This window comes from Triturus cristatus, chromosome 2_2, assembly GCF_964204655.1.
Source record: "Triturus cristatus chromosome 2_2, aTriCri1.1, whole genome shotgun sequence".
In the NCBI taxonomy this organism is placed as follows: Eukaryota; Metazoa; Chordata; class Amphibia; order Caudata; family Salamandridae; genus Triturus; species Triturus cristatus.
The window spans coordinates 235,121,018-235,193,106 of record NC_140582.1 but is presented as its reverse complement, the minus strand read 5'-3'; positions in this window follow the sequence as shown (position 1 = coordinate 235,193,106).

The window sequence follows — 72,089 nt, the reverse complement described above, 5'->3', positions numbered from 1 at the left end:
ATTTGGTATTCAAGGGATTATATATGGTATAACAGCTGGCTTCACATGCCATTCAGAGTTTAGCCTAAGACTGCTCTTGTCCATGCTACCACTAGGATAGCTGGTCTATAAGGTTGACTTTACAACCAATCACCATAAGGGTTGTTTGGACTGATACAGGGTGTACACTAGAATTAGTGACATCATATATCAGGCCAACTTCTCACAGGAACTGCCTGCTGTACTTCTGTCCCAGCAAATGATGCTCACAATGAAACATTGTCACAGGCTAAACAAACTTTGCATAATCTGCAGAAGAAAATGGTAGATGAAGGAAGTGCCCCAGATAATTGCCTAAATGGGTGGTTTGCTTTACTACCATCCTGGATGTCGGGCCTTTTGAAAGCTTTATTGCCAGCCCTTGTGACTCTGTTCTTGATATGTTGTGAAATTCAATGAATTAGAGCATGTTGTAAAAGGATCAGATCACCTGCATGAGTAGTAGATGCTCAGGGCAATACATATCATCTAATACCAAGTATATACCTAGGAGTGGAGCCAGTTATTGAAATATCAACTAGAGGGGGGAATTTTAGAGAGGGAAATTTGAAGAAGTTGTGCTACCGCAGACATCAGTAGAGAGCGTCACAGAGTTATACGTGGTAAAAGAGCAGTGTAGGCCTAAAATCCACAATGATGCAAGACAGGTGAAGAGTTCACTAGGGAAATAGAGTGCATGATTAGCAAGTACTTAGTTAAAGGAAAACCTGTGTTTGCAGGCCTAAAGGAATTTATGGTAAAAGCGCAGCAAGCACGTATTCTGTTTTCTCAGTGATTGAAAACGTGATTTGAAGAATAAGGGAAAGAGGCAGAATTAGCCAAAAGTACACAGAATCTTCTAAGAAGTCTTGGGAGCAGAACAATAAAATGCACATGTACACACATGCATACGAAAGAAGTAAATAAATGATTTGTTAAGCTTTGTTACACTTACAATAAAGAATATGTAGGGAAAAGGTCAGGAGTTTGAAGTAACAAACGTGTGATTATTGAGTAACCTATTATTTGACCTCTTTGTAAGACCCATTGTTTGTGTGACTATTTAAGTAGCAACCTGCTAGCAGCCATTTGAGGCCAGCTGTTTACCTGTGTGGAGATTGCTACACTCCCTGCTACGACAATCTGCTTTTGCCATGCCAGGAGAAGTCCTGTCTTTTTTATTGCAGTTTTCCAGCAACAATCTCCACTTAAATTTAATTGTAATTGTATTCATTTGCCACTTACTACCCCTGATAGCGCACTACTACGGAGCGCAAAATGGTTCAGAGGTGGATTAGTGAAGGGAATTCTAAGTTGTTAATTCGAGCAGTGGACATGGGAGTCTGTTGGTTGGATTGAATAAGATAAAACAAGGATAGAGGAAGGAAGAGTCTAGAAAGTACTATTTAGAAGTTCAGAGTTGTAAAAGGAGGTTTGGGATAAGTCAAAGGATTTACTTTGACACTTTTGAGTAACTTTACTACTTTTGGCTAGTCACCATTTATGAGTGTAAAGTTTCTCAAAAGTGTAAATTTACATGTTTTCTCCTGGTGAAAATGGGGAGGGGGGAGTCAGTACAAACATCAAGCTACTACTAGTAGTGACGTTACCACCCTATTTGACATTCAGCATACTTGGCAGAGACCTGCGCAATTCGGGGTGGAGATCTCCCTATGGTAAAGTATAGGGAAATTTAAAAAAAAAGTTTATTGTAGTTCAGAAAAAATAATAATTTTGCATGTGAAAAGTTAGTGGTAAAACATTATATATATGTTTCTTAAATGTAGAATATTTTTAAATGTTACTGCACTATCAATTTAATTTAAAATTACATTTTTAATCAATGTAAATATATAAAATTAAAAAATTTGAAGGCTCTTTTAATTAAACTGATCCAAAGTAAAATGTTTATAGTTATTTATTAGGCAATAAAAGTTACAAAACGTTCTGTACAAAATAAATGTAATTTATTTTAGTTCATTTTTATTAAAAAAAATAAAGTTGCATCTATTTTTGAATTGACAAATAGTTAATTACATTATTTTATTACAAAATAATATTTATTTATAATTTACATTAAATGTGTTTAACATTAAAATATTTTTTATATTATTACAAAAATTTAAATTAGTTAATTAATTTGGATATTATTCCCTACTGTCATTATTTTCTACAAGTGAGTCGCCATGGCTGGTGCTGGATTTACTGTTACTTTACAGCTATGAGCTGGAGTACATTTACGACTGTTGGGTCCTGTTTGGCTCTACTAGTGTTAGAAGTGCAGTTTGTGAAAGGGAAGAGGCTTACTCTTTTATCGATGGGTGCATGTTCCTCCCAAAACCTCTCCTTAGCCCTTCCGCAACCCCTCATTACTTCTTCCAAAACCTTTTCCACTTAGTCATATATTTGCCCCATTTTGCAGCTACTTTCACAATCACTCGAACATTTACTACAAAAATGTATACGTGCATTTGCAGATATCTGTGCAATTGTGGCAGAGACCTTTGAACATAATGGATAGGAAAGGCATAAGTGAAGACCTTTGTATGTAGATTTGTACGTAGTATTTTTTAGTATGTTAGTAGTATTATTGTAGTACTACTAAATGTACTCCAAAGGGCAGTTTGAGGGGGCAAGATGGCCGCTGTAACGTTGTGCTGAGAGGACGCATCCTTTCTCTCCCGCGCTGGACAATGAGTTATTGAGTAAAATGCTCTGTTATCCGTGGAAAACTACCCCTGATGGAGTGTGCACGATGGTGGCATAAAGGTTTACCTAAAGCCCAGTATGTCAAGAGACAAGCGCTTTGGATCGGGCAGCTTTGGATCTATGTCAAGGAAGTGATTACGAGGTACTTAGCCGGGCATCCCATGGCTCCTAAGGTACACACTCGAGCTGCGAATCAAGAGAAAGGGAGCGAGAGGGGGAGCAAGGCATCGGACCCTCCAGCAGCAGCGAAGACAGGAATAGCTGTTAGCTCCAAAACAGACACGGGCGCGATCAGGAAAGTATTCCCCCCACCTCTGATGGAGAAATCGAAGAAAGTAAGGAAAGGAGATACACGGAAGCCGAGCGCGGATACTAAAAGCAGGAATCAGGACACGGGAATGCGGCAACCTACCATGTCAGAGATGCTGTCTGCGAAGGTCCCCGAGTCTTCAGAGCCACTAGATCCCCTCCATGAAACTGACGCTGTCACTTTGGCCTTGGGAGACGTCCTCGAGGACGTAGCTGACGGCGAAGGCTCAGAGAGTCTGGTTGCTAGGCAACGAGCTGAGTCAGCGCCGAAAGTGCCGAAAGTGAAACAGAACTCAGTTGAGCCACAGATACCGGTGGAAGTAGGTGGATTGAACACTGGAGGTGAGCAACAGAATGAGTCTGAAGGCAGTGGTAAAGGGGAGTCCAGAGGGGGACTGGCTATCAGTAAAGGGAATTCGGGAGGCACGACTGCAGATATGCTGGGGGCTTTAATGCTTGTGGAAGAAGAGCTGAATGCCTCCAAGAAAGTGATCGGCACCTGGGGCAGCAGGGACAGCCTTGCAAATCAGAAATTCTTGGGGGGATCAAACGCGAGCAAGAACCCCCTGGAGGGAGGGGATTGTACCTCTCTAGAAGGGGAGTTTTTTTCTGTAAATGAAGATTCGGGGTCAGCACCTTCATCGGAATCCAACACAGAGGAGGATGACCTGGATGACCAGGATGGTACTGAGTCAGACATTAGCACACCAGGGAAAGAATCCACAACTAAGAAAGGGTATGCAAAATTAAGGAGGCAGGAACCCAACTCATCCAGGCACTCAGAGAAACGGCTATTGTGGGATTATTCTGCGACCTCGCAAGTGTACCAGGAGGAGGATAACTCCGGCAATATTACTGAGATTGCGGCAGCAGGCGGTACCCCTCCCCAGAGGGGTCCCTTTCATACTCTGTTTACTACTCTTAAACAGATGCAAAGCGAAGCAAGAGCTGAGAGCCGCAGAGCGAGACAGGCATGAAAGAAAATCCAGTGTAGCTTAAAGAAGGTTAATAAGCTATACGACAAACTTGTGGATCACGTAACAGAGGTTGAGGAGCGTACCGGCAAACTTGAGGATGATGTTGTGAGATGGCATTCATTCAAGACAGAGCAAGACAAAAAGGCGGAGGATATGCGCTGGAAGATGGAGGATTTTGAAAATAGACAGAGGAGGAACAATGTTAGATTGCTGGGTGTGGCAGAGGGGTCAGAGGGACAGGATGTTAGACAATTTGTGATAAATCTCTTGAAGGGAGCTTTCCCAGAATCCCAGTGGCAGTGGGAAATAAAAATACAGAGGGCGCACAGGTTCCCTGTCACAATGAAGAAAGCTCAGGCCACAGGAGGAGCAGGGAGGGGTGGTCAGCAAACCTAGGGTGATTTCAGATCATAGTCCGGTTATTCTCACTATCAAAATTAATCAAACACCCAAAATACCCTCACAGTGGACTTTTGAGAGAGGCCTGCTAAAGGATCCTGTATATAGGGAGCACATGACAGCTTGGATTACATTTTTTTGGGATATTAACAGGGGGACAGCAGCTCCAGGAGTGGTCTGGGATACTTTCAAGGCAGGAGTACGGGGAGAAACAATTAGTTTTGTTCTAGGAAGACAAAAGAGAGAAAGAGATAAGAGAGAGCAGGTTGGGCAGAGACTATTAAGAGAGGAAGGGAATTTAAGTAGGGCCATAGTACAAAATTTACCTTTAGAAGAGTACCTGCTTAAAATTATAGCTTTAAAAGCTGAAGCAGTGGAAGGGTTGGCTAGACAAGCTGCAGATAATTTTTTGACAAAGAAGGAAAAGACGTACGAACTTAGTGAGAAGGTGGGTCGAGTCCTGGCTAGCAGAACCAGGCAGAGAGTGGCTGCAGCGGGAATAAAAGAAATCAGGGATACATATGGAAATATGGTTATGGATTCTGATCTAGTAAGGGAAGTGTTTAGAAAGTTTTACGCAGATCTGTATACCCCAGAGGGTCCAACAAGACTACAAGAGGTTGAAGAATACCTGAGAGATATTTCTCCGCCGATAATGTCCGAAGAAGATAGGGAGCTATTAGATGGGCCCCTACAGTTGGAAGAACTCAACGAGGCCCTTGGTAGCTTACCAGCTGGTAAAGCAGCAGGACCAGACCAAATTCCGCTTGAATTTTACCAAATATTTAAAAAAGTGCTTGTGGCAGATATGTTTTTAATAATGCAACAAGCTCAACTAGGGGAATCCAGTCCGGAATCATGGGGAGGGGCTGACATAATTGTAATTTTGAAAAAAGGGAAGCCACCAGAAGCACCAGGATCATATAGACCAATCACACTAATGAATTCGGATATTAAAATATATTCTAAAATTCTAGCAAAGAGGCTGGCTGGGATCATTGAGCAGTTGGTAACCCCCATACAGCATGGATTTATTCCTGGAAAAGGGACAACGCAGCACGTTAGGACTGTTGTTACAATGTTCGACTCCGCAGGAATCCTAGGGGATCCTGTCGCAGCACTTTTTCTAGATGCTGAGAAGGCATTTGACAGGGTCTCCTGGGATTACCTTTGGCAGGTCATGAGGTGGTGCGGGATGGGGGAACCTTTTGTTAAAGCCATACGGATACTTTACAGTAACCCAATAGCGAGAATTAGAGTAAATGGAGGGCTGTCAGATACAGTTAAAATCGCCAGGGGGACTAGGCAGGGTTGTCCCTCCTCTCCCCTCCTTTTTGCGTTATATCTCGAACCGCTACTGCGACGACTGGAAGCTAATCAGGAGATACCACCGATGAGGGTAAACAGCTGCACGGTAAAGACCTTAGCCTATGCAGATGATATAGCTATTTTAACGCCGAACCCCACTCTAGCTATAAAGGAGGTCGAGACAGAGGCCCATGTGTTTGGACGGATATCGGGCTATAGTTTAAATAGATTAAAAACGCAGATTATAAAAAACACTTATGCTATATGTAATGAAGATAGGGTGGTTAACTCGGCAGTGTATTTAGGGGTATCATTAGTGGCGGATTTGGATAAAATTGTAGAAATGAATTTGACCCCCTTGATTGATAAGGTGAAGAGAGATCTGGAGAGGATGAATAACTTACATCTTTCCTTACTGGGATGTATTAACGTGATTAAAATGCTGATCTTGCCCAAATTTTTATATTTCTTTCGCTCTATCCCTCTGGTCTTTGAAGCCAAATGGTTTAATATGCTAGAGGGAGTACTAAATAGGTTTATCTGGGCGCATGGGAAAACCAGGCGGGCCTATAGGTATATGACTCTCCCAAGAGAAAGAGGGGGATGGGGGGCCCCTGATTTTAGGTTATATCAAATGGCTGCAGCACTACAGTATATGCAGGGGTTAATTGGGGGTGGGGGGCTCGATACAGGGGTTACGATCATGTCTACGGAAGTCTACTCCATAGTACTGGGGGCAGAGGCAGAAAATAATTTCTTAAACAGGGTTGAGTTTGGATACCATAAAAGGACCAGATTTAAGACTATAGTGGCAGCATATAGGATATGGAATGTCTTTCTAAAAAAAATGGGACTCGGAAGATACAATAGATATACCAGGCTCTATAAGAATAAATCCTTTCCTACAGAAGTATTTGCTGATCCGATAATGGCAAGATGGTCTCAAAAAGGGATAGTACAGATTGGAGACTTAATGGACGAGGAAGGGATCGTACAGTTTGTAGACCTCACCTTTAAGTATGGTATTGAGAGAAAGGACTTTTTTAAATATTTACAGTTAAGGAGTTTTCTTTGTCGTAAGCAGGGTGGCAGTGCGGGGTTTAACAGTAATGAAGTACTGGAGAAAATAAAATTAGGAAGGGACTGTACAATTAGATCCTTTTATGCATTCTTAGTAAAAGGGAAGATGGATGATATGGAAAAAGTTAGCAATAAGTGGGTTGAAAAACTGGGGGGGGAGCCTGAATGTTTTCAAGAATCCTTGAACATGGGTTGTAATATTTTGTGTTCGGGTCCCCTACAATCGCAGCACTACAAGACTTTATTCTCACTGTACCACACCCCCGCCAGAATAGCTAAATGGGGAGGCTCCACTGGCACCACCTGCCCCTGATGTATTGCAGGGGACGCAGATATAATTCATATGTTTGCTACTTGCCCCCAGCTGTATAGTTTGATTAAAAATGTAGAAGATTTTCTTGCTAATACACTTGACATACGAATAAAATTGACACCTTTGAGGATTCTGTTTGGGAGAGATAACCAGGATGGACCTGAATATAAGGAATTTATGTTTATGGCTACTGCAGTTTTGAGGTTGACAATAGCAAGAGCATGGTTAGAAAAGATCCCCCCGGGAATGCAAATATGGTTGGCAAATTTATTAGCTAGCTATAACCTTGAGAAAGCAATATATGCACGTAGGGGGAAAAGGGGAAGAAGGATAGGGTTAAAAATTTGGGAACCAATAGCGAAGTGGAAAGAGACTATGGCATTACAGGATACTGTAACACAATATGCAATATAGGTTTATTTGCTACCTGTTGTTTAATTTGTGTTCTTTGTTAGTTGATATTGTTTAAATTTCAAATCAGATAAAGTGAAATTATGGATGTTTTTTTAAAATTGGCTGGAAAATGTACAAATGTAAAATATGTAATACAATGTGTATACTGAGAAAAAGGGGTAAAATAATAAAAAAAAAATATTTAAAAAAAAAAAACCAAAGGGCAGTTTGTGAATAGGCCCCTGAGTGTATTTCTGACATTCCAAAGTAGAAGCGTGGTGCCTCATACACTGAATTGTGGTTTATGGAGGCAAAACTTCTTACAAATGCAGAATCGACCTTTATAACCAAAGTAGACCCTCATATAAGGAGTGGGTTTCCCTGCCTCTCGTAAGTTTCCTGACCAAGTTTCCTATGCCTGAACCGCTGACAGCCTCAGATGGTGACCATCAGCATGACAACAGGGTTGCAACCAGCTGGAAATAGCAAACTGACTTGCGCTGGCTCTACTGGGAGCAGAAACTGCCGTTAGCGGACCTGTGGCCACCACGGTGGGGGGGGGCCTCCTTGTTGTTTGAGGTTTTGGACCACCTTGGGCTGTGTTGCCACTGTGATGGGGCTGACGTCTTACTCAACCGACACTGGTTAAAGTTGGACAGGCTGTCCACGGTGCTACTGTGAACCGCGAGCTCAACCATTCACACTACTCTTGTACGTGGGTCTCACGCTCAGGATTCCAGAATGCCCAATACTTCAGGTAAACCAATCAGCTGAACACAAACATTAACTGGCCCTCTACTGCTTAACTGAATGGGTATTTTCCTTTTTACTCACTGGAGCCCTTAGAAAACCTTTTAATATCGGGACATGATTGAACTGACCTACAAGTTACAGAACCAGAAAGGTTGCTCACGCATGTGATACTAAGCTTACACCTGTGTCGTAATTTCACTAAGGCATTTTATGTGATTGTTATCTATTGGAACATGTATTAGAACCCCATGCCTTATTGACCTTGCTTTGTAGTATTATGTTTTGTTCAGTGATAAATTCATTTTCTATTTCTATAAAGAAAAGCACTGGGAAGGACAGCATTTATTTGCTCAGTTGCATAACTGTTTATGGTTTGAGTCTCCACTCCCCACATACCTCCCAGCAAAACCTATGACTGCTTTCTCTTGGTACTTAGATAGTCAAGAGTGGAAAGTGTGTACATGGCACCCAGTGTGCAATGCCATATTAGGTAACACCTGGGACATCAGTGGTAAAAACCTGCAATTCCTGGGGTTGAATTCAACTAAACCTTGATTGCGCCTTGGCCCCTTTAGGGGTTCTGACACCAAACATACTTTCATCATTAAATATAACAGACTATATTCCAATATCTTGACTTTCAACAGTACATTTTCATACTACATATCGCTCATGTTATATGTGCGATACTTTATTAAGTTATCATGATTTCCAATCATTAGAATTATTGCCACATCAAAAATTACTCAATGGTAACCAGGTTATAAAAGAGATCAGCATTTACTTGGCCATCTTTTTTCCACTCATTACAGATATGAGTTATGGCGTATTTTTGCTAAGGTCTTTTACCGCCTCATATTACAATATTACATGTTAATAGCTTTCAGAAGAATTCTTAAAGACAGCAAAACCTGTACTCGCAATCAATACCAGAACATGATTCTAGCATTAGGTAGTTAAGCAAAGCAAACTTGCATTCATTCTCTTCTAGTGGTCTGGTCTGGGGCAATATAGCCAGGTAACAGAAAAGTGTTTTTTGCTGTCCATATTCACTATACCACATTATCTAGGTTTTGATCTGTAATGCCTCTCCTAATCCTAGTCTGTTATTTCACCACTGACTCCCTTTGCTAGCCCGTGCGACCTTGAAAGCCAGCAGCTTCCTCCAAAAAGCAATCACAATGTCTGTCTTGATCACCATGTCTTGTGGCTCTCGGGACACATGCAGTCAAGACACCATCAGACTGAAAAAGAAGTACAAGAAATAAAACAAGCATTTCAAATGCAATAGGTCTCACATTTATGAGAGTTCGAGATATTGGCATTTACAATGCCAATAGCTCAAACGTTTGCAAATGCAAGACCTCTGGTATTGCAAAGAAGAAGCAGCCATTGTCTTGGCTGCTTGGAAAGTTAAAGCACGCATGGCGCACTGTATGTAATGAAGGCACCTCGTGCCTGCAGTAGGGCAAAACCCATTAAAGAAAATGGTGCTTACAGACGAAATTAGACATACTGTGTCGCAACAGAAGTAAAAGTGCCAGTTGCCATGGGAGGTTTCAAATGAAGACATGGCTGTACTAAGGAGGGACTAACAAGGTGATTAAGGAATCAGAAGCCAGCATTTACAAAGAACAATAACACAAGCCAATAAAAAATATGGGCGTCGAGTGGGCGGAGCTTAAAATCCCTAACTCAATACAGCAGGCCTCGCAGAGCAGCGCATGCGCTGCCCAGGCTCGACCTAAAAAACTAAACAACAGGGATTCTCTATCTACTTAGCCAGGATCTGGAACAACATCCGCGTATGCACCAAGAGGACTCTTACCCCTCTTCAATTTAGGTAACAGCTCTTTAACAACACGCCTTAGTGATGCAATAATAGTCCCCCCAACCCCCTGCCCGACAGAGATCAGCACCTCCTGCCAACAGTCAGTATTTGATGAGATCTCTGCCTTCCAACCTCTATAACATGCCACTGCCTTTCAGTTAGGTCTGTGTTTTACAAATACTACATACTTATATACATTTATATTTTCAACTGTTCCCTAATGTAGCGTTTGGTTGCATACTTTGACATTTATAATTTAATTTCAGGTTGTCCACTCAAAGGAAGTGACACATGCTGCAACAGCCAGCTAACAAGCACCCAATGTTCTTTGTTGTATCTTGAGGTCTTATCAAACTAGGGCCCTTCACAAAGACGGGCCATTTTTCCTTAAATGAAAAAAACAACATTTTCAGTGCAGTATTGCATACAGGTCTCAGTTTTGGACCTGTTTGAGTCATCTCCAATGAAGTCAAATTCTAAAAAGCCAAATAAGTTTCGCATATTTGCCTTTTTATTCTCGTTAACTCATATTCCATCTCAGAAGAATAAACATGTCCCATTAAAGGCTGGCCACACTATTTTGACTCTATCCATCAATATAGAAGGACCAAGTAATTATTAATTGCCTAAATATTCGAACTGACCCCTTTAATGTCCTTCAAGGGTACAGCTGGGTCTATTTTTTCTTGTGACAATACCATTTTGATCTGCGATTTATCCTTTTGTTTTTCAAAATAATAACCCTTCCCTACTTCTCGGTTGTTCATACCAATCAATCAATCAATCAATCAATCAATCAATCAAAAGAAGCTTTATTTGACAGTACATGTCAGAAAAGCATTGTGCATAAAAGAAGTTAAAACAGTACATAGGTTAAAATCTTAAGTAAAACACTTTTTGTGCAAAGCAGCACGATGATACTCAGATTTCCTAGTATAATACAGGGACATAAGGTCGTGATATAACAAGCATAAGAGCATATAATTCAGTAGATCTCATAAACGTTTAAAAATCATGTTGAACCCCACCAGTCATTTTTAGCCCAAGTACACATAGGTAATGGGAAAAGAGTTCCAGTATAAATTTGCAGCCAGGATTTGTTGAGATCGCATATACCACATCCACCTTAAGAACTTTGTCACCTGGATTGCGTACCTAGGTGATGGATCGGTACAAAGAATTTGCAGAGCTGCACTAATGATCTGGTAGCCATACTCCTACATGTCTGCACCAACCAGGCTTTGCGCAGACTAAAATAGGCGGGCAGACAAACAATACATGTGAGTAGGTTTCTGCGTGATCAGCGCGCATGGGGCATTTATTATTCTCAGTGGTGGACCATTTGTATGTAAAGCACTTTAAAGGTAAAGTTCCTGCTCTAAATTGAAAGTACAGTTTCCGGTCGAAGGACTTTGTGTTGGCATCCCAGTAGTACTCAACGCTCAGGGGTGGTTTTATCTGTAGAAAAGTTCCAGAAAGTGAAGTACAATCATGGCACCTGATCTCTTCATGTGCAATCATTTCCCAATAGAGATCCTTAAATGAGTCTCTTGACGGGAACTGGGAGCTAAAAGGAGAATCCCACAAGTATGATAGGCCCATTCTAGTAAGGAGGCTTCTCAACTCTCGCAGCCAACTAATTTTATAGAATTGATCTGTGTCAGTGATGTCACTTAAACCCTCGGCATATCGCACACACCATATTCTAAGCCAATATAGAATTGGCCTTAACCTGTTGAGATCCACCATAGCTTTTTTGCCTAAATCATTGCTTAGGGGTAGAGTAGGTGTACTTTGTGGAAGACTATTTCTCGTTTTCAAAAATGTGTTCTCTGCTGTTGCTAGCTATGAAAAATTCTCTTGGCAGCGTTAATTTTTAGACCTTGTAATAGACAGAACTCCTTGTAACATCACAGTGCATGCTGTAATCCACTTGGGGTTTTAGAAATATTCAGCGTGTTATTTGCGAACATTAAAATCGGGATCTTTCTGCCAGCTAAGACAAGTGCCTCAGTGTGGATAGCAGCAATAAAATGTGCAACTCCGTTAATAAAAAGGGACAACAGTGTGGGAGCCAGCACACATCCTTGACGGATGCCCTTTCGTCCAGGGAAAGGATCTCTCTTGTTTCCCTGCTCCTTCCAGAGGATTTGTGCATAATTGTCCTCATGGAGGCGGGCAATGAGGGAGAGTAAATCAAGTGGCATCCCCATCGCCTTCAGTACCTGCCACTATTTATTTTGTGAGACTAGGTCGAAGGCTGATGTAAGATCGACAAAGGCAGCATATATGCAGCCCTTGCCGAGGACTATTGTCCGCCAATATATTAGGACAAAGCGAAAGACCTGGTCAATTGTACCTTTATGAGCCCGGAACCATGCCGGAAGGGGGCTATGGATGGTGTTTTCGTCTATCCATACTTGAGCCTTGGCCAGAGCAAGGCCAGCCACCACTTTTTATATGGCATCTATAAGGCTTTTTGGCCTGTAGTTACCAGGCATTGATTTGTCTCCTTTTTTATATACAGGGATTATCTCCGCCACCGCCAAGTGTCTGGGATAGGGGTCCCATGGGTAATAGCATTAGCTGATAATTGTATATATCGGGTCCATTTGGATCTGTCCTACAGGAAGATATCGGCGGGAACACAATCTATCCATGGTGCTTGTCCTCCTGTAATAGCACTAAGGGCAGAACTTACTTCTGCCTCTTCAAATACTTTTCCGGTAGGGTAAAAGTGAATCGGTAGAGGTCCACTATCCTCTACTTCATCACAAGCATATCGGGAAGCCAAGTGACTAACCCACACACCTGGATCAACATGATTTTCCGGGGGCGGTGCTGCTCCTCCACTACCCCATTTCACCAGATTCCAGAACCGTTGGGAATTGTTACTACCACAAGCCCATTTTAATTCCAACAATCTATCCTCATCCCAGATTTTTGGGGCACTGAGGATCACCTTCTTATAGCTGGACCTAGCGGTTCACACTCTCGCCACATCACCTGACTTGATTACCTTACCAAGGGCACCACGGGCGTACCTACAATCTTTGTTGTACCAATGATGCTTTGACTGAGTATCTTTCACCTTGACCCTGCATGGTCGTTGGAAGTAAGTGTGCATTTTTTGAAAATAATACATTGTGCAGCTGTGTAATTTTGTTTGGCGGCCGGGGGTTAAGGAGACACATCTCCATCGCTTTTACTGTACTTTCCATCTCACTAGTAAGGAGAACAATATTACTGGGCAATCTAGGTACATGGGCCATTTAACTCACGGCATGTTATTTGAGAGCTGGAGATGACTAGTAGTAGGTAAGTTGTCAATTTGTGCTTGTGCACATAATTCCCTGAATACGAACCTAGAGCAGGGTGGGTCACGGTCACTCTCCATGTGTGCCTGTACAGCCATATCCTCAGTGCTTAATTTGAGCCGGTGCTTTCGGGTGCTCAGCACCAGTATTTAATTCGTTTCCGGTGCTGGATACCAGCACCTAATTGTCAACACCATACTTGGAACAGTCCCCCACATGGTGGCGCTGCTCATTAATTTAGAGATGAGCAGAACAACAGTAGTTCAAGACTACAATATACATTAAGATTGCTAATACCTGCCTCCCCAGCCATTCCTTTATTTTTGGGGACCTGGAATAATCTGAACTGTCGCATTTACATGCAAGAGAGATGGTTAGTAAATGTTTTGACAGCGATGACAAGGGCGATGGGTGGTGTAAGCTGCAGTGGCCTCCTGGTCAGAGCCCTGGCACTTAATATTTTACAAACCAAGCACTGCATTTTCCTCAAGAGTATGCCATAGGTTCAAGCCAACTAGGAGATAATCATCAATCAGTCTTTATTTCGACTTGTTGTCATAAAAGACACATATAAAAACACAATTCATCATCAGGTACATAAAAAAACACAGTTCATCATCAGGTACATCCGTTGGAGCTACACATTTGAGTTATACACAGAAAATGTAACACTGAAACTAAAAACAGCAGGATTTAAGATCACTACATAAATGGTATTCCTACTCGACCAAATAAGAAAATAAATATCTGTCTTCCATAAAAACATACTAAAACTATAAAAAAGTTCCATAGTTGTACTGGGTTTACTTTAGGGCGACTGGAGAGCTTTCAGTTTCCCAACTCTTATTGTCCACATCCATTTTTAAAATGTTGCTGTCGCTATCACTATTGTTTCAGAACAGTCAGTTTGAAATATTCTCAGTGCAGTAATCCCCGTCATAATACCCTTTTGAATGCAAACTGCTCTTATCCATTTGTGACGGGGAGCCTTATATTCTGGGCAAATAAACAAAACATGAGCTATAGTTTCCGGGTGTGTTATACAGAAAGGGCACATTTGGTCACTTTTACTAAATGCCCATTTACAGGTGACCGTATTCAATGGGAGGGTACCTACCCTAAACTGATGGAATAATTTCCTATCATGAGGCATTGTAATCAGATCCCAGTACATCTCATACCCAGGAGTGTGTTTCAGCTCCAAAAAAGCCTTAGTATACGATGGAGCAGTGTGTGACTGGAACTCCTCCTGGGATATGAATGACCAGTAGGCCTCTTTTAACTGTTGTTTGGTAGGAAATAGTGTCTCCTGAGGATTATCCCATAGATCTCCCATACCTAGAGACTTAAGGAGGGTTTTAACCTTTCTAAACCATAGAATTTTACCCCCAGAGTCCATATCACGCGTTTCCAGGAGTGCTAACGCATAGTGATGCAATTCTGGGGTTACCCACAGTCTTCTCCAATAGGCAACTGGTCTAAATCTGCAGATATTTTCTAGACTCTGACAACCCAGATCCATGCGCAGAGGTACGAGTGGTGTGGAATGTGGAAGCCCTGTTATACAGCGGAGAAATTTGTTGTGTGCTTTTTGTAGACCTGCTATATCAGACGACCCCCACAGTTCCGCTCCATATAGCATGGAAGATCTTACTCTTGAGTCATAAATTCTTAATACTGGGGCTACAGGTTTAGTGGCTGACAACTTAAATTCTCTTAGAAGGGCACCAGATAGTTGTGCGTGCTTAGAGATTAAATGGGCCACATGCGGCTTCCACTGTAACCTAGAGCCCAATGTGATGCCCAGGTAGCTAAAGCTATCAGTCTGCTCTAACGGTTCCCCATTCATAAAGACTCTGCCCCTAATGTTCCTATGCCTATGCATCGTCATAAATTTGGTTTTAGAGACATTAACAGAGAGGCCATAGTCATTGCTAAATTTTTCAAAGCAGTCTATTGCCTTCTGAAGCCCTTCCTGAGTCTTAGATAAAAGGAGGGTATCATCGGCAAACATTAGCAGGGGGACGGGGATGCCGTTCTGTTTGGGTGCATCAGTAGTGGAGTCCCTATAATAATCTATAACTCTATTTATATATAGTGTGAATAATGTGGGTGCCAGCACACACCCTTGCCGCACACCCCTTTCCGTTGGAAATCTGACGGTCACCTGGCTCTGGTTACCCCATCTGACCTGCGCGTAGTTATTTTCATGTAGTTTTATCAAAACCGCAAGCAGTTCTGGTGGGATACCCTGCTCGTGGAGCGCTCTCCACAGCCTATCTCTTGGGACTAGGTCGAATGCAGCCTTTAGATCAACAAAGACTGCATAAAGTGTGCCCCCCCCCCAGGACCACCCATTTCCAATATATTGTGGAAAATCTAAAAACTTGATCTTCCGTGCTAGTCAGGGGTCGGAAGCCAGCCTGTAGGGTGGACATGACTCCCGGTCCTCGATCCAATTCTGGACCCTAAGAAGTACCATTCTGGCCACAACCTTCTGAATACAGGCTATTAGGCTAATTGGCCTATAGTTTCCCGGGTCAGCTCGGTCACCCTTCTTAAAAATTGGTATGATTTCTGCTCCCCGCCATATATCCGGCACCGTAGTGCCTTTGGCAATAGTGTTCGCCAGTAGTTCGATGTAAGGGACCCAGACTGATTTACTATGCAGAAACAAATCTGCAGGAATTTTATCTAAGCCCGGGGCCCTGCCCTTGGGTATTAAGTTAAGGGCACATTCAACATCTTTCTTGGTGAACACTAGCGTGTTTGCTAATAAAGGACGGCTGAAAGAGGCCAGGGCAGGTGTTGGGACATTGTTTGTGTTAGCGAACTGGGACTTAAAGTGCTTAACCCAATGTTCTGGCGGGACATAATTAACCGGGGTTGGTTTTTGGTTCCCCGTGCCCCACCTCACAAGATGCCAGAAGTCCGTCGGATCTCTGGACTTGCTGGCTACCAATAGCTCCTCCCAGTATTTAGTGTCCCACGCTTTTTTCGCGGCATTTTGTGTCCATTTGTAATGGTTCCTTGCCTCCCGAATGGCCTCCCTGTCAGTGGATCGCACTGCATCAGCTAGGGATTTGTATGCAGTCCTGCAGTTTTTATCATACCATGACTCCGGTTTTCTTTTCCCTTTACCAGAGTTCCTCTTCCTCGGAATACTAAAATATTTACTTAGTTTAAAAAAAAGGCTCGAGTGAAAGTGGACTACCCTGCTGCAGTAATCCTCATAATCCAGCTGCCCCTGTATTTCAATGATTGCTTCATTTACCATGTCATTCATTTCACTAATGGTTTCGGGTTTACCCAGACACTCGGCCCATCTTACCCGCCGAGTATCATTTGCCATGACGATGTCATCTACTATGTCATCTGATGTTAACCCCTGCCCTTTGTGAAGCTGTAGCTCAAGACTGAGAGGGTTGTGGTCACTTTCGATACGATGAATTACAGTCATATCACGTATTGATGACCAGAATTCAAGATTGACCAGAATATAATCAATTCTGCTGGTGCTCAGTCCGTTGTTAAAAGTTGGATTACCCTGCTCATCCCCTCGTGTCCTGCCGTTCACTGCTCTCAACCCGTGTTCTAAACTGAAGGTCTTAAGTTGTAGGGCTGCCTGGGTCCACCGTTTAATAGGGGGTATACCAAGGGGGGGGATTTGCCAACAGATATCCTCTGCCTCAGTGAGCTCTAGATCCGTGTGGTCCAGAGGCTTATAGGAGCAGTTGAAATCTCCGCAAATTAGTATATTAGCACCTCCCCTCCAAATACTAACATAGTGTCCCAGTGCCGCCACGACTTCTGACGATTTCCCTCCCGGCTTTCCCCTGGCGTACACGTTAAAAATAATGAGTTCACCAAATGAGGGAGATTTTAACTTAACCCCCAGAATATCCCTTGAGTTAATTGCTAGTTGTGTAGTTGTGAATCCATCATCCTGTTTTACCCAAGTGGTCAGTCCCCCCTTAGGTCTTCCTTTATTTATTTTGGTTGCAGCTATTGCGAAGTGAAGATACCCTGGTCTGTGTTGGGGTTCTAATGCCCATGTTTCTTGCATACTGACAATCATGTAGTTATCAATAAAGGTAGCCCAATCCCTGGAGGCCATCTTATTCTTGAGACCTGCCACATTCCACGAGACCAAAAACTGGCTCTCCACATTACTACTTAAAGGATTGTGAACGTTTGTAGTGTCTCCTATGCTGCTGTTAGCCAGTACTCCCTCTGTCTCTGGTCCTGGTAAGATAACCTGTGACTCCAGGGACAGCTTCATATTTGATTAGACCATGGATTGTTGTATCACTTACACGGCTACCTTGGTTGTCTGTTTGTGTGCAGTGGTCAGAATTATTTGGCACAATTATAATGACATTAGTCGGGTTAGAAACTCCATCAGATATACTTGAAACAATGGGTACATTCCCTTCCAAAGCCTCAACCAAACCACCTGCAGTTAAAATATGTGCACCCACTGTCTCCTCCCCTCCTGACTGTAGACTTCAATCACAGGCATCCAGACCACTAAAGATGTCAAACCTATTTGACATTTCCAGTGGAGTGAATGGTACTGGATAGTCCATGCTCCTATGTACAGTAATACTTGGCCTAGTGGGTACTATATTCCACCCAGGTGTTTCTGCAATTGGGCTGCATGATGCACATAGGCTGAATTCCTGTTATTCATCATAATGGGGAAGTGGGTAGTAGGAAAAGAGTAACCATGAGCAGGTTGGGAAGGAAATACTACAGATCTTGGGTAGAAGTAGGTCAGAGGGCGTGGGATGATGCTACTGTTAAGGTTAACCTGGGGCCAATTAAGGATGTAGCGTACTGCATTGTGATCTCTGAAATTGACCACAACCACGTCCCCCCCGATGTCTTTAGGTCTTCCACCCAACCACTGAAGACGGCGTACATGGACTATTTCGCCATCTATGTTGCTGGCAATTGGCCTGTGTGATGTCAGCCAGTGTGTTATTTTGTTCTTCAGTTGGGAAAAACCTTCCCTCTTGTTCACTGGGAGCTCTGGTACCCCTGTGAGAATCACTACATATGGTACGGCCTCTGGCGGAAGATCCGGTAGTGGTCTCCTTGACTGTTCCCCCCGGGTCTGCCTGAGGCCTCCCTCCTCATGTCTCATTGACCCAATCGGGCGATTGCCCAGATCTCTGGTAGATTTATTATCAGAGGTTGATGGATAACAGTTGGATTTAACTGTTGCAATACTTGCAGGAGCATTTGTCTGATTAGTAGTGGAATTATTATGAACGGGTTTAGGAGCAGGAGCTGTCCCACTCAGAGGGTGACTACTAGAGGACGGGGCGTCTAATGTGGGGTTATTTGAAGTTGTATTTAAAACTGACACAATTTCGGTAGGTGATGGTCGAGAGTTATTGGCGGATTTAGCCGCTAGGGAAGGAACTGAGACCAGTTTGGGCTCTAAATTAGCTTTTTGTCTAGTAGGGCTTCTCTTCTTACCCAAGTCTGCTTCTATTTTCCCTAATCTGTTCTCCATATTTTTCAATCTTTCCACTATTGCTAGAGTGTAGGTTCGCATAATCATCTCAATACTATCCAAAAGATTACTGGTGTGTATTGTATTAGACCCATTATCCTCCAAGCTGTGTTTAGTGCTATGTTCCCCCTCTGTATGTGCAGAAGTTAACAATGATATGGTAGCATTATCCATTCCAGTCACGTCCATGGGAACTGCAGCAGCTAGAACATTAGTACTAGAGGGGATAGCCTTCTTCCCAAAGTCAGTAGAGCTCAGCTTCTGCTTGGAAGGTTCCATCCTTTTGCGTCTCCTCTTGGTAGGTGGTGGACCATAATTTGTAGTTTGTACAGGTTTCTTAGACCTTTCTCGTACGGTCTTGGGAGGAATAGGTGTCACAGCAATCAAAACTCCAGAAGTACTGGGAGTGCAAAAAGGATTATGTGGTGAGATTGGAATGTCTATTCCAGTAGAACAAGTGCTGGGCACTTCACAATCTCTCAGCAAAAGAGGTACACCATCTGTGAATAAGGTATCATTAGCTAGGTCTGGGGCTAACTCTTTATTAGGAATGGCTGCGGGGTTAGGCTCAGACAGTGCCCTATTCTTGATATTTTCAATAGAGCGTCGACGCTCAGCTCGGCGCTCTGCGAGTGAAAATTCTGTTGAGCCTCCGGATGGTGTTCTAATAATATAATTATCCAGAGTGCCATTCAATAAAGTCCCCACTCTATCAGCCACCGTTATTGTCGGACTCAGCACAATCGAGGACATGTTATAAACTTGACAAGTAGATGACGTAGCGATAGAGTGTAATAGCAACTTACTGTACGCTGAGTTCTTTTAAATCACAGTTTGGCCAGGGGGACGGGTCCAGTCCAGTCTCGTAGGTCCTCGGAGGGCCTCAGAGGGCCCGCTCTTTGCCCGGTCTTCGCGCGCGTCCCGCGTTCGCGTCCAGAGGCCTGCCTATGTAGGAGGAGAAAGGGGGCGGGAAGAGGCACCAGGTGCGCGCGATATCCAGGCGCTAGCACTTCTGGTCCTCGCAGTCCCGCTCCCTGTGTCAGTGCGTCAGCTCTCCCCACCAGGTTGTTAGCGCCCAACAGGAGGAAGAATGACCGAGCACACGGGCTCCCAGGTCAACAACAAGAGTTCGCCAGTTACGGGCAGCAAAGGTTCTCCAGGACGTGGTCTGCAGGCAATAGGAACGACTACGAGCGGCGCCCGGAAACATGCCTGAAGAGGGCTATGGATGGTGTTTTCGTCTATCCATACTTGAGCCTTGGCCAGAGCAAGGCCAGCCACCACTTTTTATATGGCATCTATAAGGCTTTTTGGCCTGTAGTTACCAGGCATTGATTTGTCTCCTTTTTTATATACAGGGATTATCTCCGCCACCGCCAAGTGTCTGGGATAGGGGTCCCATGGGTAATTGCATTAGCTGATAATTGTATATATCGGGTCCATTTGGATCTGTCCTACAGGAAGATATCGGCGGGAACACAATCTATCCATGGTGCTTGTCCTCCTGTAATAGCACTAAGGGCAGAACTTAGTTCTGCCTCTTCAAATACTTTTCCGGTAGGGTAAAAGTGAATCGGTAGAGGTCCACTATCCTCTACTTCATCACAAGCATATCGGGAAGCCAAGTGACTAACCCACACACCTGGATCAACATGATTTTCCGGAGGCGGTGCTGCTCCTCCACTACCCCATTTCACCAGATTCCAGAACCGTAGGGAATTGTTACTGCCACAAGCCCATTTTAATTCCAACAATCTATCCTCATCCCAGATTTTTGGGGCACTGAGGATCACCTTCTTATAGCTGGACCTAGCGGTTCACACTCTCGCCACATCACCTGACTTGATTACCTTACCAAGGGCACCACGGGCGTACCTACAATCTTTGTTGTACCAATGATGCTTTGACTGAGTATCTTTCACCTTTACCCTGCACGGTCGTTGGAAGTAAGTGTGCATTTTTTGAAAATAATACATTGTGCAGCTGTGTAATTTTGTTTGGCGGCCGGGGGTTAAGGAGACACATCTCCATCGCTTTTACTGTACTTTCCATCTCACTAGTAAGGAGAACAATATTACTGGGCATTCTAGGTACATGGGCCATTTAACTCACTCTAGGAAGGTGGATATCTGACTATGGTTACCCCCAACTTTTTGCCTAGTGTCTAGCTGGTTTTTCGACTTAGTTGGCCTGAGATCCTGCCATTCAGGGTCTCAGGCTGTCTGCTCTCTCTTTAAAAAGGACTCCATATACCCTAGGTACATTCCCCATTGGTAAGGATCACCTTATTGGACCCTGTACAGTGTACCCTAGGTACCCAGGGCATAGGTGTACCCTAGGCCTCCCAGGGGCTGCAGCATGTATTATGCCACCCCTGGTCTGGCCTTCCAATCAGACACAACTGGCTGATCACTCAGCTGGGGCAAGGTCGTGTAATCACCCCTTGCTTAGATATAGTATGCCTATATCTACCCTTATATATAGACACATGTGTACCTATCAGTCACTCCTATGGCAGGCCTTAACAATCCTGGAGGCAGAGTGCGTGGTAACATGTGAGATGGTGCTCTAGCATGAGCTGAGCCTGTCTGCAGCTTTCGGAACCATGTCCTTATAGCTGTTCTATGATATAGCCTACCATATACTCTTAAAGTGCCTTATAATCTTAAACGGTTATGGTAACTATGGTTTGGCTTTATCAAAACATGTCGTGTAAGGTGTCTAACACTTTGGAATAATACCCCCATACCATTTCTGGTGATGAGGATATTATTCCCCCCTTCTAGAGGGAGAGACATGTTAAAATCCTACTTTGCTGTTTAACTCTAACCAAAGCCTCAGCATCACAAAATGGATGCTGCTGCCACAGACACAAGTCTTACCTCCTGCTGCTGGGAGTGATCCCAGCCAGGGAGGCCTGGACAATAGGTTTCCTGCTTGGGGAGGTGCTAGCACCTCCCCAGACAGCCTTTAGTGTATTGGGGCAGGGTGGGCTGAAAGGAATGAGACATGCCTGGGGCACACAAGGTGTTCCTTGCATAGTCCAGTTCAAACCGGCGCTGGGGCACTCCAGCCCCAGCTCTGGCGCGAAACTGGACAAAGGGAAGTGGGTGTAACCACCCCCTCCCAGGTCCCACCCATAAGGCGTGACCTAGCAGGTATCCCAGCCCCTCAGATTAGTATAAGAGTGGGAGTTGGGCCTCAAGACTTTAGATTATCCTGAACCTGCAAAACTGAACAGAAACTCTGGACCTTCGACATTCGACGAAAGAAGAAGACTGAAGAATCTCCCTTGTAGCCAAGGAGTGGCTACCCTGTGCAAACAGGCACCATCAAGAGACTACCCTTGGCTTTGCCCACGTTCTACGAGGAACCGACTGCAGAGCCTGACCAGAGCCTTGACTTCCAGACTTCTCCGACCCTGATCCACATCTACAGCAGAGCTGAGATCCGTGGAGGCGACGAGCGACGTGGGACCGGCTACCTGGAAAAAGTGGCTAGTAACTTAAAGCGCAGCTTCTGAGGTACCCTCGAAGTTGTGCACCGGGGATTGAGAAGCCCCAACCCCAAGCACCATCTGCACCGAAGATCAGCCCCCCACACTCCACGAGTCCTGCGTGGGGCCCTTCAGCATTTTCCTGCTTGCCGCGTCTGTCCGGTTGCTTGCCCGCTGGCTAGTGGCCTTTGGGACGACGCACCCTGAAATCTTCTGCGCTGGTTTGGCTCCTCCAGACTGGCTCCCACTTCTCTGCAAAGAAGAAGCACCCCAGACCTTCCTGGTCTGCACCAGAAGCAAGTCCTCCGTTCTTCGTGGGTTCCGCTTGCCAAGGCTTGGTGAGTTCTAGTTCAACTTCGACGCCGCCGACAGCAAGAGCCTTCGTGGGACAGCTCGCCTCCTGGTCCTGGTTGTCCTCGACGCTTCCTGGTCCTCCTGGCTGCAGCGACAAGCTTCACCTTCACCTGCAATCTTCACGACATCGCCTGGTTCCTTCCTGGTTCCACGTGGTCACTGGCTAGTGACCTTGACTCTGTCCCTTCTGCTTGCAGGTTTCCTCTCTTCTTGATCCCAGCCTTGGGATCCACCGGACACTCTTCACTGACTGCCTGTCAGCATCTTTCTTCAGGCATCCATAGGAGTCGACGACGAAAACGACGCATCTTCACCCCTATGCACCCGCAGCCTGTGGGCTAGGTAACTTGGGTACTCCGGTGCTCATCAGGATAGTGACTATCCTAGTGTCTAGTTTTCAAGTCTCAACTTCCTAGCTACTCCGGAAGTGTCCTAAATCTACCGTTTTCTAAACTGTACTATTGCTATTGACTTTTACGCATTACGCGTGAGTGTTTCCACTCTGCACACGAATCCCGTGGGCCTCCCACTTCCTAACTAACGCTAGTGTAGTGTAGCCCCAGCGATTCCCTAGGCCTAGGCCTATTCTATTTCCGTGACAGTGGTTCTTATACCACTTACTTAGTATATGGTTTGCGTGGCCCCTAGGGCCTAACTGTATTACTTACCTGTGTGACTTAATGTATGCTTAAATAAGACTGTGTTGTACTTACCTCTAATCTCATAAAGAGTGCTGAGGGTTTGACTAGAATAAATACACTTTATTTTATATATATATCTGTTGTGGTGTCCTTTCATTTGGTATTCAAGGGATTATATATGGTATCACAGCTGGCTTCACATGCCATTCAGAGTTTAGCCTAAGACTGCTCTTGTCCATGCTACCACTAGGATAGCTGGTCTATAAGGTTGACTTTACAACCAATCACCATAAGGGTATTTGGACTGATATAAGGTGTACACTAGAACTAGTGACATCATACATCAGGCCAACTTCTCACATTGGTGAGCAGCGGTTGGGATCTGAGCTTGCTGTTGTAATACCATTGTAATCTTGAGATACTAAATTGAAAGATCACACAGATATTGTCTAGGTACATATAACATAGATTATAATACTTAAGTCCTACTGGACTTAGTAGTTGTAGGTTGAAGGGAGTAACACACCCTGACTACAACTACTAGAGAGGTTTAGTAGAAACAACTAGTGTAGGTAGGTGCACACACCACACCCTCACTAGATCATGTCTCTGAGAGGAGATCAAGTAGATTCTCTCTCAGGAGGGTCAGGTCTGCAAAAGACCCCCTCTAGATATGATACCTTAACATTCCAGGAGATGAGACACTTGTGTACCTCCAGAGGAATAAAACAGGGTGCAAACCCTACCCTCCTTCAGTTAAGACAACTCCTAGAGGAGTATGATACTCTTAGGGCATCTCAGGCAGGTACCCTAGGTACAGAGGAGGGTCTACCCACCACAGAGGAGTCAGATGGGGCTTCAGATGGAGAGGTAGACAGCCAGGGCCAAGTAGGAAGACTTAGCCAGGCTAACCTAAGTTTACATGGGAGTTTGCATGGGGTCCCCCTATACAGACCCCCAAGTAGGCTTAACCAGAGAAACAGGAGGGACAGATCCCCTTCAAGGGAATCCATCCACTCCCAGGTCTCTAGCATCTCTAGTGTTTCCTCTCACAGGGGAATGACTTCCCCTGAGAGAAAGGAGCATGAAGCCAGAATGAGGGAAGCTAATCTGAGGATTCAGAGGGAAGAACTTGCCCTTGCCAAAGAAAAGCTTGCTCTGGCTAGAGAGCAAAAATTGTGTGGGTCAGAACCCACTGGTGGCAGCAACATTCCTAGAGATAGGGATAGGTCTTATGACCATAGAAACCTAAGCAAGATAGTCCCCCCATATCAGAATGGGGATGACATCCACAAGTGGATGACTGCTTTGGAGAGGGCCTGCAAAGTACAGCAGGTACCCCAGAGTCAGTGGGCAGCTATCTTGTGGCTCTCCTTTTCTGACAAAGGTAGAGACAAGCTCCTCACAGTCAGTGATGAGGATGCTAACAATTACAAAGTCCTGAAGAGTGCTCTGATAGATGGGTTTGGCTTAACCACTGAGCAATATAGGTTGTTGTTCAGAGACACCCAGAAGACACAGACACAGGACTGGTCTGATTTTGTGGATTGTGCCACTAAGGCTTTGGAAGGTTGGTTAACTGGCAGCAAGGTGCAGGACTATACAGGATTGTACAACTTGATTATGAGGGAGCAGATCCTTAGTAATTGTCAGAACCAGCTTCTCCATCAACACCTGGTAGACTCAGATTTGACCTCTCCCCAAGAATTGGGAAAGAGGGCAGATAAATGGGTCAGGACCAGGATTAGGCCTAAAAATCAGGGTGGTGACCAAAAGAAAGATACCACCAAGCCTCAAGAGAAGGGTGGGGATAAAACAAAAGAGAAATCTTCCTCAGGGCCCCAAAACTCCACACAGGGTGGTGGGTCCCAAGCTCCCTCCTCTACCACAGTTAAAAAGCCTTACTGCCATGAGTGTAAAACTCCTGGGCATTGGAAAACTGACAGCAGTTGCCCAAGGGCTAAAAACAAAACTGTTCCTCCAACTACTCCTGTCACACCACCTATTACTGTCAGCAGTAATCCCCCAGGTGGTGGGAGTGCCCCCCAAAATTTGGTTGGGTTTTCTTGGGGAACACAGGGGGATCCTGGCTTAGCCAATTCCCCTACAGCAGCTACTCTTGTTTGTGATGGTGGCATGGGGTTTGCCAACTTCACTGCCTGTCCCAACACTTTGGGTAGGTACAGACAGGAGCCCTACATCAATGGTAGAAAAGCTGAGGCCTACAGAGACACTGGAGCTAGCATCACTATGGTGGCCCATAGGCTAGTTCCCTCTGAGCAGCTTTTGCCTGGTTTCTCATACCAGGTAACTAACATTGATGGCAAACAGAATAGTCATCCCATGGCAGAGGTATGTCTCAGCTGGGGAGGTGTCACTGGCCCTAAAAGGGTGGCAGTGTCTCCAACCTTGCCTGTGGACTGCTTACTGGGGAATGACTTAGAATTCTCAGCTTGGGCTGAAGTTGAACAAGACACCCATTCTAAAATGGTAGGCCTTTCAAAAAAGGGTAGTGGGGTTGTGCCAGCCACAACCCCTGTCCAAGTAGATTTCCTCCCTGAAAAGGTTGGAAGGGCAGTGGTAGCCACAGCCCAGGCAAAGACAGACTTCCCTGTAGAGATTGGCAGAGCTGTGACAGTCACAGCTCAAACCCAAACTGAGTGCCTCCCTGAAAAGGTTGGCAAGGCTGTAATGGTCTCAGCCCATACTCAGACTGACATAGGTGTAGTGAAGCCTGAAACTATGGATCACTCCACACAAACAGAGAGTAGTGGGGAGGAAGAAAAGTCTCCCTCTCCCCAGACATTAGGAAAAGGTCAGCCTCCTCAGGGATCTGACCTCACCCCTTGTGAAGGAACTGCCCCAGAGGTAGCCAGGCCTGGCCTGGCAGAGCCTCTGATGTCAGTGGCCCCTTCCAAGGTGGGACCCAGTCTGGTGCAGGTAGCCTGCCTCTCTCTACCCTGCCTCAGTCAGCCCAGGGCTGCAGAGGTCAGGGAGGCCAGTGGACCCCAAGAGGGCCCCTGTCCACAAGAACCCCCCCATCAAAAGAATGGGGATTGCCTGGCTAGTAGCCCTAGCCAGGTGATGGGTAAAAACATTCCTGAGGGATCCCCTTTACAGGTAGTTAGGGACCTCCCCCAGAGGGATTCTGTTGGGCACAGGCAAACATGGGACCTTAGGGCCCCAAACCTGACCTGTCCCTCCAGTAAGCCCACAAAAGGGACCCAGCCTCCAGCTTTAGGTAGCCAGAGGCTGACCCTGAGAGCACAGTGCAACTCAGTGAAAGAAAGAAAGGCATCCATGGTGGAGGATGATTGGAGGAAGCTGAGGCCTCACTTTGAGGACACTCACTTCAGTACTCCATCTCAACACCAGCCTTTTACTTTGCAAAGACACACCAAAGGTAGTGATTCCCTATGGTGGAGACCCTATGATACCTTTAGGGTGAGGGATTGCTTAGTTGACCATGAGACAGGGGGTAACCATGCCAGTGCTGGTTCTTCCTTATATGGCCACTTAGGCAATAGAGGCTTACCTTGTCAAGGCCAGCCTTATCTCCTTTCGTTTGGGGGGGGGTTGTGTAGGAAGGTGGATATCTGACTATGGTTACCCCCAACTTTTTGCCTAGTGTCTAGCTGGTTTTTCGACTTAGTTGGCCTGAGATCCTGCCATTCAGGGTCTCAGGCTGTCTGCTCTCTCTTTAAAAAGGACTCCATGTACCCTAGGTACATTCCCAATTGGTAAGGATCACCTTATTGGACCCTGTACAGTGTACCCTAGGTACCCAGGGCATAGGTGTACCCTAGGCCTCCCAGGGGCTGCAGCATGTATTATGCCACCCCTGGTCTGGCCTTCCAATCAGACACAACTGGCTGATCACTCAGCTGGGGCAAGGTCGTGTAATCACCCCTTGCTTAGATATAGTATGCCTATATCTACCCTTATATATAGACACATGTGTACCTATCAGTCACTCCTATGGCAGGCCTTAACAATCCTGGAGGCAGAGTGCGTGGTAACATGTGAGATGGTGCTCTAGCATGAGCTGAGCCTGTCTGCAGCTTTCGGAACCATGTCCTTATAGCTGTTCTATGATATAGCCTACCATATACTCTTAAAGTGCCTTATAATCTTAAACGGTTATGGTAACTATGGTTTGGCTTTATCAAAACATGTCGTGTAAGGTGTCTAACACTTTGGAATAATACCCCCATACCATTTCTGGTGATGAGGATATTATTCCCCCCTTCTAGAGGGAGAGACATGTTAAAATCCTACTTTGCTGTTTAACTCTAACCAAAGCCTCAGCATCACAAAATGGATGCTGCTGCCACAGACACAAGTCTGACCTCCTGCTGCTGGGAGTGATCCCAGCCTGGGAGGCCTGGACAATAGGTTTCCTGCTTGGGGAGGTGCTAGCACCTCCCCAGACAGCCTTTAGTGTATTGGGGCAGGGTGGGCTGAAAGGAATGAGACATGCCTGGGGCACACAAGGTGTTCCTTGCATAGTCCAGTTCAAACCGGCGCTGGGGCACTCCAGCCCCAGTTCTGGCGCGAAACTGGACAAAGGGAAGTGGGTGTAACCACCCCCTCCCAGGTCCCACCCATAAGGCGTGACCTAGCAGGTATCCCAGCCCCCCAGATTAGTATAAGAGTGGGAGTTGGGCCTCAAGACTTTAGATTATCCTGAACCTGCAAAACTGAACAGAAACTCTGGACCTTCGACATTCGACGAAAGAAGAAGACTGAAGAATCTCCCTTGTAGCCAAGGAGTGGCTACCCTGTGCAAACAGGCACCATCAAGAGACTACCCTTTGCTTTGCCCACGTTCTACGAGGAACCGACTGCAGAGCCTGACCAGAGCCTTGACTTCCAGACTTCTCCGACCCTGATCCACATCTACAGCAGAGCTGAGATCCGTGGAGGCGACGAGCGACGTGGGACCGGCTACCTGGAAAAAGTGGCTAGTAACTTAAAGCGCAGCTTCTGAGGTACCCTCGAAGTTGTGCACCGGGGATTGAGAAGCCCCAACCCCAAGCACCATCTGCACCGAAGATCAGCCCCCCACACTCCACGAGTCCTGCGTGGGGCCCTTCAGCATTTTCCTGCTTGCCGCGTCTGTCCGGTTGCTTGCCCGCTGGCTAGTGGCCTTTGGGACGACGCACCCTGAAATCTTCTGCGCTGGTTTGGCTCCTCCAGACTGGCTCCCGCTTCTCTGCAAAGAAGAAGCACCCCAGACCTTCCTGGTCTGCACCAGAAGCAAGTCCTCCGTTCTTCGTGGGTTCCGCTTGCCAAGGCTTGGTGAGTTCTAGTCCAACTTCGACGCCGCCGACAGCAAGAGCCTTCGTGGGACAGCTCGCCTCCTGGTCCTGGTTGTCCTCGACGCTTCCTGGTCCTCCTGGCTGCAGCGACAAGCTTCACCTTCACCTGCAATCTTCACGACATCGCCTGGTTCCTTCCTGGTTCCACGTGGTCACTGGCTAGTGACCTTGACTCTGTCCCTTCTGCTTGCAGGTTTCCTCTCTTCTTGATCCCAGCCTTGGGATCCACCGGACACTCTTCACTGACTGCCTGTCAGCATCTTTCTTCAGGCATCCATAGGAGTCGACGACGAAAACGACGCATCTTCACCCCATGCACCCGCAGCCTGTGGGCTAGGTAACTTGGGTACTCCGGTGCTCATCAGGATAGTGACTATCCTAGTGTCGAGTTTTCAAGTCTCAACTTCCTAGCTACTCCGGAAGTGTCCTAAATCTACCGTTTTCTAAACTGTACTATTGCTATTGACTTTTACGCATTACGCGTGAGTGTTTCCACTCTGCACACGAATCCCGTGGGCCTCCCACTTCCTAACTAACGCTAGTGTAGTGTAGCCCCAGCGATTCCCTAGGCCTAGGCCTATTCTATTTCCGTGACAGTGGTTCTTATACCACTTACTTAGTATATGGTTTGCGTGGCCCCTAGGGCCTAACTGTATTACTTACCTGTGTGACTTAATGTATGCTTAAATAAGACTGTGTTGTACTTACCTCTAATCTCATAAAGAGTGCTGAGGGTTTGACTAGAATAAATACACTTTATTTTATATATATATCTGTTGTGGTGTCCTTTCATTTGGTATTCAAGGGATTATATATGGTATCACAGCTGGCTTCACATGCCATTCAGAGTTTAGCCTAAGACTGCTCTTGTCCATGCTACCACTAGGATAGCTGGTCTATAAGGTTGACTTTACAACCAATCACCATAAGGGTATTTGGACTGATATAAGGTGTACACTAGAACTAGTGACATCATACATCAGGCCAACTTCTCACACTCACGGAATGTTATTTGAGAGCTGGAGATGACTAGTAGTAGGTAAGTTGTCAATTTGTGCTTGTGCACATAATTCCCTGAATACGAACCTAGAGCAGGGTGGGTCACGGTCACTCTCCATGTGTGCCTGTACAGCCATATCCTCAGTGCTTAATTTGAGCCGGTGCTTTCGGGGGCTCAGCACCAGTATTTAATTTGTTTCCGGTGCTGGATACCAGCACCTAATTGTCAACACCATACTTGGAACAGTCCACCACATAGTGGCGCTGCTCATCTAATTTAGAGATGAGCAGAACAACAGTAGTTCAAGACTACAATATACATTAAGATTGCTAATTCCTGCCTCCCCAGCCATTCCTTTATTTTTGGGGACCTGGAATAATCTGAACTGTCGCATTTACATGCAAGAGAGATGGTTAGTAAATGTTTTGACAGCGATGACAAGGGCGATGGGTGGTGTAAGCTGCAGTGGCCTCCTGGTCAGAGCCCTGGCACTTAATATTTTACAAACCAAGCACTGCATTTTCCTCAAGAGTATGCCATAGGTTCAAGCCAACTAGGAGATAATCAATGCGACTTGAGTCATGCCTATTGTTAAACGTATTTGCCCCTTGTCTATTGGAGGTAGATCTCCCGTCAGCCACCCCTAGACCATATTGTAGACCAAGGGCTTTCAATTGAATAGCAGCATTGGTCCATCTTTTAATAGGAGTTTGTTTCAAGAGTGGGACACCCCACTGCTCATCCTCCTACCATGCCAGGTCATTATCCTCACTATCAAAAGGTTTGTACGTCCAGTTTAGATCCCCAACTATAACTACTGAGGCTTCCCCTGAAAGAGTATCTAGAAGCTCGCCTAAAGCGTGGATGGTTTTGGATCTCCGACCCCCCGTTGTGACCTCTAGCGTATACATTGAAGATGTCAGTATTTCCATATGGACCACATGCCAGTCTAATTGCGACTATATCGTTACTCCCTGTGGGTAATACCATTATCTTAAGACCTGTCTGATCCAGAGTGTAAGACCCCCAAATGGATGAACCCTAGCACCCTGGGTAGCCAGGATTTAGTAGTTTAGGTATCCAGGGTGATACAGTGTGTCCGTAGACCAGGTTTCCTGAAAGGCACAAGTGACAAACTTTTCTATAATATTGTTCCAGTCGGGAGAGACACCCCTATGTCTCAACCCAGCAATGTTCCAGGATAGTACTGTATTGTGCGTGACATTAGATGTTTATCTGGTGTCGAACTGGCCCTAGGGATTATGGGTTCTGGCGTCTGGTCATACTCACTCCCTGGTCTACAGGGAGAACTTATCTTGGTTGGAAATTTTCCTTCAGAACAAGGGATGGTATACTCGCTACTGTGTACTAATTTAACAGCCTGTGAGCTGACAGCGGGGGGTTGGTGGAGACCATCAATCTATCTCTCTAAGTGGGGACACGGTGGATTGAAGTGCTACAAAGTGGTTGGGAATCAATCTTATCCGGAAGGCTGTATTTGAGGCAAATATTGGTTTTGGTGAGTTGTTGGGTGAGTAGGTCAAAGGCTACCAGATTTTCAACCAGATCGCGGTGTGATAGGGTAAGGGCAATGGCATCGGTAACAGTCCCCGGGGGAGAGTGTCTTTTAGCCCTAACCATATCGTCCCTTATTATGGCTCAACATCCCCTTACTTGCCGAATCCATTGGATGGATTTGTTAATCAGCATGTCCTCAACTTCAGTACATGACCTGGGTAAAAGAGCTTAGGTACATTAGTCAGATATATTGTCCGCTTCCACGCGGGAGAGCTACCAGTTCCTTGGAGGATGGAATACCTATATGCCTGCGGGAGCGAGGTACTTGCTTGAGAGCCCTGCACTTGATTCTGAATTGGAAATTGGTGATGGCCTGCCCTGTTAGAGAATGCCCCGCCCAAATACTTAAGATCTTGATGGACACCCTTGGCACTCCCAAAGATTTCGCTGCTGCCTCTGCCACCTGTGTTAGGCCGCTGGGGTTCCCCTATTATCGAACGGGGGTCAACCAGCCCCCCTCGCCATTTGCCAGACAGATGGACTTAGATCCTAGATTTCTCTTAGGAATTGAACATTGGTAAGTACCTTGCTAAAGGATTCAGAGAAACTACCCACTGCTGCCTTAAGCGCTCCTATTTCTTCTACTATGTTAGTTATTTGGGCTGATAATGATCTTTGCGTATACATCTTACCGAGTGTGGAATTTAAGTGGGTAACTGTGGTTTTGCTAGCATGGACTGCTTCATTGCTAAAACAGGAGACAACGCCTGAAGGTGAGAGTGCCTCCTTGTAAAGCCGTCTATTTACGTCTATGCCCCCTTTTTGAATCCCACTTCTCAAATGAGAGTGCTTATCTGGTGAGTCTGTGTTGTCCGTGAGTGGAACAAAGCTGTTACTACAAGGAAAAGCTTAAAGATCATCTGCAGACCCTTGCTCCTCTATGACTTCTTTATCAATCTCACTATGACTAAGTCTAGGAACAGCTGAAGGAGGTTTCTTTCTCTTTACTCTATTAAAGATGAATGGAATGCAGCCGTTGTGGGTAGTGTGTATAGAGTTTCTGGGTGTCTGTGTGCTGTGTTCAGGGATACTCATTGGATTTGGGTCAAGAAGGCCTTCACATTCGGACAATGAAGTATTGATGTGGTCCAACACCCTACCTCCCCCTCCCCTCCCCTCCCCCATCAGCAAGGTTCAAGGACGATTTACTCTTCTTCGCCTTTTTTATTGTGGCATCCTTCGAGCCCTCCTCAGTAACTTTGCGCTTTCCCATTTTGAATCGAACACTCTGTGCAAGATGGTTACAAGCAGGGGGGTCCAAACAGATAAACAACAGGAAAACCACTATATAAAGCCGAAAGTTAATTTAAAAAAAACGGTACCTTTATCTGGTTATAGATGTCCGAAGAGATAAGGGTAGGGTGACCAACTGGCATTGGTGCAAATTCAGGACGGTGAGTGTAAGAATTCAGGACAAAGGGTCAAAATTCAGGACACAAATTCAGGACAGGAGGTCAAAATTCAGGACAAAACTTCAGGACAATAAGTAAGTTTTACAGACACATCAGAGGAGGTCGCGCAATAGTATATAAGTAAGCCCAGCCATATCCAAATATATTCAACCCTTTGCAAACCTATCCATCATGTATCCTTCCATCTATTATTTCACTCATCCATCCCTTCATCCATCCTTTCACTCATCCATCCATTATCCATCCATCCACCCTTTCACCCTATCCATCTGTACACTCATCCATCCACTCTTCCACCCATCCATCCAGTCACTCATCCATCCAGCCATTTACCCTTTCACCCATCCAGCCATCCTTTCACTTACTCATCCATCCACCCAGTCACTCATCCTTCCACCCATCCACCCTTTCAGTCATCCATCCATCCTCCCTTTCTCTCTCCATCGACCATTTTACTTAGCCATCCTTCCTTCCATCCATCCACCCACCCATCTAGTCATCCACTCATGAATCCATCCATTGACCCTATGACTCATCCATCCTTTCTCTCATCCATCTATCCTTTTGTGGAAATTTAGTTCGTAACTGAACATTATCTGCGCCATCTTGTCTCTCCCCAGCGCAACACACAGGAGTACGCACGGCAGCCATTTTAGGCACCCTGGTCTCTCTCTCTGCTCATTGCCGATCGCCAGCGCGTCCCCCTGGTGCTGCGAGCATTCCCCCGCGCGCCGGCCACCCCCGCTCTCTCATACACGGGCCATAAACCCTCTCCTTCTGCGCGACCCTGCCATGGAACCACATCCCACGCCTGACCGACATCCCATACATGGTCATGCATCTCTTTGATAACCCCCTTCCTCTGCGCCCGATTGTCCGAACCGATCCCAGGCCATCACCTAGCCCTGCGGATGCAGTTTATTGCCCCTACTGTAAGGGAAACACCCCACATCAAAGGGATTACAGTAGATCAAGGCCCCCCCACCCCCTGAGACCCGACCGGTCGCACACACCCCCGGGAATTGGCGGAATGTCCAGCTGTGTGATAGCCATCTCCTACTGTGGGTGGGGTGGGGACTTCCACTATAGATATGCGTGGGAACGAGCTTGAAGTGGGGATTCTGAGGATGTTCTTTCATGTATTAAAGCGATCTCAAGAATGTGCCATGTATGATAAACCTGCAATAAAGTCATAAACCTGTGTATAAGAGGCCAGGCCTCAGAGATGCAGTTAGAGCACCTCATGACGATACCTTGCTGTCTGACCTGATGTGTTCTCCTCCGGAGAGAATAAAACCTTGTTTCCTGCCTTCCAGTCTCCGGCGCCTGCCTCTTTGTTGGTTTAGCATCGAATGGTATAAGAGGCGATTACCGCCGGGCAATACTTGAAAGGTTATCGACTACGACTGCCGCCACCATTTAACAATTGGCGTCCCAAGCGTGGGGCCCATCAGCGACACGTGGATCCAGTGAGAGAGGTCCCAACGACAGAGTGAACGACTGCAGCGATCGGGAGAGCTCCTGCCCGATAGACCCTCCTCTGGCAGCCGATCATCCGAACTTCACTGGTTCCGAGCAGACCTCTCTCGAGTGATCTACGGTCCTGACTGGGAACCATCAGGAGTGCCGCGGCAAATACGGAGAGTAGAGGACGATCGGGCGCTGGAGGCGGAAGACGAGAAACTGTCCATGTGGTCCGGGAAAGGTCGTGAAACACGACAAATTGCGAAACGATTGATTGATTGATTGAAAATACTAGTATTGCTTATTGATTGTTCTCTTTGAGATATTCGCTGTCTACAAACGGAGAAAAGTAGAAATACTCTCTCTTCCTTTGCAGATAGTGAAGGGTAGGTAACGCAGACTTTTGTCCCCATTGTAACCCGTCGTGCCTATCTTTATCTCCCCACTGATTGATTGTCCGAACATTGATTGTTTTGAAGAATAGTGCTCTTTGAGATATTCTCTGTTTGCAAATAACGTAGAATAGAAATATTCTGTCTAGTCTTTGCAAATAGTGAAGGGTAGGTAACTTTTGTCCCCATTGTAACCCGTCGTGCCTATTTTTATCTCCCCATTGATTGATTGATTGTCCGAACACCAGTTGTTCGATATTGGTTCTTTGGAGGTATTCTCTGCTTGCAAATAACAAGGAAAAGAGATATTCTGTCTAGTCTTTGCAAGCAGTGAAAAGATAGGTAGTGCAGACTTTTGTCCCCGTTGTAACCCGTCATGCCTGTCTTCTCCCCACTGATGGGTAGTTGGTTCTGCCCGGACCGCTTATTAGAGGTGAACCATCCGGCTCCACTGGAAGGCACCCCTCATAAGGACATGTTCACTAAATATGGACTAGTCGCCGTAGCTTATAGCAAGCTATGGCATAAAATATACAAAGGGGGACCCCGAGAGTCAGTGGCCACTGGTGGGATCCTTTTTGACCCTACAAAACTAAAAGAAACACTAAGAAATAGCCCTTTGTGGGATATATGAAACTAGGGGAAGGAGCCAAGCTCACGGTCAAGACGGCCACGAGGTAGCTCGGCTCCGTCGCTCTCGCTGCCTAAACATGTCTGCCCTACCACCCACCCCGCCCAGTAAACACGACAAAAATCCTGCACAACCGGAAGCCTGCTGATACCCACCATCGACGTCACCGAACTGGGCTAGATCACGCACAATTGGACTATGCCATTTTCCGATTACACAGTAACATCCTTGTGCTCGTTGCCAGATTGCAAATATGTACAACACTCCAACAAAGTAGTATGATTAAAACATTTTAATAACTTATAGGTATAACAACATTCCGACAGGGCGAACAAGTTAAAACACGTTTTAAACAACTATTTACATGACAGTCTGATGCAACCTCCATCCCAAAGCATTTACGTCCGCGTGACACCGTCCTCGCCTCTCCTTCCTCGAAGTTGCAACATTGGCCTGTTTTGTGCGGTCCTTTTGGTCGACTTTGGGCTATAAAAAGACCTGCAAAATCCATCGGCCTGTGAGGCGGCATCAGTGGCGGACGGTTGTGCGAATGGGCCGGAGGCTACACGCAGCGCCGAGGCCCTGGCAGCGCCAAGGTGGAGTCCACCACGTTGTATTGGTCTTCCCATTCTCTGCTTCGACCGGCAGCGAAGGGTGCCCTGGCAGGGGGGAAGCGACGCGGACGGGCCTCCCCCGCCTCCCCAGGTGGAGGCTCGCCAACAGAGAAGGCACCCCTTCCGTTTCACTCGCCGGCCAGCTGAGTTGCACCCTGCCGTTTCACTCGTCGGCCAGCTGAGTTGCACCCCGCCGTTTCATTCGCCGGCCAGCTGAGTTGCACCCAGCCGTTTCACTCGCCGCCCAGATGAGTAGGCGCCCCTGCACTCACCGGCCAGCTGCAGCAAGACAGCCATTCACGTCTTGCCTGCCGGACAGCCACCCAGGCGCGGGTTCCTTTCTGCACCAAGATTGCCATTAGCGTTTGACTTGAGAGGTGGGTCCCCGCAGCAGAGTGATCGGGGGACCCACCCCGGTGGCTGTAACGAAGAGCTGCTGCTGCTGCTGCCTCTGGACTCTGGCGGTCGGTTCTTCGGATCCAGGCCTGGCCCACCGAAAGACGGCCCTGGACTCGGAAGCTTGTCTGCTCGGGCGTGGGCCCCACCCTTGAAAAACACCCTCTCAACTTTGCAGATTCTGCGGGAGTCATTGACATTCGAATCCCGTGGACTTCCGGTGGGGGCAACCTCCGCTATTGCTCGATCATTCCACATTAACTTGTCTTTACCCCGGGCGGCAGCCATCTTACGTCCCTTTTGGTGCCCTGAGAGAGACTGATTCAAGGCATCGGCAGCGAGACCCGCCTTCTGTCCCGCCCTGAGAATGGATCATGGCATTGCTGCGAGACCGTGGTGACGCCATGCTGACGCAAGCTTCTGTTTGAATTATCAAGAGACACTGTAGCCTAGCCGCTCGGATCAGTTCCGGTGGAACCTCAACATGACCCGGTAGGACCAAAAACTGTGCTTCCCCACCCCCGAACCACGATCCATGCTGTCTGTTCTTTCCGTTGGCTCTAACGAAAGTTCTCGAACTGCCGAAAGGGATTCTGGTCTGGCAGCTAGTTAGCGGAAGGACTTAGACTGTACGCTGGACCCGCCCGACCTCGCCCCAAAATGGCGCGGATGTAGGAAGGGCCTACAACTCCCTATGGCGTTTCAGTTTTTTTTTACATTTATGTTAACAGGATATGAACGCGATGTTTTCACACATGATGGGCGGAGGGACGGGGAGGGTACTGATCGAGCATACAAACAACCTTATTCATGCTGGCATTTCCAATTTTTTATTGTCAATTTTTAATTTTTTTCATGTTAAGGTAGAATTGCTCATGATACCCAACGCCTCGCACACCGTGGCCGGCCTGTAACGGTTGTAGGCCCGTATTTGTATACTGACACTGTTTTAAATAAAAGGCTCTTCGAAGGAATTACGGAATTGGCGTCATAACTGATCATCTAGGTTGGTAGAGGTTTTTAATGATTGTTACTCCCAAGCAATAGAAGGCAGATAATGCAGACCCTTTTTCTTTTTGCCTGAATTTTGAATTAATGAAATTTGTACCCATCACGCCTATCTTTTTTCAGACTTGTTAGAAAATGGTTTACTATAGCTTAAGGTATCTGCCGAATGCAAGGTACGGTACCTTACCTTATAATATGCGACCAATTGAGAAACAAATGCACGACAAGGGAAACCGAATTTAGGAGGCGAATAAAATGGAGCATCTTGTATAGTCGAAGGGAAGGATATAGTAGGTCTGTGGTATTACCCGCCCCTGCAACTAGCCTGGTACGTGGTAAGTAGAACTTTTTCGTGTCTACGCGCGCTAACGTACTTTGAATACTGCACATCCCCCCCCCCCTCTTTTCCCTCTCTATAGGTCACAACGAAGTTCCGACTGAAGAATGGAGTGGACATGGACCGCACCGTGCTCAATATAGGGAAAAACATAGACAAACGTTGTGGGATAGTGCGCGAAGTGCAGACCACCATTGGGAACGTGAAAAACTGTATGGTATGACTGTGCGTGTGTGCTACAATTATACGGTATGAATGTGTATGCATTTCATAAGCTTGGGTCGCTTGAAGAGAACGTCATCGTATGATTGAAGTGCTTGTCTATCGATCAAAGGGAGGGGAGTAAAAGGTCCGACACCCCCCCCCAAGATAAACTACAAAAATACTGAAAATACGCAGCGTGCATAGGAAAGAGGACAGGAAAGGAGAGGTCCCCATACTCAACGTAGCCCTGTGTCTCCGTCTTAAGTTTCTGCGCTTGATGTATGTACTGTCACGCCCTATCCGGTATTTGTGTGTACGTGATCACCGAATTTATGTCTTTCCCCCGCTTGTGTTTTCTTACATAGAACTGACCCATGCTACTCCATGTTGTGTGTGCACCAAGTAGCCTATTATCGTACACATGTCTCTCTCTCTCTCTCGTTTTGTGTCGTACGTATGCCAAATAGCCTACTTGATGCGCACGTCTCTCTCTCTCTCTCTCTCTCTCTCTCTCTCTCTCTCTCTCTCTCTCTCTCTCTCACTCACTCTCTCTCTCTCTCTCTCTCTCTCTCTCTCTCTTACTCTCTCTCCCTCCCTCGCTGAAGGCGTTCTTGCCCTCTTTCTTTTTGAATAAATTAACGACACTATACCTCCTCAGTATGTGTATAATTGGCCTCAAACACGGCGGTGTTCGAACAAATTGACAGAAACAAAAACGACCTACTTTACCACTTTACTACCTCTCCTTTCTGCAAAATGTTGAATTTAATTGGCTGAGAAAGAAAGGACAGGTAAGACGACTGATGTCTCCCAATCTGGCCCTCATCACGGGGACTATATGTCAGTGGTTTTCGTTTTTAGAGCTTTAACGACACCATCTCCACCGCCCAGAATTGCCCCCACCCAATTGTTCCGAACTAGAATGTCCAAGCACCCCGTCCTCCCAGAATCCCCCCAGCTCTGTACTAGCCGTCCTAGAGTATTCCGAACAAAACAGCTGATGACTTTATTTTCTAAAGGTACATCGCCTAAGCTGATGAGGGTTACCTATTGTCTCCAGCAAGAAAAATGTTTAGCTTGTGTTCCTCCCCGAAATAGATACCTGTGAACCCATGACAGTAGCACCTCGCACTTTTTTTCATAAACTTAGCAGTCCTCGGAGGAAAATGTGTATTAACAGAACTTGTGTTAAGAAGAACGAGTCTCTACCGGAGAAGCCGGTTCGAATTTTTGATAGACCAGAAAGTTGACAGATGTCAGGCTTCCTGCAACGATTATAGGGCACAGGAATCGACACCTAGCAGGCCAGACGATGGACAGGAACACCCACAGAAACCTGCACCACAGCAATGATTAATAAATTAGTAACACACACCGACATAAGAGTTAATAGACATCAATCATACAGCGACCGATAAAAGCATTTCCCCAACTACTCGGTGGTTGGGAGAGAGGATGAAGTGTGTAAATGTCTTCCCTGCCAACTCTCTAAGATTTTGTTTCTTGTACTCATTCAAAGATAACCTGCGGCCATTGGAAGAGAGGGGTCGGACGTGACGCACAGCCTGGCTGCGGACCATGGAACATCTATGGCATCGACCAAGGGGGGAGCAACGAAGCAAAAAGGGCGTGAGACGAGGCACCATTATCAGCATGATAAGCGATAGAACGAAGGGCTATCTCGAGGCCCCCTGCTCGCTGACCAGCGTGCCTGAAGTCCCAACCCGTCGGGCCCGATTGATGGGCCCAGTGCTGAAAGATTCTGCTCTCCTTGGTCCGCTTTTTGATCCGATCCCACTCCACCCCCTCTTCCCTCGGCATCCCAAAGCACGCCACACCCCTTCTCTCTCTCTCTCTCTTTTATATGGATTTTGAATTTGACTTAACTACAGAAGAACAAAATGCGGGTACCCCGTCTCAAGGTACCTATGATAAAATGTGTTAGGGAACAGGACTGTGAATCGAGAACAACGAATAGTCACACCCTGCTACGTGAAAACTTGGATTTGAGCTGGACCTTAGCTCCACCGCCGGTGCTCAACAGTGCCAACAAAAGAAGAAGAACAATAAGAGCTTACCAGTGATGGCTCGTTATAATAGGACACTGGAAACAAGAACTCCCTTCCCTGACTGTAACTCATGTTAAGTTGAATTCCTCTCCCAACCGCTTTTATATTGACTATCTTCCAATTGAGTTTTCGTGATATTGCATCAGTCACTTCCAACTGTACACTGATAAGTTAAGAAACTCTAACTTTGTATAATGACATTTGTATAACACCAGCCGTGCACATGACTATGCTGACTATTTTTGATCCACAAGAAGTCTGGGCCTTAAGTAATATACGAAATATCCCTTGTTTTGCCAGAAACATTTTTGCTTTACGGTATCATGTTTGTGCTCAAACAAGCTTCCCTCCTCCTATCACTGGGTCTGACATGTTGCGCAGCTGATGTAATTTTGTATGCACTGCCTCCTCGCCTATCCCATCAACTACATGTAATTATGTACAGATGTGTCAGGTTATTCCCGTCCGCCCTAAAACTCGGAACTTTGAAGCGGAACATATGAAAGCTTTATACAAGGTAGAAGCTCGCGGCATTATGGGGATAGATCCGAACTATACACGCTGGCGAGATATGTTAAAAGGGAGGACTGTGGAAATTTAGTTCGTAACTGAACATTATCTGCGCCATCATGTCTCTCCCCAGCGCAACACACAGGAGTACGCACGGCAGCCATTTTAGGCACCCTGGTCTCTCTCCCTGCTCATTGCCGATCGCCAGCGCGTCCCCCTGGCGCTGCGAGCATTCCCCCGCGCGCCGGCCACCCCCGCTCTCTCATACACGGGCCATAAACCCTCTCCTTCTGCGCGACCCTGCCATGGAACCACATCCCACGCCTGACCGACATCCCATACATGGTCATGCATCTCTTTGATAACCCCCTTCCTCTGCGCCCGATTGTCCGAACCGATCCCAGGCCATCACCTAGCCCTGCGGATGCAGTTTATTGCCCCTACTGTAAGGGAAACACCCCACATCAAAGGGATTACAGTAGATCAAGGCCCCCCCACCCCCTGAGACCCGACCGGTCGCACACACCCCCGTGAATTGGCGGAATGTCCAGCTGTGTGATAGCCATCTCCTACTGTGGGTGGGGTGGGGACTTCCACTATAGATATGCGTGGGAACGAGCTTGAAGTGGGGATTCTGAGGATGTTCTTTCATGTATCAAAGCGATCTCAAGAATGTGCCATGTATGATAAACCTGCAATAAAGTCATAAACCTGTGTATAAGAGGCCAGGCCTCAGAGATGCAGTTAGAGCACCTCATGACGATACCTTGCTGTCTGACCTGATGTGTTCTCCTCCTGAGAGAATAAAACCTTGTTTCCTGCCTTCCAGTCTCCGGCGCCTGCCTCTTTGTTGGTTTAGCATCGAATGGTATAAGAGGCGATTACCGCCGGGCAATACTTGAAAGGTTATCGACTACGACTGCCGCCACCATTTAACACTTTACTCCTTCACTCATCTATTCATCCTTTTGTCCATCTACCCTCCCTTTCACTCACTCATCCATCCTTACATACACCCTTTTACTCATCCGTCTATCCATTCACCCTTATGAATTCATCAATCCATCCATAATTTCACTCATCCATCCACTCACTCACTCATCATCCACCTTTTCACTCATCCATCCACCCTTTTACCCATCCAGCTACCCTTCCACCCATACATCCAGCTATTTACCTTTTTTCTCATCCATCCATCCTTCCACTCACTCATCCATCCATCCATCCATCCTCTCTCGTTATCCATCTATTCAATCGTTCATTCATCCATTCACCCTTTCACTAATTCATCCAGCCATCCACCCATCCCTTCACTTACTCACTCGCTCACCTTTTCATATTAATTTTGAGCTTAGCCTTTTTGAGAAGAGGCTCATAAAGAACTTCACCCTCGCTGCAGGAGCCATTCCAGGACTGGGACAGAAGCCACCCGGGGCAGAGACAGGATGCACCACAGGGGGGACAGGAGCCATCACAGCTGGCGGGGACAGGAGCCATCACATGGGGGGACAGGAGCCATCACTGGGGGGGGGGGCAGGAGCCATCACTGGGGGGGGGGCAGGAGCCATCACAGGAGGGGGAACAGGATCCACCAGGGTGGGCACAGGGGTGGGCATGCAGTATTCTAGTATAATCTTGGTCTCTTCCAGGGTGGCATAGGGCTCCTCACCCCCTCCTGGACAGGACATCGAGAAGACAGGCTCTCTTTCCAAAATGTTAGTTTTGCCATCCCCCACTGTGATGTACAGTACTTAAAGGAGATGCTCCAAGAGAACTGATGTACCTGATTGTCCTCCATACTTTGTTAATCAGTGTGGGTGCGATTGTGCCATTTCTTTATTTTATTACATTATAGACTGCATGTTTGAAGAACCCAGGTTTGCTTACAATTTAGTGACAGTAATTAAGCTCAGTGAAGAGAACCACTTGCTGCCTGGGGTAATCAGGGCTGGTTCTAGGGTGTTTGGGGCCCTGGGCAGGAAGGGAATGTGCGAGGCCCCTCTAAATTGCAGAGACATGAGGCATTCAGGGCTGTTTGCATCTGAATAGATGCCCCTGCACCTGAAGCTGCAGCCCCTCCCTCTGTCACCTTCAAGCACCTCTTAACAGCTCATCAAGGGCGGAAGGTGTGAGGGTTGCCATCCCGCTGTGCCTCTCCAATGCTGCTGGGGATATGAGCGTTGGTACTGCATCGGAGTCTGTTACACCCGACCTCAACAGCATCGGAGTCAAGCAGGGAGGTGGGTGGAAGCTGTGCCGGCTTTAGGGTGGTGCGACGGTGCCCGGTTAAAATTACGGACAAATGGCGTCCGTTAAAGAATCCTTCACGGACAAGGGACAGACGTCCGAAATTACGGACTGTCCATGAAATTTACGGACGGTTGGTCACCCTAGATAAGGGTGGTAATGTCAGGTGTCAGATGTCAAGAGGTGGCCCGGCCTATTCTGGGCTCTGACGGGTGTAGATGGACCCGCCCTTGGCCCGGGCTTTGCCCGGGCGTGGCACCGGGTATGCCTGCGCGCATCACGCACTACGATAGCCCTGAGTGAGTTTTAAGCGCCTCCTGGCGCAACAAAGCTGATGGTGGAGGTGTACGACCCGCTTTGCAGGCTGGGGCTTGCGGTCCTGGCCCCCGCGGCAGAAAACAAGCAGCTAATGGGCTCCCGTGCACCGGGAACCCTGAGTGAGTTTTAAGCGCCTCCTGGCGCAACAAAGCTGATGGTGGAGGTGTACGAGCCGCTTTGCAGGCTGGGGTTGCGGTCCTGGCCCCCGCGGCACAAAACGAGCAGCTAATGGGCTCCCTCTGCACCGGGAACCCTGAGTGAGTTTTAAGCGCCTCCTGGCGCAACAAAGCTGATGGTGGAGGTGTACGAGCCGCTTTGCAGGCTGGGGCTTGCGGTCCTGGCCCCCGCGGCACAAAACGAGCAGCTAATGGGCTCCCGTGCACCGGGAACCCTGAGTGAGTTTTAAGCGCCTCCTGGCGCAACAAAGCTGATGGTGGAGGTGTACGAGCCGCTTTGCAGGCTGGGGCTTGCGGTCCTGGCCCCCCGTGGCAGAAACCAAGCAGCAAACGGGCTCCCCTACCAATATTCCGTGTCTACATTGGATAGCTATATTTGACACTAGAGCTAGACAGATTTTCATAACAAAAATGTTATAATTTAAGTAAGTGATTATGTTATTTGTAGTCTTTGGCAATTTCCTAAGGGTTAAATAATTTCAAGTAGTCCTCAGCTGGGTGGGACTTGTGCTCCCTAACCTGTAAGCTGCCAGTGACAAGGACCTCCTGCCATGCCTTACTTTCTGTACTTTGAGACTGTAGGAGAGTAGGGTCTGCTATCCTATGGTCACCCCAAATTTTTGCTTTTTGCTTCACTGGTTTTTGACATATTGAGGCTGTGGGCCTGCCAATCAGACCCCCAGCCTGCTGTTCTCTCTACTAAATTTACACTATGCACCCTAGGTGCATAACCAATTGGAAGTGGATCACCCTGTGAGCCCCTGTACCAGTGTACACTAGGTACCCAGGGCATTGGTGTATCTAAGGCCTGCCAAGGGCTGCAGCATGTATTATGCCACCCCAGGCCTGGCCTAACAAATTTGACACAACTGGCTGATCACTCAGCTGGGGTAAGTTGGTGTAACCACCTCTTACTTAGGTGTAGTATACCTATACCTAACCTTAAATGGGACACATGTTAACCTATCAGTCACTCCTATGGCAGGCCTTAAACAATCCTGAAGGCAGAGTGCTTGGTTCCATGTGAGATGGTGCTCTGGCATGAGCTGAGCCTGTCTGCAGTGGTCGGAACAACTTCCTTCTACTGTTTCCAGATATCGTCATACCATATACTCTTAAGTGCATTATGAACCTCGCGGTTAAATGCTATCTTTGGTTTGGCTTTATCAAAACATGTCGAGTAAGGTGTCATACGAATTGGAATACTAACCCCTCGCCAATTCTGGCGACGGGGTTAGCATTCCACCCTTCTAGAGGGACACAACATGTACAGTACCTGAAACCCGGGTAAAATCAGACATAGACTCAGCTCCACAAAATGGATGCTGCCACCACAGACACAAGTCTGCCCTCCTGCTGCTGGGAGTCCTTCCAGCTTGGGAGGTGTGGACAAAGGGTTTCCTGCCAGGGGAGGTGCGTGCACCACCCCAGACAGGATTTTGTGTATTGGTCAGGTAGGGCTTGAAAGGAACCAGACATGCCTGAGGCTCACAAGGAGCCTCGATGCATATGCCAGTTCAATCCGGTCCTGGGACACACCAGCCCTGGACCTGGGGCGAGCTGGACAAAGGATTGGGGGTGTAACCACCCCCCTTCCTGGTCCCACCCTTAGGGAGGGACCTAGCAGGTAGTCCGGCCCCTAGAATCCGCTTAAAGGTAGGAGCTGTGTCCTAAGACTTCAGACATCCTGGAATCAACTTAACCACAAGAAGAAGATGGGAACTTCGACGCTCTGCTGCACAGAGGACTGAAGGAAATCTCCCCTATGGTCAGGGAGTGACCATCTTGCTAACGCAAGCACCAACCAGCTATTGAACGTCTGCTTTGCCGCCGCCTCCTGCCGGAGCCCGAGCCCAGAGCCCGACAAGACCTGGACCTCCAGACCTCTCACAGCCCGATCCACAGTCCCTGCAAAGAAGGAACCCGTGGAGGCACCGAGACACGTGGAGCCAGCCATCTTGGAAGACCAACGACAAGCTGCAAGCGCAACGACAGAGGCTCCCTCCAAGTTGTGCTTCGGGTCCTGAGAAGCCCAACCATCGAGCAGCATCTGCACCAAAGGTGAGCCCTCCAGCAATTCCACGATCTGCGTGGGACCCCTCTGCACTTTGCAACTCGACGCGCCTGCCCGGTCCCTGGCCCGTTGGCTAGTGGCCATTTTGGCGATGAAACTTGAAACTAACAATGCTGGTCTGGTTGCTCCAGACTGGCCCTAGCTGCTCTCCAAAAGAGCAGCCCCTCTGAACTTGCTGATCAGAACAATCAGCTTTCTTGAACTTGCACAACTCCTGCCTTTGCCAAGGCTTGTTTGCTTCTTTCGAGTCGCCGACACCGCCGACAGCGAGAGCCTGCGTGGTACAGCTCGTGACTTGACTCCTGGATGTCGTCGACCTTCAGGGGCCACGTGGCTGTGGAGACAAGCTACACCTAACCATCTGTTTGCACCCGACATCGCCTGGTACCTACCTGGTGCCACGCCGGTCACTGGCTAGTGACTGTGAACACTGTCCCCTCTGCTTTCAGGTCTTCTACAACTCCGACCCACTCTTGGATCCACCGCATCTCTTCTGGACCGACCGCCTGCAGCATCTTTGTCATCAGGCTCCATTGAATCGATAGAAGAAACCCGACGCACTTCGAGACCTATGCACCCGCTTCCTGTGGGTGAGGTAAAGCTGGCACTCCGGTGCCCAAGTGTAGAGAATCATCTCTAGTGTCTGTGTTTCAAATCTTAAGATCGTAGTCCATTCAGAAGACCCTTTCTGCAGTAACTTTGTAACTTTTACGCACCCATTGAAAACCTATGGGAGCCCGCGTGTAACTTTCCTCACTGCACACGCGACCCGTGGACCTCCTGGTCACTAACTGAAGTTAGCTCCTTGTAGGCCCAGCGATTCTAGAGGCCCTAGGCCTTTTCACTTTCCTGTTCGTGGTACTTATACCACTATTTTAGTATATGGTTTGAGTGGCCACCAGGGCCCAACCATATAAAGTGCAACTTCTGTATATTATAACAGTGTCTTGTTTAACGATTTGTGCTCCCGTGCTCATAAAGAGTCTAGGGGATACTTTGAGAAATAAATACATATATATTTTCAATATATATCTGTGTGGTGTCCTTTCATTGGTATAAAGGGGGGTTGCATTTGGTAATACAGCCTGCTTAACACGCTTTAACGAGTTTAGCCTCAAAGACTGCTTAGCCTACGCTACCACTAGGGCAGCTAGTCCGAAAAGGTTGACTTACAACCACACCATAAGGGTTGCTTGGCATGGTACAAGGTGGTCACTTTAACTAGTGAACATCATATACCAGGCCAACTTCTCACATTGGTGAGCAGCGGTTGGATTTGAGCTTGCTGTGTTTTACCATTGTAATCTCTTGGTTACCAATTGAAAGATCACATAGGTACCTGTAGGTACATATAAAACAAGATAGATATACTTAAGTTCTACTGAACTTAGTTGTTGTAGAGAAAAGGGAGTAGCACACCCTGACTACAACTACTAGATAGGTTTAGTAGGTAAACCCAAGTGTAGGTAGATTGCAACACATCCACCCACACTTAAGAGCAATGGAGGGGGCAGAGGGGTCCAAGGTACCCATCTCTGTCGAGAGTGACCCCCAGAGGGCACCAACTCTCTTTGCTACCCTAAATCAAAATGACCTCAGGCAGTTGGCAAATATCAGGGGCCTTAAACAGCCCAAGAATCCTACTTCTGCTGAACTCAGAGAGCTTTTACAAGCTGATGAAGATCAGAAAGCCTCCCAGTTAGGCCCCTTAGGGACTGGAACAGGAGGCCCCCCTTCTGAAGATGCTACTGAGGTACCCCTTTCCAATAGTCACCCCTTAGATGAGATTCATACTACAGAGGATGAAAGTGAGAAGGGTACTGATACAGAAGGTAGTGAGGATGAAGGGAGAAATAGCCCAGTGCCAAGTGTTATACGTGGCCCAGCTAACCTAAGGCTATTGGGGACTGACAATGGGATCATCTCATTGGATCTCCCCAGTGGACTTAACCAGGGGCTTGGGAGGCAAAGGAATCACTCAGGTGAATCTAATGCTTCTCATGCCTCTAGAGGCTCTCAAGGTCACTCCAGGAGAAGGATGACCACCACTCAGAGGAGGGAACATGAGGCCAGAATGCAGGAAGCTCAGCTGAGAATCAGGAAACAGGAGCTAGAAGTAGCTCTGATGGAAGAGAAACTGAGTAAGGCTAGGCAACCTAAAGAGAGTGGGTCTATACCCACTGGTGGCAGCATTGTCCCTAAGGACAAGGATGGGGTCTTTGACAATAGGAACCTGTCCAAGGTTGTGCCCCCCTACAAAAGTGGGGATGATATCCACAAATGGATGACTGCTCTTGAGAGAGCCTGCAAAGTGCAGCAGGTTCCTGAAGACCAGTGGGCAGCAATCCTCTGGCTCTCCTTTGAAGGAAGAGGCATAGACAGACTCCTCACTGTTAGGGAGGAGGATGTCAGAAACTACAGAGTCCTGAAGAGTGTCCTAGTTGATGGGTTAGGCTTAACCACTGAACAGTACAGGTTAATGTTCAGAGACACCCAGAAGACACAGACTCAGGACTGGTCTGAATACATTGAATGTGCCACTAAGGCTTTGGAGGGTTGGTTGCTGGGAAGTAAGGTATCTGATTATACAGGATTGTACAATTTGATGGTGAGAGAACAGATTTTAAATAATTGTCAGAACCAGCAACTGCATCAACACTTGGTTGACTCAGATCTGACCTCTCTCCAAGAATTGGGAAAGAAGGCAGACAAATGGGTCAGAACCAGGGTTAAGCAAAAGAACCAGAACCAGGGCCAAGGGGGTGATCAGAAGAAAACAGACCAAAAGGGTGGAGATCAGAAATCTAAAGACCAGAAGTCTTCAACAGGGCCCCAAACTAGTACTAACGAGGGTGGGTCCCAGCCAAAAGGGAAGAAGAAAGAAGGTCCAAAGAAACCCTGGTGCAAACATTGCAAGAATACAACTCACTGGACTAGTGATTGTAGGAAGGGTGGAGCCCCCAACACTGTTGCCCCTAAGGCACCTGCTCCCAGTACTACTGTTAGCAGTGTTGGTCCCCAAACAAAGGGTGTAGTGGGAATCACTATGGGAACTGAAGGAGATTCTGACTTAGACAGAACCCTGACACAGGCAGTCTTGATCTGTGATGGGGACATGGATTTGTCCCTGACTGTGAGCCCCAGTAACCTGGGCAAGTACAGACAGACTCCTTTAATTAATGAAAAAGTGGCTCAAGCCTACAGGGACACATGTGCCAGTGTCACTATGGTGACACCAGGCTTTGTGGATCCTGGACAGTACATACCAGGTGAGAATTACCTGGTGACCAATGCCAGCAATGCCACTACTTCACATAGTGTGGCAGTTGTTAACTTCTCATGGGGAGGGGTAACTGGCCTCAAAAGGGTTGTGGTTAGTGCAGACCTCCCAGTAGAATGTTTGTTGGGCAATGACCTAGAGAGTTCTCTATGGTCAGAAGTGGAGTACAGGACACATGCAGAGATGTTAGGTATATCACCACATGTCCTTGCTGTGACCAGGTCACAGGCCAAAAAGTGCCTTACTGAACCACAGGTCTTGGATCCTGGAACAATGGACCAAGCACCTACCAAGAAGAAGAACAGGAGGGTTAAGGCAGTGCCTTCCCCCCTACCTCAAGGTGATGATCAGCTTCAACAGGAAGATGATCTAGAGGACCCTGAAGGAACTGTCCCTGAAGAGCTTGAACCTGATCAGGTTGAGTTTCTGGGGACAGGGGGACCTTCCAGGGCTGACTTGGGGCAGGCTCAGTTAACCTGTCCATCTCTTGAACCCCACAGACAGCTGGCTGCTGCTGAGGCTGCTGGGAATGCTCAAGGTACCCATAAAGTGTATTGGGATGAAGGGCTCCTTTATTCAGAGGCTAGAGACCCCAAGCCTGGTGCAACCAGGAGGTTGGTTATACCTCTGCAATTTAGGGGCTTCCTTCTTACCTTGGCCCATGATATTCCTTTAGCAGGACACTTAGCCCAGAACAGGACTTGGGACAGGCTTGTCCCTCACTTTCACTGGCCTCACATGAATGAAGATACCAAGGAGTTTTGTCGCTCCTGTGTGACCTGTCAAGCCAGTGGCAAATCAGGTGGCACAACAAAGGCCCCCCTAATACCACTACCTGTGGTGGGGGTCCCCTTTGAAAGAGTGGGAATAGATATAGTGGGTCCCATGGATCCTCCCACTGCATCTGGGCACAGATTTATACTGGTGGTAGTGGATCATGCCACCAGGTATCCAGAGGCAATTCCCCTTAGGACCACTACAGCACCTGTTGTGGCCAGGGCCCTGCTGGGAGTATTCTCCAGAGTGGGGTTTCCTAAGGAGGTGGTTTCTGAGAGAGGTACCAACTTCATGTCAGGATACTTGACAGCTATGTGGAAGGAATGTGGTGTCAACTACAAGTTCACCACCCCTTATCACCCACAATGCAATGGGCTTGTTGAGAGATTCAACAAGACCCTAAAGGGTATGATCAAAGGATTACCTGAAAAGCTTAGGCGCAGATGGGACATCCTTCTACCCTGCCTTCTGTTTTCTTACAGAGAGGTCCCACAAAAGGGGTTGGCTACAGCCCCTTTGAACTGTTGTTTGGGCACCCTGTAAGTGGCCCACTGTGTTTAGTGAAGGAAGGATGGGAGTTACCTCTCAAAAAGCCTAAACAAGACATAGTGGACTATGTACTTGGTCTCCGCTCCCGGATGGCTGAGTATATGGAGAAGGCATCCAAAAACCTTGAGGCAAGCCAGGCCTTACAGAAAGCTTGGCATGACCAAAAGGCTGTCTTGGTTGAGTTTCAGCCAGGACAGAAGGTATGGGTGTTGGAGCCAGTGGCCCCAGCAGCACTCCAAGACAAATGGTCTGGACCCCATACAATCCTGGAAAAGAAGGGAGAGGTTACCTACTTGGTGGACCTAGGAACTTCCAGGAGTCCCCACAGGGTACTCCATGTTAACAGGTTAAAAGCATATGTTGACAGGGCAGACATGGGCCTGCTCATGGCTACAGGTGAGGGACAGGAGGAAGAGAGTGACCCTCTCCCAGACCTGTTGTCTCAGAACCCTGAGGATGGCTCAGTTGAGGGAGTGACCCTTGGAGGCAACCTCACTGATCATCAACAGATTGAATGTAGACAGGTTCTACAATCATTTCAACACATGTTTTCCTTGATACCTAGCCAAACTGACTAGTGTACCCATGTGGTGGACACTGGTGACAGTCTGCCTGTGAAGAACAAGCTTTACAGACAACCTGACCACGTCAGGGACTGTATAAAGGCTGAGGTACACAAAATGCTGGAATTAGGTGTCATTGAACCCTCAGAGAGCCCATGGGCTAGCCCAGTGGTTCTGGTCCCCAAACCTCACACCAAAGATGGCAAGAGAGAGATGAGGTTTTGTGTGGATTACAGAGGACTCAATGCTGTCACCAGGACAGATGCACATCCTATTCCAAGGGCAGATGAGCTCATAGACAAACTAGCTTCTGCTAAGTTTTTGAGCACATTTGACTTGACAGCTGGCTATTGGCAAATCAGATTAGCTGAGGAGTCTAAGGCCAAAACAGCATTCTCAACCCCAGGTGGGCATTATCAATTTTTGGTGATGCCCTTTGGTCTGAAGAATGCACCTGCCACCTTCCAGAGGTTGGTGAATCAAGTCCTTACTGGGTTGGATGACTTTTGTGCAGCATATCTTGATGACATTGCTGTCTTTAGCTCCACCTGGGAGGATCACCTGGTCCACCTGAAGAAGGTACTTGAGGCTCTGCAAAAGGCAGGCCTCACTATCAAGGCTACTAAGTGCCAGATAGGGCAGAGTAAGGTTGTGTATTTGGGCCACCTTGTAGGTGGAGGCCAAGTTCAACCACTGGAGAGTAAGATACAATCCATCAAGGACTGGTCTCCTCCAACACCCAGACTCAAGTTCGAGCTTTCTTGGGCTTGACTGGGTACTACAGGAAGTTTGTTAAGAACTATGGGTCCATTGTGACTCCTCTTAATGATCTGACATCCAAGAAGATGCCCAAAAAGGTTCAGTGGACAGTAAGCTGTCAAAAGGCATTTGATGACCTGAAGAAGGCCATGTGCTCTGCACCTATCCTGAAAAGTCCTGACTACTCCAAAGAGTTTATTGTCCAAACAGATGCTTCTGAGTTGGGTGTGGGAGCTGTGCTGTCACAACTTAATGTAGATGGTCAAGACCAACCCATTGCTTTTATTAGCAGAAGGTTGACCCCCAGAGAGAAGAATTGGTCAGCTACTGAGAGGGAGGCCTTTGCTGTGGTGTGGGCCCTGAAGAAGCTGAGGCCATACTTGTTTGGCACTCACTTCAAGATTCAGACCGACCATAAGCCCCTCTTGTGGCTAAATCAGATGAAGGGTGAAAACCCCAAACTGCTTAGGTGGTCCATTTCCCTACAGGGTATGGACTTTATAGTGGAGCACCGGCCAGGTACAGACCATGGGAATGCAGATGGTCTCTCCAGGTACTTCCACTTAGGACATGAAGACGAGACTGGTCAAGGCTAGTTTAATGTCCCTGCGTTTGGGGGGGTTGTGTAGGAGAGTAGGGTCTGCTATCCTATGGTCACCCCAAATTTTTGCTTTTTGCTTCACTGGTTTTTGACATATTGAGGCTGTGGGCCTGCCAATCAGACCCCCAGCCTGCTGTTCTCTCTACTAAATTTACACTATGCACCCTAGGTGCATAACCAATTGGAAGTGGATCACCCTGTGAGCCCCTGTACCACTGTACACTAGGTACCCAGGGCATTGGTGTATCTAAGGCCTGCCAGGGGCTGCAGCATGTATTATGCCACCCCAGGCCTGGCCTAACAAATTTGACACAACTGGATGATCACTCAGCTGGGGTAAGTTGGTGTAACCACCTCTTACTTAGGTGTAGTATACCTATACCTAACCTTAAATGGGACACATGTTAACCTATCAGTCACTCCTATGGCAGGCCTTAAACAATCCTGAAGGCAGAGTGCTTGGTTCCATGTGAGATGGTGCTCTGGCATGAGCTGAGCCTGTCTGCAGTGGTCGGAACAACTTCCTTCTACTGTTTCCAGATATCGTCATACCATATACTCTTAAGTGCATTATGAACCTCGCGGTTAAATGCTATCTTTGGTTTGGCTTTATCAAAACATGTCGAGTAAGGTGTCATACGAATTGGAATACTAACCCCTCGCCAATTCTGGCGACGGGGTTAGCATTCCACCCTTCTAGAGGGACACGACATGTACAGTACCTGAAACCCGGGTAAAATCAGACATAGACTCAGCTCCACAAAATGGATGCTGCCACCACAGACACAAGTCTGCCCTCCTGCTGCTGGGAGTCCTTCCAGCTTGGGAGGTGTGGACAAAGGGTTTCCTGCCAGGGGAGGTGCATGCACCACCCCAGACAGGATTTTGTGTATTGGTCAGGTAGGGCTTGAAAGGAACCAGACATGCCTGAGGCTCACAAGGAGCCTCGGTGCATATGCCAGTTCAATCCAGTCCTGGGGCACACCAGCCCTGGACCTGGGGCGAGCTGGACAAAGGATTGGGGGTGTAACCACCCCCCTTCCTGGTCCCACCCTTAGGGAGGGACCTAGCAGGTAGTTCGGCCCCTAGAATCCGCTTAAAGGTAGGAGCTGTGTCCTAAGACTTCAGACATCCTGGAATCAACTTAACCACAAGAAGAAGACGGGAACTTCGACGCTCTGCTGCACAGAGGACTGAAGGAAATCTCCCCTATGGTCAGGGAGTGACCATCTTGCTAACGCAAGCACCAACCAGCTATTGAACGTCTGCTTTGCCGCCGCTCCTGCCGGAGCCCGAGCCCAGAGCCCGACAAGACCTGGACCTCCAGACCTCTCACCGCCCGATCCACAGTCCCTGCAAAGAAGGAACCCGTGGAGGCACCGAGACACGTGGAGCCAGCCATCTTGGAAGACCGACGACAAGCTGCAAGTGCAACGACAGAGGCTCCCTCCAAGTTGTGCTTCGGGTCCTGAGAAGCCCAACCATCGAGCAGCATCTGCACCAAAGGTGAGCCCTCCAGCATCTCCATGATCTGCGTGGGGCCCCTCTGCATTTTGCAACTCGACGCGCCTGCCCGGTCCCTGGCCCGTTGGCTAGTGGCCATTTTGGCGACGAAACTTGAAACTAACAACGCTGGATTGGTTGCTCCAGACTGGCCCTAGCTGCTCTCCAAAAGAGCAGCCCCTCTGACCTTGCTGGTCAGAACAATCAGCTTTCTTGAACTTCCACGACTCCTGCCTTTGCCAAGGCTTGTTTGCTTCTTTCGAGTTGCCGACACCGCCGACAGCGAGAGCCTGCGTGGGACAGCTCGTGACTCGACTCCTGGATGTCGTCAACCTTCAGGGGCCACGTGGCTGCGGAGACAAGCTACACCTAACCACCTGTTTGCACCCGACATCGCCTGGTACCTACCTGGTTCCACGCCGGTCACTGGCTAGTGACTGTGAACACTATCCCCTCTGCTTTCAGGTCTTCTACAACTCCGATCCACTCTTGGATCCACCACATCTCTTCTGGACCGACCGCCTGCAGCATCTTTGTCATCAGGCTCCATTGAATCGATAGAAGAAACCCGACGCACTTCGAGACCTATGCACCCGCTTCCTGTGGGTGAGGTAAAGCTGGCACTCCGGTGCCCAAGTGTAGAGAATCATCTCTAGTGTCTGTGTTTCAAATCTTAAGATCGTAGTCCATTCAGAAGACCCTTTCTGCAGTAACTTTGTAACTTTTATGCACCCATTGAAAACCTATGGGAGCCCGCGTGTAACTTTCCTCACTGCACACGCGACCCGTGGACCTCCTGGTCACTAACTGAAGTTAGCTCCTTGTAGGCCCAGCGATTCTAGAGGCCCTAGGCTTTTTCACTTTCCTGTTCGTGGTACTTATACCACTATTTTAGTATATGGTTTGAGTGGCCACCAGGGCCCATCCATATAAAGTGCAACTTCTGTATATTATAACAGTGTCTTGTTTAACGATTTGTGCTCCCGTGCTCATAAAGAGTCTAGGGGATACTTTGAGAAATAAATACATATATATTTTCAATATATATCTGTGTGGTGTCCTTTCATTGGTATAAAGGGGGGTTGCATTTGGTAAAACAGCCTGCTTAACACGCTTTAACGAGTTTAGCCTCAAAGACTGCTTAGCCTACGCTACCACTAGGGCAGCTAGTCCGAAAAGGTTGACTTACAACCACACCATAAGGGTTGCTTGGCATGGTACAAGGTGGTCACTTTAACTTGTGAACATCATATACCAGGCCAACTTCTCACAGAGACGTTTCCTGGGACCTGTGCTGTAGGAATAGAAGTTATGGACGGTCAGAAGGACAAAGGTCACTTTTTTATTATTTGTATTAATTGTTTTTTAGAAAATTGTTACTTTCCTGTCATTTTAATTACTCCATGTCCTAGTCTTTCTTGTTCTAGCGAGGAAGATGGTCAAGATGGGTAATGACTTCTACTGCTCTGTGTTGCTTCTTGTATTACATGGGAAAGACCATTGGATACCGCTGCGCCAGAAGCATTTAACATGCATAGATCCCAACAGATCATATGGTGCTGTCCGGCTAGAAGACTGAATCCCAGCTAAGCTCCTGTTCCCTCTGTAAACCACATCAACATTTGAGCATTATGCCTGGGGTTATCTGTTGCTAAATTGCAGGACTTGTTGGGGAAAGACTTCCTGCTTGTTATGAGGGCAAATCAGACAAAAGCAGTAGAGAATACAATTCTTTTTCCAACACTACAAAGCGGTGCACCGAGGCAGCCTGCTGCAGGCATCTTGGGCAGATGTGAATCGCTGGCACCTGCTCTTCAGGATACAAACAACTCTGCCAAATATTTCACTCTTCTGGCTGAATTGAGGGACATGTAGGCTATGCTGGCTAAGAAGGTGGAAACTGTTGCCATTAAGCTGAAACGGATGCAGAAACATTTGAGCTTGGTGGTGGCTGGCAGAGTCACAGTAATGAAAGGCAGAGAAAGTGCTGCAGACGATATCTCCCATACACTGCAGGAAAGGGTGCAGACATTCCCCCAAAATACACGAATAGATCATGCCCAACTTGAGGATCAGGAGAGGAGAGCTTGCAGCAATGATATTTGTTTTTCTGGGTGAGTGGGTGTGCCAGTGAAGGCAGAGTCTGGCCCTTTGGACCCCTTCTTCCGAAATTAATTTGTGAATCAGAGCTGTGTTGTCACATGTTTTTCTACTTGAAAGAGCATAGCAATCGCTGGATCCAAAACTTGGAGATAACCCTACGCATATCATTGTGAGGATCGTAAACAATGGGGATTGTGGCTCTTTCCTGAGGTTGGCTAGGGAGAATGGAAACCTGATGTATGAAAACCATAAAGTGAGTGACGGTCCTGAGTTTATGATTGTGGTCCGTTATACTAGTAGACACTTAAAGAAGGCTGTCACGGCTAACAATATCAGGCGTACCATGTTGTACCCAGCTAGATCATGGCGCCTTTCTCCAAAGTGTAGAAGTGTGGTGTCTTTTTGCCCACATCTCTAAATTTCTGTCCTCTTGTATATACTTTAGCACATACTTTAGTATGTATTTATATGTGTATGTACTTTGTGGGCTCGGTAGATCAGCCCTAGGACTTGTCTGCTTCCGCTTAGGGCCTTTTACTGTTCAACTGCCTCTATTTAACTGTATTGATAGAAAATGACCAGCAGAGGTCAGTAAAATACCAGAATTGCTTTCTGCTGAGGGACTTTCTTTTTTTTTTAAATTCTGGCAACTGCCTCGATTTAACTTTCTTGATAGAAAAAGACCAGGAGTGGTCAGTAAAATACCAGAATCACTTTAGCATTCTCTAGATTCTAGTCCATAGAAATTGTCTTCCACGAGCACCCGTAGACAATAATATTTTTTTCAAATCTTGTATTTTCAGTGATATGACCACCGAGGGCCCTTCTTTTATATTAAAACAGAGCTATGGAATGGTGTCACACAGTTTAGTGCTTACTTTCCCTCCATGTTAAAGAACAGTAGATGTTTCAGACACCCAGGCTAATGTGCTGCATAGCTAAATACATATATGGTCCCAAAGGCGAGACCGATTGCATTGCAAATGCTTGTTTTTCTGGTATGTTCATTCTGAGGCTTCTAAGGGCTGTAAGGTGCTTTTTGCGAATGCGTTTAACTTCATTATCGAAATAGTAGGCAATTTTATTCAAATTTTTCTGATGCTCAGACGGATTCGATATCAGTTTGCTCACATATACATTTAAAAAGTATCATGTTTTTATGGCGTTAATTTTGTCTGGCTATGTTGATACTTTTTAATTAATGCTTTCACCTGATTAATCAAGTATTATTCCAAGTTATTAAGTATAATGTCTGTCAGTAGTAGCCTTGTTGTTACTTCGATAAACAATTCCTTCTCTCTTTTGGAAAATGTGATCACCTTTAGTCTCCCCTTTCAAATGAAAGCAGTGATGTTTGCTAAAACCAGGCCCTCAAAGGTTTTCCATAGACATTACACAAGACAGCATCAAATTGTATTAATCCAATTGAAACACAACACAATTTCAAAGAGGTAACAGAGATTCAAGTGTCCAAAAATCCTCCTTTATTGAGCATCAATTTTATTTTTTTTAAACACATATTAGGATACAACGTGTTTCATTCCTCTAAATACCGTGAAACTTCTTTAGAACGAAAACATCAGAATATCTGTTATGGTAAAGTCTCCCATCCGGCCTGTAATTCAGTTGTTACAGTAATTTTGGTGAACTATCTCATGATAATGACACCGTGTGCCCGGTGTCCTGTCCTGTCGATAAAGAGTCTGAGAAACAGAGTATCAAATTGTGGCTGTGAAAGCATTCCATCATTGCTTTACCAGTTTCTCTAACCACCTTAGAATGGCTATTAGTGAATAATGCATTTAACACTTTTCCTCATCCTATTTATTAATGACGTCATTGTTCACTGTACACTTAGCACTCATTTCCGCTCAGTACTGTTCTAGTTCATTCAGTGCATCATTAACATTTTTGTTCTTTGGGATCCAAGGTTACCCTCCTCAAAGTAGTGCACACAGCTGTGTCGACCAACTTTCTGATGCTAAGTGATTTAGAACTGAAAGGTGATTGGTGCAAGACGCCAAAATCATGGTCTGCTGTGAAGTGCCAACCCCCTGATTATTTATGCAACAGGCAGAACAGCGTTCACTCAGTGATCAACCCAATTATTATAGAGGGAGATTTCAACTCCATATTTGATCCAGGCCACCTCCTCCATTGCCTGGATCACCAGTTGCAAATCACAATGGATTTTCAGGATTGGGTGCCAAATTGGGGACTGGTTAACTCATTGAGGCAGATAAACCCACGGGAGCCCCCAATTAATTTTTTTCTTCCCTATACATGTTTCCAGTTACAGCTGAACAGGATCCTGTACTCAGAAAGATGACATGCTATGATTCAGAGAACGCAACATTTTTGCAGAACCATCCAGCTACTGTGAATTATTAAGAAAGTCCATTATTAAGAAGTCCATTTCCACAAGAGTGCTACAGCTTGTGGCATTGGAGGACACAGACTTCAGGAGGGTAAAAGGCAAAGAGATTGAGTACTTGTGAGAAATTGAGCTATCGGTTAAGGGTAGCAGCAACCACAATCCTTGTCAGTGTGAGTGTGAGAAAGTGCCTTCTTTATTGCATGGTATGCCCTAACTTTTTGCTGAATTGCTGATGTTCTTTGACTGAGTGTGCCCTGGGCTCCTGCTAATCAGGTACCCAGGGCCTATGTTTTTTCCCTAAAACTGCATTGAAGCCTAAAACCCAATTGGCATCTCGGCCCACATGTCAGCCCCTGGTAAATGGTACCACAGGTACCCAGGGCACTTTGACCAGAGAAGACCTCTAAGGGCTGCAGCACTTATTGTGCCACTCTCAGAGGCCCTGTACCCTGACACTCACACACTACCTTTGCAGACTGAGTGCCTTGGTGCAGAACAAAGTGAAGAGTAGACATGGCACACATCCCTGTGTGCCATGCCCACAAACCACTGCTCTGTCATACATCAGTCACCCCTCTAGGTGGGTGCTCTATGCCAGTGGTGGGGGTAAAGGAGCATGAGCCCTGTACCCCTACAGTGCCCAAGTCCATTCCTGGGCACTGTAAGTGCAGTGCTGCCATTAAGAGTATATGGTGCTGGGAGTTTGTCATTACGAACTCCACAGCACCATAATGGCTACACTGAAGACTAGGAAGATTGGAATCAAACTTCTTCGCACATTAAACCCACACTGATGCCACTGTGGGATTCAATATAAAATGCACCCCAGAGGGCATCTTAGAGATGCCCCCTGAAACTCGACTAACTCCTAGTAACCTGACTGAGTGGCTGCTTAGGCTGCCACCAACAGACATGTTTCTGGATGCCTGGGTCGAGGGCTTGCTGCTCTCGGGGGCCTGAAACAATGCACATCCTTGGACGAGGTGCCAAGCCTCCTCCCCCAGGATGGGCAGGGTTCACGAAGGAGAAGCTTCAAAGGCATGCCGCCTTTGTGAGCCTCTACAGACCAATTGCTGCTTTCAGCAACTGGTCCCCACTGGTTTCCTCCCCCCACTTGGGCGGGAGAACCTGCGGGAAAAACAAGTGAGGAAACTCCACCCCTCAGGTGGGGGAGGCGAGGTGAAGCACAACCTCGAGCCCCGCCATCTGGAGGATGGGGGAAGCCAGCCAACCAGGGACAGACTCCTACCCCCCTCCCACAGGAGAGTGGCAGAATAGGGGGTGTACCCACCCCAGGGAAGGTACCCATTGGTCCCTGCCCTTTACCTACCTGCAACAACCCTAAATTCAGTATTTAGGGGGCACCCTGAACCTTGCTTCCTCAGATTATAAACTACAAGAAAAGAAGATAGGAAGAAGGACCGAAGAGCCGTGCAGAGCTAACAAGAGGACGACGCCCACTGACTTGGCCCCAGCTCTACAGGCCTGTCTCCCCTCAAATCTGCTTCTGCGAAATCCTAGCATGTCCTGCAGCCAGCAACCTGACAAACCTCGAAGGACCTGCCTGCCTTCACTTCAAGGACACTATCTCTCGAGAACACCGGATGCGTTTAAACAGCAGCTTCTGGTGCATGCCAGAGACCGCGAATCCAGCACACTCTTCACCCGCCGACCACGGCCCGAGCTCGAGTGAACCAACACCACGAGGAGGTCCCCCTAGCGATCCTGACCTGAGATCCGCCGACCCCTGACCTGCCTCAAGCCTCCCGACGACGCCTGCAAGCTCAATCCAAAGGACCCCCCCTACTGCGACCAGAGCGGGTAAGAAAATCCAACGCCCCAAGGCACCCCTGCCCCTGACGCCCCACGGCCTTGTGTGCCCAAACCAATGGTGCCTAACCCACCCACTACATCCCAACTTACCCCTCAAAGTGGTGGTTGCACCCAGAAGATTCTCGTCCCCGAGCCTGCCGTGTTTCTTTGTCCCTGAGGTTCTAAATTGGAAACAGGGCACCCGACCTCAAAACAGCACCCTGCACCCGGCCGCCCTAGTGCCGCTGAGGGTACTGCTACTTTGGTCCCCAACTTGCCCTAAGCTAAACCCTAAGAGCTTTGCTCCCACAGACGTGTGGCCTGCTAGCCAGTAGCCACCAACCGGAAGCCCCCAATCCTCTATAGGATAACATTGGGCCTCAACACTCTGCACCCGGCCGCCCTAGTGCCGCTGATGGTGTAATCTCAGTGCATCACTGACCCTGTGGGCCCCCTGAGTCTAACCCCTGAACCTTAACTCCCACAGTTGTTTACTTCCCTGCAAACCGATAACCTGTTTTTTTTCCATAGATTAACATTGGCAATTTTCTTTTGATAAAACGACCAAGTGTGGAGTTTTGAAAACTTGAAATATGCCTTAAAAATCGAAACAATAACCAAAACACATTTTCTCAACTGTTTTCAGGAAATGTCCCAGTGCTGTATCTAGGCATCCAGCACTGAGTTAGAAAACATTTCCTAAAAGTTACTTACCTGGAATTTATTTTAGAAGCCCATTCTTTTAAATGTGCTGCTCCAAAAAGTTTTTTGTGTGGAGTTTTGAAATCTGAAAATATCTTTAAAAATCACACGAATAACAAACGCATTTTCTCAACTGTTTTCAGGAAATGTCCCAGTGCTGAATCTAGGCATCCAGCACTGAGTTAGAAAAAGTAACGTAAAAGTAACTTACCTGCAATTTGTTGAGAAAGCTTATTCATTTCAATGTACTGCATTTTCTAAGTGTTGCATACTACTGCTCCCCTGTAAATCAAACAAAGTACAACTCCTTTTGCATTTTTCAACTGTTCTATATCCAGTAAATTATTACTGAAGAGTATTTAATGGTTACCTGTACCAGGCTTGCTTGTTTCTAAAAATAAACAACAATATTTTTTTATACAAAAACAATTGGCCTAGAGTTCAGTTCTTGAGTGTGTGAATTAATTTGCTGACTGAGTATGTACATCAAATGCTTAACACTGTACTCATGATACTGCCTTACTGCTCGACCAAGCTACCACTTTAGAGAGTAAGGTTCTATCTAACTTTAACCTCTGCCAAACCTCTGGAGACTCTTGGTCTCTATACACACTGTACCTCACTTTGGTGCAGTATATATAGAGACAGTTTCTAACAGGGTCTGCGCTTAAGTCCCTTTAGAATATTAGAAAATAAAAAGTCACTATAGTCAAGGGTAGAGGGATTAAAACTCTTTGTTAGAATGTCTCACAAACAGAGGAGCTCGACCTCACCCCTTATCTTCACTTGTCTTTCAAAGAGATAAGGTCCTTATGTAAAATTAAAAATATACCAATGGGCCAGCATCCAACCAAACAAGGGCTCCAGGAGCTCCTGGCTGAGTATGCCAAGGCCCACCCATCTGAAAATGGTGATGACCAATCAGATGAGGAAGGGGATGAGGATGATGGGACTGGTAACCCACCCCCAATAATCCCTAGGGAAGAAAGGCTTCTGTAGGAGAGTAGGGTCTGCTATCCTATGGTCACCCCAAATTTTTGCTTTTTGCTTCACTGGTTTTTGACATATTGAGGCTGTGGGCCTGCTAATCAGACCCCCAGCCTGCTGTTCTCTCTACTAAATTGACACTATGCACTATATGTGCATAACCAATTGGAATTGGATCACCCTGTGAGCCCCTGTACCAGTGTACACTAGGTACCCAGGGCATTGGTGTATCTAAGGCCTACCAGGGGCTGAAGCATGTATTGTGCCACCCCTGGCCTGGCCTAACAATTTGACACAACTGGCTGATCACTCAGCTGGGGTAAGTTGGTGTAACCACCTCTTACTTAGGTGTAGTATACCTATACCTAACCTTAAATGGAACACATGTTAACCTATAAGTCACTCCTATGACAGGCCTTAACAATCCTGAAGGCAGAGTGCTTGGTTCCATGTGAGATGGTGCTCTGGCATGAGCTGAGCCTGTCTGCAGTGGTCGGAACAACTTCCTTCCACCGTTTCCAGATATAGCCATACCATATACTCTTAAGTGCATTATGAACCTCGCGGTTAAATGCTATCTTTGGTTTGGCTTTATCAAAACATGTCGAGTAAGGTGTCATACGAATTGGAATACTAACCCCTCGCCAATTCTGGCGACGGGGTTAGCATTCCACCCTTCTAGAGGGACACGACATGTACAGTACCTGAAACCCGGGTAAAATCAGACATAGCCTCAGCTCCACAAAATGGACGCTGCCACCACAGACACAAGTCTGCCCTCCTGCTGCTGGGAGTCCTTCCAGCTTGGGAGACGTGGACAAAGGGTTTCCTGCCAGGGAAGGTGCGAGCACCACCCCAGACAGGATTTTGTGTATTGGTCAGGTAGGGCTTGAATGGAATCAGACATGCCTGAGGCTCACAAGGAGCCTCGGCGCATATGCCAGTTCAAACCGGTCCTGGGGCACACCAGCCCCGGACCTGGGGCGAGCTGGACAAAGGATTGGGAGTGTAACCACCCCCCTTCCTGGTCCCACCCTTAGGGAGGGACCTAGCAGGTAGTCCGGCCCCTAGAATCCGCTTAAAGGTAGGAGCTGTGTCCTAAGACTTCAGACATCCTGGAATCAACTTAACTACAAGAAGAAGACGGGAACTTCGACGCTCTGCTGCACAGAGGACAGAAGGAAATCTCCCCTATGGTCAGGGAGTGACCATCTTGCTAACGCAAGCACCAACCAGCTACTCGATGTCTGCTTTGCCGCCGCCTCCTGCCGGAGCCCGAGCCCAGAGCCCAACAAGACCTGGACCTCCAGACCTCTCACCGCCCGATCCACAGTCCCTGAAAAGAAGGAACCCGTGGAGGCACCGAGACACGTGGAGCCAGCCATCTTGAAAGACCCACGACAAGCTGCAAGCGCGACAACAGAGGCTCCCTCCAAGTTGTGCTTTGGGTCCTGAGAAGCCCAACATTCGAGCAGCATCTGCACCAAAGGTGAGCCCTCCAGCATCTCCACGATCTGCGTGGGGCCCCTCTGCACTTTGCAACTCGATGCGCCTGCCCGGTCCCTGGCCCGTTGGCTAGTGGCCATTTTGGCGATGAACCTTGAAATCTACGATGCTGGTCTGGTTGCCCCAGACTGGCCCTTGCTCCCCTCCAAAGGAGCCACCCCTCTGACCTTGCTGGTCAGAGTAATCAGCTTTCTTCATTCTTCACGACTTCTGCTTTTGCCAAGGCTTGTTTGCTTCCTTTGAGTCGCCGACACCGCCGACAGCGAGAGCCTACGTGGGACAGCTCATGAACAGACTCCTGGACATCGTCGACCTTCAGGGACCACGTGGCTGCGGAGACAAGCTACCCCTCATCACCTGTTTGCACCCGACATCGCCTGGTACCTACCTGGTGCCACGCTGGTCACTGGCTAGTGGCTGTGATTACTGTCCCCTCTGCTTTCAGGTCTTCTACAACTCCGATCCACCCTTGGATCCACCGCATCTCTTCTGGACCGACCGCCTGCAGCATCTTTGTCATCAGGCTCCATTGAACAGATAGACGAAACCCGACGCACTTCGAGACCTCTGCACCCGCTTCCTGTGGGTGAGGTAAAGCTGGCACTCCGGTGCCCAAGTGTAGAGAAACATCTCTAATGTCTGTGTTTTAAGTCTTAAGTTCGTAGTCCATCCAGAAGACCCTTCTAGCAGTAACTTTTGAACTTTTACGCACCCATTAAAAACCTAAGGGGAGCCCGCGTGTAACTTTCCTCACTGCACACGCGACCCGTGGACCTCCTGGTCACTAACTGAAGTTAGCTCCTTGTAGGCCCAGCGATTCTAGAGGCCCTAGGCCTTTTCCCTTTCCTGTTCGTGGTACTTATACCACTATTTTAGTATATGGTTTGAGTGGCCACCAGGGCCCATCCATATAAAGTGCAACTTCTGTATATTGTAATACTTTCTTGTTTAACGATTTGTGCTCCTGTGCTCATAAAGAGTCTAGGGGATACTTTGAGTAATAAATACATATATATTTTGAATATATATCTGTGTGGTGTCCTTTCATTGGTATAAAAGGGGGTTACATATGGTAAAACAGCCTGCTTAACACGCTTTAACGAGTTTAGCCTCAAAGACTGCTTAGCCTATGCTACCACTAGGGCAGCTAGTCCGAAAAGGTTGACTTACAACCACACCATAAGGGTTGCTTGGCATGGTACAAGGTGGTCACTTTAACTAGTGAACATCATATACCAGGCCAACTTCTCACATTGGTGAGCAGCGGTGGGATTTGAGCTTGCTGTGTTTTACCTCTGTAATCTCTTTGTTAGCAATTGAAAGATCATACAGGTACCTTTAGGTACATATAAAACAAGATTAGATATACTTAAGTTCTACTGAACTTAGTTGTTGTAGAGTAAAGGGAGTAGCACACCCTGACTACAACTACTAGATAGGTTTAGTAGGAAAACCCAAGTGTAGGTAGTTGCAACACATCCACCCACACTTAAGAGCAATGGCTGGGGCAGAGGGGTCCAATGTACCCATCTCTGTCGAGAGTGACCCCCAGAGGGCACCAACCATCTTTGCTACCCTAAATCAAAATGAGCTCAGGCAGTTGGCAAATATCAGGGGCCTTAAACAGCCCAGGAACCCTACCTCTGCTGAACTCAGAGAACTCTTACAGGCTGATGAAGATCAGAGAGCTCTCAAGAAAACCTCCCAGTTAGACCCCTTAGGGACCGGAACAGGAGGCCCTCCTTCTGAAGATGCCACTGAAGTACCCCTTTCCCACAGTCGACCCTTAGTTGAGAATCTGACCACAGATGATGAGAATCAGCATAGGGACAGGGATGACAAAGGGGGTGAATCTGACAGTAGTAGCAGTTCAGATGGGAGAGATAGCCCAGTGCCAGGTGCCAGACCTGGTTCAGCTAACTTAAGGCTACAGGGGACTGATAATGGGTTCACCCCATTGGATCTCCCTAGTGGACTTAACCAGGGGTTTGGGAGACAGATGAATCACTCAGGTGACTCTAATGCCTCTCATGCCTCTAGAGGCTCTCAAGCAGGCGCGGTGCGTCCATTGGGGCGTGGGGGCGTAGCCCCCCCCGCCCATGCACCACCCGCGCTTAGTTTACTTTCAGAGATGCCGAGGGTGGGGACGGAGAACTCAACTGACAATGCATGTCAGTGAGTCATCATGACGTCGGACCGTGGGCGGTCCGGCGTCATGTTGACTGACATGCATTGCGGCAGCACAGCACAAGTGCGCATGAGTGGGCATGGTGAGCTAGTTTTTAGCCCGTGCCCAGTCATGCGCACTTGTGTTTTCACGGATTTGCGCATGCCCATTAGGAGCCCCTCGGTCTCCTAATGGGCAGGCGGCGGGCGAGGAGTAGGCTGTGCCCTCAGCCAATCCTGGCGCTGCAGCAGCACCAGGATTGGCTGACAGGCTGAGGGGTTGCCACTGCAGCGCTGACGGTGGTCAGGTAAGGTGGGCTGTAGGCGCCAACGGACGGACCCGAGGCGGCGCGGACGTGCTGAGGACCTCAGGTAGGATTTTAAATTTTTTTATTTTAACGCCCCCCGCGCGACTTCCCCCACCACGCGCGACTTCCCCCCCCCTGCGAGCCGCGACTGGAGGGTAGCCGGGATCGATATTATTAGACGTGCGTAAGTCCGTGTGTTCACTACATGTAGGCTTAGTATTTTATGTTCGGGTGTGTTTCTTCCTGAAGATAGCGCAGTTCTGTAGTGCTACAGATAAGAGTTACGGTACCTTCGGGGACCCTGTCCCTGATCTAGTAGTCAGATACATTTTGAGAAAATTGATCACAGTTTATTGCTGGCCATTAGGGTACCGGTGCAGTGTTAACCTGCTGTCGGTGCCTGAATTAAGTGCGGCATGAGGCACTATATAGGCTGCAGGTCTCGCCATTCACCTACACATCGTGTTTGTTGCCTGTCTGTACCCAAAGGTCCCCCACCCTAGTGAGTCCCCTACAACGTTAAGGAATACGGTTTCATTGAGCACTTATGGATGCGTGGCTGGTTCGTGGTCTGAACTTTACGCCATCTTGCCCCCTTACTTGTTTTTCCTCCTTGAGGCAACACCCAGCAAGTGCAGGATTGGGTGCGTGGGCCGTCTTGATTATCTCCTAACCCGCTAATCTTACATTTAGGAAAAAAGTGTTTGTTTAATCTATCATAGTTTGTTTATTGCTGTGTAACTCATATTTATTACATTTTTCTGGTGTGTTTATTAACGCTGAAATAAATATGGCTGACTAATGGAAATGTGATGGCCATCAAGTATTTTTCTACAAATTACAAGTTTCTATCCATCCATACATGTGAAAATCGCCTCGCATGCTGCATGTGCTTTTAAGGTGTGCATTGTAAATGACGTTCAGTGTTGCAACTGGAATGTGGAATGTATTAAGAGCACGGCAAAATATTTCAGTGTGCGGTGAAGAACGTCATTAGAGCAGTTCTAATTAACGCAACTTTTATTACACTTTGCATAGTTACAGCTGTTGTACTACTATGGTTCTAATAATCTGCATAAAGGCGCGTGGTGCTGTTGTTCCAGGCATGAAACATCACACTAATATTTTTGCTGTCTGTCAGTTAATGTTTCTATTCTTTTGTGGCACACGGTAGATTACAAGATGTACCTGAAGAACATGTTAATAACAGTGTGGTGAAAATACTAAGCAATAACTGCGGGGCACATATTAGAGTAAGAATTTGGAGACTGGGGTGAGGCACGGAATGGCTGAAATTAAAAAGTACGGTGTTTTTGGATGGACACTGGCTGACCTGGACTAGAGGGTTTCAGACGTAGGGGATTTTGTGCTCCACCACACATTTTACGCCCCACCACTTTCAAATGTCACCAGCCGCCCCTGCTCTCAAGGTCACTCCAGAAGAAGGATGACCAGCCCTCAGAGGAGGGAGCATGAGGCCAGAATGAAGGAAGCTCAGCTGAAAATCAGGAGACAGGAGCTAGAAGTAGCCCTGATGGAAGAGAAACTGAACAAGGCTAGGCACCCTAGAGAGAGTGGGTCTATACCCACTGGTGGCAGCATTGTCCCTAAGGACAAAGATAGGGTCTTTGACAATAGGAACCTGTCCAAGGTTGTGCCCCCCTACAAAAGTGGGGATGATATCCACAAGTGGATGACTGCTCTTGAGAGAGCCTGCAAAGTGCAGCAGGTTCCTGAAGACCAGTGGGCAGCAATCTTATGGCTCTCCTTTGAAGGTAGAGGCAGAGATAGACTCCTCACTGTTAGAGAGGAGGATGTCAGAAACTACAGAGCCCTGAAGAGTGTCCTAGTTGATGGGTTAGGCTTAACCACTGAACAGTACAGGTTAATGTTCAGAGACACCCAGAAGACACAGACTCAGGACTGGTCTGAATACATTGAATGTGCCACTAAGGCTTTGGAGGGTTGGTTGCTGGGAAGTAAGGTATCTGATTATACAGGATTGTACAATTTGATGATGAGAGAACAGATTTTAAATAACTGTCAAAACCAGCAACTGCATCAACACTTGGTTGACTGAGATCTGACCTCTCCCCAAGAATTGGGAAAGAAGGCAGACAAATGGGTCAGGACCAGGGTTAAGCAAAAGAACCAGAACCAGGGCCAAGGGGGTGATCAGAAGAAAACAGACCAAAAGGGTGGAGATCAGAAATCCAAAGACCAGAAGTCTTCAACAGGGCCCCAAACTAGTACTAACGAGGGTGGGTCCCAACAACCTAAAGGGAAGAAGAAAGAAGGTCCAAAGAAACCCTGGTGCAAATCTTGCAAGAATACAACTCACTGCACTAGTGATTGTAAGAAGGGTGGAGCCCCCAACACTGTTGCCCCTAAGGCATCTGCTCCAAGTACTACTGTTAGCAGTGTTGGTCCCCAGACAAAGGGTGTAGTGGGAATCACTATGGGAACTGAAGGAGATTCTGACTTAGACAGAACCCTTACACAGGCAGTCTTGATCTGTGATGGGGACATGGATTTGTCCCTGACTGTGAGCCCCAGTAACCTGGGCAAGTACAGACAGACTCCTTTAATAAATGAAAAAGTGGCTCAAGCCTACAGGGACACATGTGCCAGTGTCACTATGGTGACACCAGGCTTTGTGGACCCTGGACAGTACATACCAGGTGAGATTTACCTGGTGACCAATCCCAGCAATGCCACTACTTCACATAGTGTGGCTGTTGTTAACTTCTCATGGGGAGGGGTAACTGGCCTCAAAAGGGTTGTGGTTAGTGCAGACCTCCCAGTAGAATGTTTGTTGGGCAATGACCTAGAGAGTTCTCTATGGTCAGAAGTGGAGTACAGGACACATGTAGAGATGTTAGGTATATCACCACATGTCCTTGCTGTGACCAGGTCACAGGCCAAAAAGTGCCTTACTGGACCACAGGTCTTGGATCCTGGAACAATGGACCAAGCACCTACCAAGAAGAAGAACAGGAGGGTTAAGGCTGTTCCTTCCCCCTGCCTCCAAGTGATGATCAGTCTTCCCAGGAAAATGATCTAGAGAACCCTGAAGGAACTGTCCCTGAAGAGCTTGAACCTGATCAGGTTGAGTTTCTGGGGACAGGGGGACCTTCCAGGGCTGACTTGGGGCAGGCTCAGTTATCCTGTCCATCTCTTGAACCCCTCAGACAGCTGGCTGCTGCTGAGGCTGCTGGGAATGCTCAAGGTACCCATAAAGTGTATTGGGATGATGGGCTCCTTTATTCAGAGGCTAGAGACCCAAAACCTGGTGCAACCAGGAGGTTGGTTATACCTCTGCAATTTAGGGGCTTCCTTCTTACCTTGGCCCATGATATTCCTCTAGCAGGACACTTAGGCCAGAACAAGACTTGGGACAGGCTTGTCCCTCACTTTCACTGGCCTCACATGAATGAAGATACCAAGGAGTTTTGTCGCTCCTGTGTGACCTGCCAAGCCAGTGGCAAATCAGGTGGCACAACAAAGGCCCCCCTAATACCACTACCTGTGGTGGGGGTCCCCTTTGAAAGAGTGGGAATAGATATAGTGGGTCCCATGGATCCTCCCACTGCATCTGGGCACAGATTTATACTGGTGGTAGTGGATCATGCCACCAGGTATCCAGAGGCAATTCCCCTTAGGACCACTACAGCTCCTGTTGTGGCCAGGGCCCTGCTGGGAGTATTCCCCAGAGTGGGGTTTCCTAAGGAGGTGGTTTCTGACAGAGGTACCAACTTCATGTCAGGATACTTGACAGCTATGTGGAAGGAATGTGGTGTCAACTACAAGTTCACCACCCCTTATCACCCACAATGCACTGGGCTTGTTGAGAGATTCAACAAGACCCTAAAGGGTATGATCAAAGGATTACCTGAAAAGCTTAGGCGAAGATGGGACATCCTTCTACCCTGCCTTCTGTTTGCTTACAGAGAGGTCCCACAAAAAGGAGTTGGCTACAGCCCCTTTGAATTGTTGTTTGGGCACCCTGTAAGAGGCCCACTGTGTTTAGTGAAGGAAGGATGGGAGTTACCTCTCAAAAAGCCTAAACAAGACATAGTGGACTATGTACTTGGTCTCCGCTCCAGGATGGCTGAGTATATGGAGAAGGCATCCAAAAACCCTGAGGCAAGACAGGCCTTACAGAAAGCTTGGCATGACCAAAAGGCTGTCTTGGTTGAATATCAGCCAGGACAGAAGGTATGGGTGTTGGAGCCAGTAGCCCCAGCAGCACTCCAAGACAAATGGTCTGGACCCCATACAATCCTGGAAAAGAAGGGAGAGGTCACCTACTTGGTGGACCTAGGAACTCCCAGGAGTCCCCACAGGGTACTCCATGTTAACAGGTTAAAAGCATATGTTGACAGGGCAGACATGGGCTTGCTCATGCCTACAGATGAGGGACAGGAGGAAGAGAGTGACCCTCTCCCAGACTTGTTGTCTCAGAACCCTGAAGATGGTTCAGTTGAAGGAGTGACCCTTGGAGGCAACCTCACTGATCATCAGCAGATTGAATGTAGACAGGTTCTTCAATCATTTCAACATATGTTCTCACTGATACCTAGTCAAACTGACTGGTGTACCCATGTGGTGGACACTGGTGACAGTCTGCCTGTAAAGAACAAACTTTACAGACAACCTGACCATGTCAGGGACTGTATAAAGGCTGAGGTACACAAAATGCTGGAACTGGGTGTCATTGAACCCTCAGAGAGCCCCTGGGCTAGCCCAGTGGTTCTGGTCCCCAAACCTCACACCAAAGATGGCAAGAGAGAGATGAGGTTCTGTGTGGATTACAGAGGCCTCAGTGCTGTCACTAGGACAGATGCACATCCTATTCCAAGGGCAGATGAGCTCATAGATAAACTGGCTTCTGCTAAGTTTTTGAGCACATTTGATTTGACAGCTGGCTATTGGCAAATCAGGTTAGCTGAGGAGTCTAAGGCCAAAACAGCATTCTCAACTCCAGGTGGGCATTATCAATTTTTGGTGATGCCCTTTGGTCTGAAGAATGCACCTGCCACCTTCCAAAGGTTGGTGAATCAAGTCCTTACTGGGTTGGATGACTTTTGTGCAGCATATCTTGATGACATTGCTGTCTTTAGCTCCACCTGGGAGGATCACCTGCTCCACCTGAAGAAGGTACTTGAGGCTCTGCAAAAGGCAGGCCTCACTATCAAGGCTACTAAGTGCCAGATAGGGCAGAGTAAGGTTGTGTATTTGGGCCACCTTGTAGGTGGAGGCCAAGTTCAACCACTGGAGAGTAAGATACAATCCATCAAGGACATGTCTCCTCCAACCACCCAGACTCAAGTTCGAGCTTTCTTGGGCTTGACTGGGTACTACAGGAAGTTTGTTAAGAACTATGGGTCCATTGTGACTCCTCTTAATGATCTGACATCCAAGAAGATGCCCAAAAAGGTTCAGTGGACAGTAAGCTGTCAAAAAGCATTTGATGACCTGAAGAAGGCCATGTGCTCTGCACCTATCCTGAAAAGTCCTGACTACTCCAAAGAGTTTATTGTCCAAACAGATTCTTCTGAGTTGGGTGTGGGAGCTGTGCTGTCACAACTTAATGTAGATGGTCAAGACCAACCCATTGCTTTTATTAGCAGAAGGTTGACCCCCAGAGAGAAGAATTGGTCAGCTATTGAGAGGGAGGCCTTTGCTGTGGTGTGGGCCCTGAAGAAGCTGAGGCCATACTTGTTTGGCACTCACTTCAAGATTCAGACCGACCATAAGCCCCTCTTGTGGCTAAATCAGATGAAGGGTGAAAACCCCAAACTGCTTAGGTGGTCCATTTCCCTACAGGGGATGGACTTTACAGTGGATCACCGGCCAGGTACAGACCATGGGAATGCAGATGGTCTCTCCAGGTACTTCCACTTAGGACATGAAGACGAGACTGGTCAAGGCTAGTTTAATGTCCCTGCGTTTGGGGGGGGGGGTTGTGTAGGAGAGTAGGGTCTGCTATCCTATGGTCACCCCAAATTTTTGCTTTTTGCTTCACTGGTTTTTGACATATTGAGGCTGTGGGCCACCTAATCAGACCCCCAGCCTGCTGTTCTCTCTACTAAATTGACACTATGCACTATAGGTGCATAACCAATTGGAATTGGATCACCCTGTGAGCCCCTGTACCAGTGTACACTAGGTACCCAGGGCATTGGTGTATCTAAGGCCTACCAGGGGCTGAAGCATGTATTGTGCCACCCCTGGCCTGGCCTAACAATTTGACACAACTGGCTGATCATTCAGCTGGGGTAAGTTGGTGTAACCACCTCTTACTTAGGTGTAGTATACCTATACCTAACCTTAAATGGAACACTTGTTAACCTATAAGTCACTCCTATGGCAGGCCTTAACAATTCTGAAGGCAGAGTGCTTGGTTCCATGTGAGATGGTGCTCTGGCATGAGCTGAGCCTGTCTGCAGTGGTTGGAACAACTTCCTTCCACCGTTTCCAGATATCGTCATACCATATACTCTTAAGTGCATTATGAACCTCGCGGTTAAATGCTATCTTTGGTTTGGCTTTATCAAAACATGTCGAGTAAGGTGTCATACGAATTGGAATACTAACCCCTCACCAATTCTGGCGACGGGGTTAGCATTCCACCCTTCTAGAGGGACACGACATGTACAGTACCTGAAACCCGGGTAAAATCAGACATAGCCTCAGCTCCACAAAATGGACGCTGCCACCACAGACACAAGTCTGCCCTCCTGCTGCTGGGAGTCCTTCCAGCTTGGGAGACGTGGACAAAGGGTTTCCTGCCAGGGGAGGTGCGAGCACCACCCCAGACAGGATTTTGTGTATTGGTCAGGTAGGGCTTGAATGGAATCAGACATGCCTGAGGCTCACAAGGAGCCTCGGCGCATATGCCAGTTCAAACCGGTCCTGGG